The sequence below is a fragment of the Diprion similis genome, chromosome 2 (assembly GCF_021155765.1).
Source record: "Diprion similis isolate iyDipSimi1 chromosome 2, iyDipSimi1.1, whole genome shotgun sequence".
Taxonomy (NCBI): domain Eukaryota; kingdom Metazoa; phylum Arthropoda; class Insecta; order Hymenoptera; family Diprionidae; genus Diprion; species Diprion similis.
Genome location: NC_060106.1, coordinates 16,317,155 through 16,389,243, shown reverse-complemented (window position 1 = coordinate 16,389,243; position 72,089 = coordinate 16,317,155). Strand labels below are relative to the sequence as shown.

The following is a 72,089-nucleotide window of genomic DNA, read 5'->3' as shown; positions in this document are numbered from 1 at the left end:
TCTGCGCATTGATCACCAATGCGATAATCATAAGGATTGCATTAATCATTCTTTTATTTATTTTTTTTGTTTTTTGCCCTTCGTTAAAGCAACCAGCCTGATTGCTCGAAAGTGTCTTCATACCAGTTTCTGTTTCAGATGAATTGCATAACGTCTGCAGATTGCGGCTGATCGATATTCCACTCAACATACACGCTACATGAATTATTCGAATTATTTTAAGGAATTCATTCTCACCGCCGCGCATTCCAACTATTCCGACAGCATAACGGCGCTGATGGGCAAAAAACACAACAAGGTATCAATACACATTAGCTCCTGCCGTAACGTGTGAGTATCCCGATACCATATTATTCGTATACAGTGTACAGAACCGTTCAGGTTTCTTTCCACACATCTCAGTTTTGTTTCATTTTTGTTTCATTTTTCGTACGTGTGCGTGTGTTTGTGTGTTTTTTTTTAAATTTTCTTTCCATTCATTTTTTGCAGGCAACTTCACAATATAAGCTTCAAAGTGCAACATACCACGGCAAACAAGTTATGCCAGATGATTTCTATAGATATATTGCCGTTTCTATAACAGTACAAAAGCATGTGTAAGTTCTTATTCGAGACATATCTGATTGACAGTCATCGTGTGTATTTTTTAATTGAGTTTCGCTCCTTGTTTACTTGTTTCCCACCGGTCATGTTACCAAAACACTGGCTTCCTTTAAGGATGTGATGTTTTTGTTTGTTCCACTCCTGCTTTCATTCTACTTTTTCAATCGACGAATCTATCTCTTTTAGGCTGTGCGAGCGAGACTAATTCTCGATTTCGCTCGAAACTTTCATTCCGAAAAGAGAACAAAATCGTTCCACCCGCGACCCACGATCACTGCCTTTTAATCAAAATACTGTCTGTCTAATTTTTATACCTAATGGTTTTTTTTTCTTCCACCCGTGAAGAAGGCGTTGGAATCAGCAGCTCGAAATTCTCGATTTACAGCCGTCTAATACTTGATACCGTCAAATTTTAAGTGACTCGACTCGCGTGGTTGTTCGACCGATGTTATCGCTGAATTTTTTTACGGTCTTCGCTGTGTTGCTCAATGACTTTCGCGGACGGTGGACGGATATTGTTTAACCGTTTGATGACAAATTAATTAATTCGTGGATACAATCTTTCGGCATTTCCTCTACTACTCGTGGCCTTTCAGTGACAAATCAACATACGGTGTGAAATGTAGCGGTGTAGCAAAGTCGACAGAAACACGTAATTACAGCCAAGTTCCGCTACACGGAATATCATTCATAATTATCCGTTGAGCCAAAATTTTTATGGGGTAAAAATATCGTGCTATAATTTCGGAAGAAATATTTTAAGGTAGAAATTAATTTTTCTGACAGTTGGATAATTTTTCTTTGTCTCTTATACCTTCCCAGTTACTGTTTTCAGAAAAATTTTGCAGGTCCATAGTTGAATTTTTTGAAAGAAAAAAAATGCAGACTTGAACAGAGAATGCGAGTTGATTCTTTGTTTCGTTAACTGCACGCAGTGCATCGATTCGTGATTCGCTATGTGGAATCAGTGAGGCGTATAGAACGATCGCTTAAAATATTGGTGTCTTCTAATCGAAAAACCGGCTTATAAGTACAGGAACGAAGTCATAGAGTAACCAAGGATAGATAGGGCATGGAACAATAAATCAACACGTGCGGTGAGATCTTGTCAAAAGCGGAAAAGGACAGATGCCGAGGTAGGTACAAATGCCGCTCTCGTACCACCATACCATTCGTGCCGGTTTGTTCGGGACACGAAGATGCGAGCGGAGCTGGTTATTCGTATGGGTTTTAGCTTCGATATACAGGATTGCACCGCAGATCTTACGGTGCATAATAAGCTCTTGGTGCATTGTCGTGTGTGGGGACTCCATGCAGGCGTGGCACATGGGGAAGTAGCGAGCGATACACTCGCCCCGATATCGCGAGAGTTAGTGCTTCGCTTCGCTTCCCCTTTCTTCCTCTTTCCTCTCCTCTCCTCTCCTCACTACTCTTCCCTCAATGTACCTTACAGCATCCAACATCCAGCATTCAGTCTATCTCTAACTGTACATTGAAATACTGTCCTGATAGTTGCAGTGCAGTATTCCTACGGAGGAGCGAGCCAACTTCCATTTTAATAGGTAGATACGATTTATATTGGAATTTCCACGCGGTTCATTTATTACAGTGACAAGCAATGTCGAAGCCTCTCATTATACTCGCAGACGAAATTCGTTCAAGGTAACATCAATCAGATATTGAATTACCGGAAATTCAAAACCAAAAACCAAGTCTTTAATGAACTCGTAAAATCGCTGCACGATTAGTTGGAACTTTACGAATAATCCAGTTACTATCAATTCGTTCATGTTTGATATACATTTCCATTACACCATATGTTAGGAAATTTTACAACAAATTTTTTTTATCACAATATCTTTTGAGAATGATTTTGCGATCGTTCCCACGATTGGCCTTAGAATTGTTGCAAACATTTCGCAAATCCGTGAACTCTGCAAATGAAATGTTCGGACAGAGAACGACTTCGACAATCAATTAACGCCACTTTGCCCTGCAATCTTACTTAATTGATTGGTTTAAATTTACAGATGTTAATTTACTTCCGCCACCCAGATGAACGCTGTTTCATCACAGCGTTAAAAGCGAAGAGTGCGATGACTTGGCGATGATGATTATCAAATTCGCACTGCTATGAAGTGAAGCGTTTAGAAAAAACAATGTTTCACTAAATCGGATAATCTCGTCAGTAAAGAGAAATCGTATTGTTTCCATACATAATTGACTATCCGCTGGTTTTCCCTGACGAAGTATAAGAGAATTACAGCGATAAAATGTAATTCATTTTGTATGAAGATTACTGAAGAAAAAGAAAGAGAAAAAAAATCAAAACAAGCAAATTTTGCCCCAAAGCTCTGTAATACAAGGTATTTCATTTTATCGGCTACAGGGAGGGACGAGGCGTTAAAAAATTTTTGAAACTCAAATCAATTCGTCGAGGGTCTTATGGATGAATCAGGTATACCGCAAGAGAGAACGGCGCAGTATTGGTGTTACACATGTTATATCAGATGGCACGCGATATAAATGTATATTATATACAGGTCAAGTTATGGTCGGACCTCGAAAGTCTATCCTTGCAATTTGAAGCGAAGAATTTCAAGGCGTGTTGATATTCCTGGCCTTGGAGAGCTGTTCGCGGGATGATTGCCAGCCGTTTGCTGTGTCATTTTTGACAGACAGCAATCTCTGTCCATAACGCACCTACGTGCCTGGCTAGATAATGTGTGTACCAGAATGAGGAACACAGCCTGGTGTCCACACATACCCACTGGGCACGCACCGCAAACGAATAACTTAAATATTATTGCCACGTACTTTGCCTAACCGCAAAACTTCGTGATTAAATTCCGGACAAGAGCGAGACACGGTGATGGGGGCATTTCGAGTCTTCACGAAATACGAAACCCGGCTGCTGACCAATTTCGTTCCGACACCTGCGGACCATCATCTTACGGTTTATCGCGTGGGCTGACAGGGCGAAAATAACGTTAATGTAATTTGACAGTTGCGGCTGTGCGGATCGACCGTGAATCGCGAGGAGAAGTTTTTTAATTTCTCTTTAATGCATTTAATCCCAGGCAGAAGTGCGGATCCTCCGGCCTCTGATTGTGAGTGTCGACTCTCAGGTACGACCTGAGGAAATTCGACGCGGTTGCGGAATGCCTCCGCGTACTTCACGCGCGAATATTATCGCCGTTTGCAAAAGTAACAACTACGAAGACACTCCACGTGAGATGCTGGATCCATGTGCCCCCGTTTCGCCCATGGTGGTAAGGCTGGGTCAACCTGCGAGGCACCAAGGCGGGTGCCGATTCCTCGTGCAATCGCCCCGTAATTTCTTCGATATTCTGAAAGTATCCATGGATTTATGTAATTGATTCTAACCACGGAGATCAAAGAGGAGTTCGCTGCTCGCCGCCCGTTAGAAGGGCCCCAAAGCCCCCTTCGTACATCTCGCGATCAGTGCGAATGACCTTTTGTCCGTGTCTACGTCGACGCAGATCTGACTGAGAGGACGTCGACGTCAACGTCAAAGCCGAATTTCATGAAATTCAAATAACCACAGTGCGGTAGTTAATGAGAAGGTCGGCTTATGAATAAATTACGACCTCGAGATCCAAAATCAAAGCAACAGCTGACCGCCTGCTTTCTCATGAAAGTACTAGATTTCTTTCTTCTAGATTGTAATAAGTTCACTAAACCCTTCAAATTCGTATTTACCGGACAGGTTAGAGCGAATGAAAGACAAGTCTGAAATTAAATTTGACGTGGCAATGAATCGTTTATAGGGGGCAAATCTTTTGGAATGTTTTGCGCCGTGAGAATGAGGTGAAAAGGCTCATAGCTTCCATAATTCGAGAGTGTGGAAAGTAATGACGTGAAAAGCTGCAGATCCATCATCACACGCATAGGTATTTAAGTGCAGTACAGGTATGAAAGTGAGACGTGATCTGTGCGAGAGAGTAATAATGAAAAGACTAATTTGAAGTTAGAGATTGCGTAAAAGTGAAAGAAAGGTCGGGAGGTGGGAGAAGCAAGTATAGGGACAATTAAACGAGTAAATTTCGTCTACGAATGTGTACAACGTTCATAAGACACCGGCCGAGATAGTGGCCGACAACGAGTTCGTTCGGAGTTAAATGTCTTCAGCAGCATCGCTTTAGGAGGACGGAGTATGGCCAGTAAACTTTCGCGTACAGAGGTTGATTTATACAAGTGGGAAACAACCCGCGTTGCATCGGCCGGAGTAATTTCAAACTCCTCGCGGAGGTCAGGCCTTCTTTTTCTCGCAATTTCAGCGGTGAAACCAGAATCGGCCTTCCGTGATACAGAGAGACAAGAAGATATAATTGCACGACGAAAAATGCCAGACGTGTTGTCCGGGCACCGACGCCGTGTGGCCTTCGCCAAAATAATAAGAAAAAGATCCAATCGCGAGTAGGTACAACGCGGTTGGCGAAGGGTGGCGCTGCCGGAGAGCGAGCGGAGCGACTGGGTCCCTGGGTCCCTGGGTCCCTGGGTCTCTGGGCCCAAGAACGGGCCCGGAGAGCGGTCCTTACCCACCTCGCTCCTCAGCGATGCGGATGGCAGAGAGTGAAAGGCCCACGCCCGCGCCTCGGGCTCCTCGGCAAGGGCGACTGGCCCCTCCGCACACCGAGGCGTGCTCGCCTTCCAACCGCGGCAAACTTTCTTACACAACTTCACAATGCGAGTACCTACTGAAATTACGCTATATACACGGTGGCTCCGGGTAGACATCCAATGGATTAATTCCAACCGGTGAATTCATCAGCGCAGCCTCCACCGAGCTAGGCTTCTGATCTCGGAAAACGGGTCCTGCTTCGGGATCTCCGAATCGGGATGCTGGGTAGATATGTGTGTAATGCATCTGCTTCCGACTTCCGATCAACCCAGCTTCCTGATCCCGGACCGGAATACGCTTCCAGCTCCGTTTCACTAAGGTCTCGTTTCCGGGACGTCCAGTTCTGCCACATCGACAACTTCACCTCCTCTTTCACATTCACTGCAGCCGAAAAGGATCAGTAAAAGTGTCACTTGGCAAAGGAGTGGAATTTTAGAGATTCAATCCGCTTCAATAGTTCTACGAAAGTCATCATTTTTCTCACGGTCTGGAGAAGAAACATCCTGCTTGATAGGATTGGAGCTCCATATTCTGTGAAAGTAATTCCTGGTAGTGTTCCAGGTCCAAGTTCCAAGTCTAGAACAATTGTTAAGCGTCCAAATTCTTAGGAAAGATCATTGTCAATTGTGACAATTTCTGTCAATGTTCTATAACCAAATATCTAAAAAATCTAGCATGTTTATAGAGAAGTGTATTCCCTTTTGGAGTGGAACCCGATTTGGCAGCAGCTTGACTTTAGACCGTTCGAAAACCGCATCACTTTGCGAAAAACAACAATTCGTACATTTTTGCGGTCCAGCATCAGCACTTGCTAATGACGAACAGACCAAAGCTGAGTTCCACAATGCTGGAACTGCAGTTTACTCGTTGGCAAAATAATTTGCCTTCCCCAGAGGTACAATAACAAGATGTGTTTTTCCCATTTATCAAAAGTAACCTCACACCGTTCTCCTTAAATGGAATACCGCGGCTTCCCGGTGCGTTCCGCATCTCGTCCAACGAATCGTGTACACGCAGTGCAATTAAGGCGGTGTGAGTGCCGGATCAGAGGAGTGTAGAGATACTGCGTTGCTCGAGAACGACTTCGGCTGCCCGTTCAAAGTCTCCTTGATGGCTGGAGGCGTCGAGACACGAGGTAGGTACCACGGATCATGGATGAGTGGGTGGAGCCATTGCTCAACGAGATGTCCTCGAGAAGTATCTTGATAAGAAAGGCCATCCTAAGGACACGCCTCACCTTCGGACATCTAGACTCGCCCGATGATAACCATCAACGTCACGCTTACGTTTGTTTCCTAATATCTGCCTTGTTTATCCGCGTAAATAAGTCCGGCTGCACAGGTCCGGTACCGGTAGGCAACCGCCACTGTGGCGACAATCGCACAGCTAGTGTCTGACCAACATTTCGCGGGTTTATCACTGTTTTTTTACCCTAACTAGGACGACGATCCCCAGGAAGCCGTCTTGTGCCCGAGAGCCGAGGTGCTCCAGATGGAGTCAGGTGTCCTGGAGAGTCAGCTGGAAGAAATGGCTCATGCAGTGCCTCGCATTTTCGACTCAGTGTGCTCGCTCGTTTTCTATAGGGCTTTGCTGAGGCTACTGGATGTGCCACTTAGATTACGTCGAAAAAGGAATGAAACAAAAAAAATCTTCTCATGTTGTAGCTCCGTAACAGAAGACAAAGGCCAGTTTCACTCCGGCAGATAACAACGATCGAACGAACCGCGCCGGACCAATCGTGCAATTATCTCCATCCAGCGAGATGTACCAATGAATACAAAATCATCTCCGAGCTTATTATGAGAACGTTTTAAAATCTCCCGCAACGTTCCAAGACTGATTCAATTGGTACGTATGACTGCGTTGCAGCAGTCACTTTCCAACGTTCTACATATATCTCATTCTTTGAAAATGAAATTGCTTTATAGTAACTGGGTCCGATGCTCAATCGACCGCAAATTCTAGTATTGTTCAATGTACGGCTATTTGCGTTTCGCTGAGACTCTGAGCATCTGTACTTTCGTTGACTTATATCTTCATTTTTTTTTTTTTTTTTAATCGATTAATACGCAAACGATCAAAGAAATCGGTGCTATCAATTTTTTTCCGAATAACCGACATGTGAAACGACTAATTTAACGTTCTATCAGGGTCGTATGGCTCCTCAAGTAAATCATGCAACAAGTTAATTATTCTGACAATATATAATTTAGCCCGTAGGAATGTGACGAATTCGATTTATTGCCCTCCTTCTCTCTTCTCCCATTGCCCAGTCACAAAGTTGCACCATGTCAATCGATGCTCAATTCGCGACGGAGTTTTGACTGGTCAGTCGGCCAAACGATCGCCTCGCTCAATCGGGTCGAACCAAGGACCTCGAGTGGAGGGACGTGCTCCATCATCGAAGTCACCGCCACCAGCCAGAGGCGTCTGGTTCAGCATCTTACTGCGTCATTACTTCATCGATCAGGCTCTCGTCGTTCTCACCTTTTTTTGCGAATCAAATTGTAATCTAATTTTAGTCACGATGAAAATAAAATATTTTTTTCGGCTGTCCACATTATTTTTCTCTTCTTTCAGTACCCACTCCTCATGCCCGGGAAACAATGCTACGCGTTACGCAATAGCTCTGGAACTCCGGGATCGTTGTAAAACGGCATGTCAATTGCACGTACAGTTCAGGATACGAATGAATTTGACGTTCGAGACTCTGTCAGATTAGATAATCAGCGCTGTATAATGAACGGACTTTTTTTTGTGAGAAGTACTCTTACAACTTTATACAATACATCGGATGCATGATGGATCGACTGGAAAATTTATATTTGTGAACGTGAAAGAAAAACGAGTAAAATCGTGCATTTTGTCAAGCTTTTTATTTATTCCGATACAGAAACTTTGAAAGTGATAACGAGGGTTCTGATCTTGAATACTGTTGTATATTATTCTGGGAGGTCATGGACTTCCATTTTACTGGTCAATATTCTATAACTATTTATTAATAAGAGAGCATCCGGGTTGAAAATTGAATTTTGAAACCTAGTCACATGGAGTTCCAGTAAAGTATGATAATTTTGGTTGAACTTCAGCACGAGTTATGATGTGACATCAAATTTACGTGCGTACGTTAAATGAAATAAAAAAAATTTTGTGATCCCAGAAACGATTCAAACGATCCTTAATGAAATGATTCCTCGGCAAGTATTGTGGAAAGAACATTGACAGTATCAGAGCACTAATGGGCTGTAATTTTGATCAGTTTCAGGAAGCGACTTTCGAGTGCACACAATGAATTTCTCCAGCTAAATAACGTCAATACAGCGTGTTTGAAAGATATTCTAGCGGTATTCGAATACTGACGAGAATCACATCTTGGCTGAGGAAATCCGGAGGGGTTTCCCTTGCTTATTCTTTTATCGTATTCTTCTATCAAATCTTTTCGTCTAAAAATCGACTTTGGTGACGCGTTTCCGACCAATTCAGACCTAAGATTCGCAATTGAAAGGTATTTTGAATAGCGTAAATGTAAAGAAACTTGTTCATTCATTTATTTACCTCAATACAGATACAATATCATATATATTGTTACCTGTAGAGAACCACTGTACCTGTACGTAGAATAGATCTTGAACTCGATTTACAAAACTACAATATTAACTGTTTCATAGTACATTTTAATTATTTTGCTTCAGGGAATGTATGTTGCACTTCTCTTTACACGTATATGAGTTAAATTTCTGATGTAATGCTCGATCTCGCTTTTGTATTTCTGTATGTAATTTACTTCAATACTATAAGACAACTTGTTGAAGTACCATACACTGACACTCAATCACTTGTACTATGATAAGGCACACACTGAATAAACTATGACTGCAGACTTGTACCTATGTGTCTGTTATTTGCTTTCCCCTCATGTTTAAAATACTCATGGAAATTTTGTAATTTATCGGATGTGATTTTTGTACCGGAAGTAACGTCAAAACCTTCTGTCTCCTGGCTGTAACTCTTGATACGTTGCTCTCAGCCTATTACGACACTATCGAATTCTTTCGCAAAATTACGTCGGAATAGGGCATGCAAAAATTGATTGCAGCACTTTCCGAAATCGTTGAAATTTTCGCCAAAAATCCAAAGGGGTTAGCCTTACTTTTTTGGTCATTTTCGGAGCCGAAAATTTTTAGTCTCGGAATCGATTTGTATGACCATCTATAGAGTAATTCGACCCCAAGGAACTCAGAAAACACATAAAGAAGAGCGTCGGACCAACAGCAGAGAAGTGACGACAAAAATTTCCAGTTTTTCGGCTGTAACTTTTGATGCGTTGCTCGCAGCGTATTGGGACTGCGCCTAATCGATTTCTCTCGCAAAATTACGTCGGAATAGGGCATGCAAAAATTGATTGCAGCACTTTCCGAAATCGTTGAAATTTTCGCCAAAAATCCAAAGGGGTTAGCCTTACTTTTTTGGTAATGTTCGGAGCCGAAAATTTTTAGTCTCGGAATCGATTTGTATGACCATCTATAGAGTAATTCGACCCCAAGGAACTCAGAAAACACATAAAAAAGAGCGTCGGACCAACAGCAGAGAAGTGACGACAAAAATTTCCAGTTTTTCGGCTGTAACTTTTGATGCGTTGCTCGCAGCGTATTGAGACCGCGCCTAATCGATTTCCCTCGCGAAATTACGTCGGAATAGGGCATGCAAAAATTAATTGCAGCACTTTCCGGAATCGTTGAAATTTTCGCCAAAAATCCAAAGGGGTTAGCCTTACTTTTTTGGTCATTTTCGGAGCCGAAAATTTTTAGTCACGAAATCGATTTGTATGACCATCTATAGAGTAATTCGACCCCAAGGAACTCAGAAAACACATAAAAAAGAGCGTCGGACCAACAGCAGAGAAGTGACGACAAAAATTTCTAGTTTTTCGGCTGTAACTTTTGATGCGTTGCTCGCAGCGTATTGGGACTGCGCCTAATCGATTTCTCTCGCAAAATTACGTCGGAATAGGGCATGCAAAAATTGATTGCAGCACTTTCCGAAATCGTTGAAATTTTCGCCAAAAATCCAAAGGGGTTAGCCTTACTTTTTTGGTCATTTTCGGAGCCGAAAATTTTTAGTCACGAAATCGATTTGTATGACCATCTATAGAGTAATTCGACCCCAAGGAACTCAGAAAACACATAAAAAAGAGCGTCGGACCAACAGCAGAGAAGTGACGACAAAAATTTCTAGTTTTTCGGCTATAACTTTTGATGCGTTGCTCGCAGCGTATTGGGACTGCGCCTAATCGATTTCTCTCGCAAAATTACGTCGGAATAGGGCATGCAAAAATTGATTGCAGCACTTTCCGAAATCGTTGAAATTTTCGACAAAAATCCAAAGGGGTTAGCCTTACTTTTTTGGTCATTTTCGGAGCCGAAAATTTTTAGTCTCGGAATCGATTTGTATGACCATCTATAGAGTAATTCGACCCCAAGGAACTCAGAAAACACATAAAGAAGAGCGTCGGACCAACAGCAGAGAAGTGACGACAAAAATTTCCAGTTTTTCGGCTGTAACTTTTGATGCGTTGCTCGCAGCGTATTGGGACTGCGCCTCATCGATTTCTCTCGCAAAATTACGTCGGAATAGGGCATGCAAAAATTGATTGCAGCACTTTCCGAAATCGTTGAAATTTTCGCCAAAAATCCAAAGGGGTTAGCCTTACTTTATTGGTCATTTTCGGAGCCGAAAATTTTTAGTCTCGAAATCGATTTGTATGACCATCTATAAAGTAATTCGACCCCAAGGAACTCAGAAAACACATAAAAAAGAGCGTCGGACCAACAGCAGAGAAGTGACGACAAAAATTTCTAGTTTTTCGGCTATAACTTTTGATGCGTTGCTCGCAGCGTATTGGGACTGCGCCTCATCGATTTCTCTCGCAAAATTACGTCGGAATAGGGCATGCAAAAATTGATTGCAGCACTTTCCGAAATCGTTGAAATTTTCGCCAAAAATCCAAAGGGGTTAGCCTTACTTTATTGGTCATTTTCGGAGCCGAAAATTTTTAGTCTCGAAATCGATTTGTATGACCATCTATAGAGTAATTCGACCCCAAGGAACTCAGAAAACACATAAAAAAGAGCGTCGGACCAACAGCAGAGAAGTGACGTTAAAAATTTCCAGTTTTTCGGCTGTAACTTTTGATGCGTTGCTCGCAGCGTATTGAGACCGCGCCTAATCGATTTCCCTCGCAAAATTACGTCGGAATAGGGCATGCAAAAATTAATTGCAGCACTTTCCGGAATCGTTGAAATTTTCGCCAAAAATCCAAAGGGGTTAGCCTTACTTTTTTGGTCATTTTCGGAGCCGAAAATTTTTAGTCTCGAAATCGATTTGTATGACCATCTATAGAGTAATTCGACCCCAAGGAACTCAGAAAACACATAAAAAAGAGCGTCGGACCAACAGCAGAGAAGTGACGACAAAAATTTCTAGTTTTTCGGCTATAACTTTTGATGCGTTGCTCGCAGCGTATTGGGACTGCGCCTAATCGATTTCTCTCGCAAAATTACGTCGGAATAGGGCATGCAAAAATTGATTGCAGCACTTTCCGAAATCGTTGAAATTTTCGCCAAAAATCCAAAGGGGTTAGCCTTACTTTTTTGGTCATTTTCGGAGCCGAAAATTTTTAGTCTCGGAATCGATTTGTATGACCATCTATAGAGTAATTCGACCCCAAGGAACTCAGAAAACTCATGAAAAAGAGCGTCGGACCAACAGCAGAGAAGTGACGACAAAAATTTCCAGTTTTTCGGCTGTAACTTTTGATGCGTTGCTCGCAGCGTATTGGGACTGCGCCTAATCGATTTCTCTCGCAAAATTACGTCGGAATAGGGCATGCAAAAATTGATTGCAGCACTTTCCGAAATCGTTGAAATTTTCGCCAAAAATCCAAAGGGGTTAGCCTTACTTTTTTGGTCATTTTCGGAGCCGAAAATTTTTAGTCTCGAAATCGATTTGTATGACCATCTATAGAGTAATTCGACCCCAAGGAACTCAGAAAACACATAGAAAAGAGCGTCGGACCAACAGCAGAGAAGTGACGACAAAAATTTCTAGTTTTTCGGCTGTAACTTTTGATGCGTTGCTCGCAGCGTATTGGGACTGCGCCTAATCGATTTCTCTCGCAAAATTACGTCGGAATAGGGCATTGAAAAATTGATTGCAGCACTTTCCGAAATCGTTGAAATTTTCGACAAAAATCCAAAGGGGTTAGCCTTACTTTTTTGGTCATTTTCGGAGCCGAAAATTTTTAGTCTCGAAATCGATTTGTATGACCATCTATAGAGTAATTCGACCCCAAGAAACTCAGAAGACACATAAAAAAGAGCGTCGGACCAACAGCAGAGAAGTGACGACAAAAATTTCCAGTTTTTCGGCTGTAACTTTTGATGCGTTGCTCGCAGCGTATTGGGACTGCGCCTAATCGATTTCTCTCGCAAAATTACGTCGGAATAGGGCATGCAAAAATTGATTGCAGCACTTTCCGAAATCGTTGAAATTTTCGCCAAAAATCCAAAGGGGTTAGCCTTACTTTTTTGGTCATTTTCGGAGCCGAAAATTTTTAGTCTCGGAATCGGTTTGTATGACCATCTATAGAGTAATTCGACCCCAAGGAACTCAAAAAACTCATGAAAAAGAGCGTCGGACCAACAGCAGAGAAGTGACGACAAAAATTTCCAGTTTTTCGGCTGTAACTTTTGATGCGTTGCTCGCAGCGTATTGGGACTGCGCCTAGTCGATTTCCCTCGCAAAATTACGTCGGAATAGGGCATGCAAAAATTAATTGCAGCACTTTCCGGAATCGTTGAAATTTTCGCCAAAAATCCAAAGGGGTTAGCCTTACTTTTTTGGTCATTTTCGGAGCCGAAAATTTTTAGTCTCGAAATCGATTTGTATGACCATCTATAGAGTAATTCGACCCCAAGGAACTCAGAAAACACATAAAAAAGAGCGTCGGACCAACAGCAGAGAAGTGACGACAAAAATTTCTAGTTTTTCGGCTATAACTTTTGATGCGTTGCTCGCAGCGTATTGGGACTGCGCCTAATCGATTTCTCTCGCAAAATTACGTCGGAATAGGGCATTGAAAAATTGATTGCAGCACTTTCCGAAATCGTTGAAATTTTCGACAAAAATCCAAAGGGGTTAGCCTTACTTTTTTGGTCATTTTCGGAGCCGAAAATTTTTAGTCTCGAAATCGATTTGTATGACCATCTATAGAGTAATTCGACCCCAAGAAACTCAGAAGACACATAAAAAAGAGCGTCGGACCAACAGCAGAGAAGTGACGACAAAAATTTCCAGTTTTTCGGCTGTAACTTTTAATGCGTTGCTCGCAGCGTATTGGGACTGCGCCTAATCGATTTCTCTCGCAAAATGACGTCGGAATAGGGCATGCAAAAATTGATTGCAGCACTTTCCGAAATCGTTGAAATTTTCGCCAAAAATCCAAAGGGGTTAGCCTTACTTTTTTGGTCATTTTCGGAGCCGAAAATTTTTAGTCTCGAAATCGATTTGTATGACCATCTATAGAGTAATTCGACCCCAAGGAACTCAGAAAACACATAGAAAAGAGCGTCGGACCAACAGCAGAGAAGTGACGACAAAAATTTCTAGTTTTTCGGCTGTAACTTTTGATGCGTTGCTCGCAGCGTATTGGGACTGCGCCTAATCGATTTCTCTCGCAAAATTACGTCGGAATAGGGCATTGAAAGATTGATTGCAGCACTTTCCGAAATCGTTGAAATTTTCGCCAAAAATCCAAAGGGGTTAGCCTTACTTTTTTGGTCATTTTCGGAGCCGAAAATTTTTAGTCTCGGAATCGATTTGTATGACCATCTATAAAGTAATTCGACCCCAAGGAACTCAGAAAACTCATGAAAAAGAGCGTCGGACCAACAGCAGAGAAGTGACGACAAAAATTTCTAGTTTTTCGGCTGTAACTTTTGATGCGTTGCTCGCAGCGTATTGGGACTGCGCCTAATCGATTTCTCTCGCAAAATTACGTCGGAATAGGGCATTGAAAAATTGATTGCAGCACTTTCCGAAATCGTTGAAATTTTCGACAAAAATCCAAAGGGGTTAGCCTTACTTTTTTGGTCATTTTCGGAGCCGAAAATTTTTAGTCTTGAAATCGATTTGTATGACCATCTATAGAGTAATTCGACCCCAAGAAACTCAGAAGACACATAAAAAAGAGCGTCGGACCAACAGCAGAGAAGTGACGACAAAAATTTCCAGTTTTTCGGCTGTAACTTTTGATGCGTTGCTCGCAGCGTATTGGGACTGCGCCTAATCGATTTCTCTCGCAAAATTACGTCGGAATAGGGCATGCAAAAATTGATTGCAGCACTTTCCGAAATCGTTGAAATTTTCGACAAAAATCCAAAGGGGTTAGCCTTACTTTTTTGGTCATTTTCGGAGCCGAAAATTTTTAGTCTCGGAATCGATTTGTATGACCATCTATAGAGTAATTCGACCCCAAGGAACTCAGAAAACACATAAAAAAGAGCGTCGGACCAACAGCAGAGAAGTGACGACAAAAATTTCCAGTTTTTCGGCTGTAACTTTTGATGCGTTGCTCGCAGCGTATTGGGACTGCGCCTAATCGATTTCTCTCGCAAAATTACGTCGGAATAGGGCATGCAAAAATTGATTGCAGCACTTTCCGAAATCGTTGAAATTTTCGCCAAAAATCCAAAGGGGTTAGCCTTACTTTATTGGTCATTTTCGGAGCCGAAAATTTTTAGTCTCGAAATCGATTTGTATGACCATCTATAAAGTAATTCGACCCCAAGGAACTCAGAAAACACATAAAAAAGAGCGTCGGACCAACAGCAGAGAAGTGACGACAAAAATTTCTAGTTTTTCGGCTATAACTTTTGATGCGTTGCTCGCAGCGTATTGGGACTGCGCCTCATCGATTTCTCTCGCAAAATTACGTCGGAATAGGGCATGCAAAAATTGATTGCAGCACTTTCCGAAATCGTTGAAATTTTCGCCAAAAATCCAAAGGGGTTAGCCTTACTTTATTGGTCATTTTCGGAGCCGAAAATTTTTAGTCTCGAAATCGATTTGTATGACCATCTATAGAGTAATTCGACCCCAAGGAACTCAGAAAACACATAAAAAAGAGCGTCGGACCAACAGCAGAGAAGTGACGACAAAAATTTCCAGTTTTTCGGCTGTAACTTTTGATGCGTTGCTCGCAGCGTATTGAGACCGCGCCTAATCGATTTCCCTCGCAAAATTACGTCGGAATAGGGCATGCAAAAATTAATTGCAGCACTTTCCGGAATCGTTGAAATTTTCGCCAAAAATCCAAAGGGGTTAGCCTTACTTTTTTGGTCATTTTCGGAGCCGAAAATTTTTAGTCTCGAAATCGATTTGTATGACCATCTATAGAGTAATTCGACCCCAAGGAACTCAGAAAACACATAAAAAAGAGCGTCGGACCAACAGCAGAGAAGTGACGACAAAAATTTCGTTAGTTTTTCGGCTGTAACTTTTGATGCGTTGCTCGCAGCGTATTGGGACTGCGCCTAATCGATTTCTCTCGCAAAATTACGTCGGAATAGGGCATGCAAAAATTGATTGCAGCACTTTCCGAAATCGTTGAAATTTTCGCCAAAAATCCAAAGGGGTTAGCCTTACTTTTTTGGTCATTTTCGGAGCCGAAAATTTTTAGTCTCGGAATCGATTTGTATGACCATCTATAGAGTAATTCGACCCCAAGGAACTCAGAAAACTCATGAAAAAGAGCGTCGGACCAACAGCAGAGAAGTGACGACAAAAATTTCCAGTTTTTCGGCTGTAACTTTTGATGCATTGCTCGCAGCGTATTGGGACTGCGCCTAATCGATTTCTCTCGCAAAATTACGTCGGAATAGGGCATGCAAAAATTGATTGCAGCACTTTCCGGAATCGTTGAAATTTTCGCCAAAAATCCAAAGGGGTTAGCCTTACTTTTTTGGTCATTTTCGGAGCCGAAAATTTTTAGTCTCGAAATCGATTTGTATGACCATCTATAGAGTGATTCGACCCCAAGGAACTCAGAAAACACATAGAAAAGAGCGTCGGACCAACAGCAGAGAAGTGACGACAAAAATTTCTAGTTTTTCGGCTGTAACTTTTGATGCGTTGCTCGCAGCGTATTGGGACTGCGCCTAATCGATTTCTCTCGCAAAATTACGTCGGAATAGGGCATTGAAAAATTGATTGCAGCACTTTCCGAAATCGTTGAAATTTTCGACAAAAATCCAAAGGGGTTAGCCTTACTTTTTTGGTCATTTTCGGAGCCGAAAATTTTTAGTCTCGAAATCGATTTGTATGACCATCTATAGAGTAATTCGACCCCAAGAAACTCAGAAGACACATAAAAAAGAGCGTCGGACCAACAGCAGAGAAGTGACGACAAAAATTTCCAGTTTTTCGGCTGTAACTTTTGATGCGTTGCTCGCAGCGTATTGGGACTGCGCCTAATCGATTTCTCTCGCAAAATTACGTCGGAATAGGGCATGCAAAAATTGATTGCAGCACTTTCCGAAATCGTTGAAATTTTCGCCAAAAATCCAAAGGGGTTAGCCTTACTTTTTTGGTCATTTTCGGAGCCGAGAATTTTTAGTCTCGGAATCGGTTTGTATGACCATCTATAGAGTAATTCGACCCCAAGGAACTCAAAAAACTCATGAAAAAGAGCGTCGGACCAACAGCAGAGAAGTGACGACAAAAATTTCCAGTTTTTCGGCTGTAACTTTTGATGCGTTGCTCGCAGCGTATTGGGACTGCGCCTAGTCGATTTCCCTCGCAAAATTACGTCGGAATAGGGCATGCAAAAATTAATTGCAGCACTTTCCGGAATCGTTGAAATTTTCGCCAAAAATCCAAAGGGGTTAGCCTTACTTTTTTGGTCATTTTCGGAGCCGAAAATTTTTAGTCTCGAAATCGATTTGTATGACCATCTATAGAGTAATTCGACCCCAAGAAACTCAGAAGACACATAAAAAAGAGCGTCGGACCAACAGCAGAGAAGTGACGACAAAAATTTCCAGTTTTTCCGCTGTAACTTTTGATGCGTTGCTCGCAGCGTATTGGGACTGCGCCTAATCGATTTCTCTCGCAAAATTACGTCGGAATAGGGCATGCAAAAATTGATTGCAGCACTTTCCGAAATCGTTGAAATTTTCGCCAAAAATCCAAAGGGGTTAGCCTTACTTTTTTGGTCATTTTCGGAGCCGAAAATTTTTAGTCTCGGAATCGATTTGTATGACCATCTATAGAGTAATTCGACCCCAAGGAACTCAGAAAACTCATGAAAAAGAGCGTCGGACCAACAGCAGAGAAGTGACGACAAAAATTTCCAGTTTTTCGGCTGTAACTTTTGATGCGTTGCCCGCAGCGTATTGGGACTGCGCCTAATCGATTTCTCTCGCAAAATTACGGCGGAATAGGGCATGCAAAAATTGATTGCAGCACTTTCCGAAATCGTTGAAATTTTCGCCAAAAATCCAAAGGGGTTAGCCTTACTTTTTTGGTCATTTTCGGAGCCGAAAATTTTTAGTCTCGAAATCGATTTGTATGACCATCTATAGAGTAATTCGACCCCAAGGAACTCAGAAAACACATAAAAAAGAGCGTCGGACCAACAGCAGAGAAGTGACGACAAAAATTTCTAGTTTTTCGGCTGTAACTTTTGATGCGTTGCTCGCAGCGTATTGGGACTGCGCCTAATCGATTTCTCTCGCAAAATTACGTCGGAATAGGGCATTGAAAAATTGATTGCAGCACTTTCCGAAATCGTTGAAATTTTCGACAAAAATCCAAAGGGGTTAGCCTTACTTTTTTGGTCATTTTCGGAGCCGAAAATTTTTAGTCTCGAAATCGATTTGTATGACCATCTATAGAGTAATTCGACCCCAAGAAACTCAGAAGACACATAAAAAAGAGCGTCGGACCAACAGCAGAGAAGTGACGACAAAAATTTCCAGTTTTTCGGCTGTAACTTTTGATGCGTTGCTCGCAGCGTATTGGGACTGCGCCTAATCGATTTCTCTCGCAAAATTACGTCGGAATAGGGCATGCAAAAATTGATTGCAGCACTTTCCGAAATCGTTGAATTTTTCGCCAAAAATCCAAAGGGGTTAGCCTTACTTTTTTGGTCATTTTCGGAGCCGAAAATTTTTAGTCTCGGAATCGGTTTGTATGACCATCTATAGAGTAATTCGACCCCAAGGAACTCAAAAAACTCATGAAAAAGAGCGTCGGACCAACAGCAGAGAAGTGACGACAAAAATTTCCAGTTTTTCGGCTGTAACTTTTGATGCGTTGCTCGCAGCGTATTGGGACTGCGCCTAGTCGATTTCTCTCGCAAAATTACGTCGAAATAGAGCATGAAAAAATTGATTGCAGCACTTTCCGAAATCGTTGAAATTTTCGCCAAAAATCCAAAGGGGTTAGCCTTACTTTTTTGGTCATTTTCGGAGCCGAAAATTTTTAGTCTCGAAATCGATTTGTATGACCATCTATAGAGTAATTCGACCCCAAGGAACTCAGAAAACACATAAAAAAGAGCGTCGGACCAACAGCAGAGAAGTGACGACAAAAATTTCTAGTTTTTCGGCTATAACTTTTGATGCGTTGCTCGCAGCGTATTGGGACTGCGCCTAATCGATTTCTCTCGCAAAATTACGTCGGAATAGGGCATGCAAAAATTGATTGCAGCACTTTCCGAAATCGTTGAAATTTTCGACAAAAATCCAAAGGGGTTAGCCTTACTTTTTTGGTCATTTTCGGAGCCGAAAATTTTTAGTTTCGGAATCGATTTGTATGACCATCTATAGAGTAATTCGACCCCAAGGAACTCAGAAAACTCATGAAAAAGAGCGTCGGACCAACAGCAGAGAAGTGACGACAAAAATTTCCAGTTTTTCGGCTGTAACTTTTGATGCGTTGCTCGCAGCGTATTGGGACTGCGCCTTATCGATTTCTCTCGCAAAATTACGTCGGAATAGGGCATGCAAAAATTGATTGCAGCACTTTCCGAAATCGTCGAAATTTTCGCCAAAAATCCAAAGGGGTTAGCCTTACTTTTTGGTCATTTTCGGAGCCGAAAATTTTCAGTCTCGGAATCGATTTGTATGACCATCTATAGAGTAATTCGACCCCAAGGAACTCAGAAAACACATAAAAAAGAGCGTCGGACCAACAGCAGAGAAGTGACGACAAAAATTTCCAGTTTTTCGGCTGTAACTTTTGATGCGTTGCTCGCAGCGTATTAGGACTGCGCCTAATCGATTTCTCTCGCAAAATTACGTCGGAATAGGGCATGCAAGAATTGATTGCAGCACTTTCCGAAATCGTTGAAATTTTCGCCAAAAATCCAAAGGGGTTAGCCTTACTTTTTTGGTCATTCTCGGAGCCGAAAATTTTTAGTCACGAAATCGATTTGTATGACCATCTATAGAGTAATTCGACCCCAAGGAACTCAGAAAACACATAAAAAAGAGCGTCGGACCAACAGCAGAGAAGTGACGACAAAAATTTCTAGTTTTTCGGCTATAACTTTTGATGCGTTGCTCGCAGCGTATTGGGACTGCGCCTAATCGATTTCTCTCGCAAAATTACGTTGGAATAGGGCATGCAAAAATTGATTGCAGCACTTTCCGAAATCGTTGAAATTTTCGACAAAAATCCAAAGGGGTTAGCCTTACTTTTTTGGTCATTTTCGGAGCCGAAAATTTTTAGTCTCGGAATCGATTTGTATGACCATCTATAGAGTAATTCGACCCCAAGGAACTCAGAAAACACATAAAAAAGAGCGTCGGACCAACAGCAGAGAAGTGACGACAAAAATTTCTAGTTTTTCGGCTGTAACTTTTGATGCGTTGCTCGCAGCGTATTGGGACTGCGCCTAATCGATTTCTCTCGCAAAATTACGGCGGAATAGGGCATTGAAAAATTGATTGCAGCACTTTCCGAAATCGTTGAAATTTTCGCCAAAAATCCAAAGGGGTTAGCCTTACTTTTTTGGTCATTTTCGGAGCCGAAAATTTTTAGTCTCGGAATCGGTTTGTATGACCATCTATAGAGTAATTCGACCCCAAGGAACTCAAAAAACTCATGAAAAAGAGCGTCGGACCAACAGCAGAGAAGTGACGACAAAAATTCCCAGTTTTTCGGCTGTAACTTTTGATGCGTTGCTCGCAGCGTATTGGGACTGCGCCTAGTCGATTTCTCTCGCAAAATTACGTCGAAATAGAGCATGAAAAAATTGATTGCAGCACTTTCCGAAATCGTTGAAATTTTCGCCAAAAATCCAAAGGGGTTAGCCTTACTTTTTTGGTCATTTTCGGAGCCGAAAATTTTTAGTCTCGAAATCGATTTGTATGACCATCTATAGAGTAATTCGACCCCAAGGAACTCAGAAAACACATAAAAAAGAGCGTCGGACCAACAGCAGAGAAGTGACGACAAAAATTTCTAGTTTTTCGGCTATAACTTTTGATGCGTTGCTCGCAGCGTATTGGGACTGCGCCTAATCGATTTCTCTCGCAAAATTACGTCGGAATAGGGCATGCAAAAATTGATTGCAGCACTTTCCGAAATCGTTGAAATTTTCGACAAAAATCCAAAGGGGTTAGCCTTACTTTTTTGGTCATTTTCGGAGCCGAAAATTTTTAGTTTCGGAATCGATTTGTATGACCATCTATAGAGTAATTCGACCCCAAGGAACTCAGAAAACTCATGAAAAAGAGCGTCGGACCAACAGCAGAGAAGTGACGACAAAAATTTCCAGTTTTTCGGCTGTAACTTTTGATGCGTTGCTCGCAGCGTATTGGGACTGCGCCTTATCGATTTCTCTCGCAAAATTACGTCGGAATAGGGCATGCAAAAATTGATTGCAGCACTTTCCGAAATCGTCGAAATTTTCGCCAAAAATCCAAAGGGGTTAGCCTTACTTTTTGGTCATTTTCGGAGCCGAAAATTTTTAGTCTCGGAATCGATTTGTATGACCATCTATAGAGTAATTCGACCCCAAGGAACTCAGAAAACACATAAAAAAGAGCGTCGGACCAACAGCAGAGAAGTGACGACAAAAATTTCCAGTTTTTCGGCTGTAACTTTTGATGCGTTGCTCGCAGCGTACTAGGACTGCGCCTAATCGATTTCTCTCGCAAAATTACGTCGGAATAGGGCATGCAAGAATTGATTGCAGCACTTTCCGAAATCGTTGAAATTTTCGCCAAAAATCCAAAGGGGTTAGCCTTACTTTTTTGGTCATTCTCGGAGCCGAAAATTTTTAGTCACGAAATCGATTTGTATGACCATCTATAGAGTAATTCGACCCCAAGGAACTCAGAAAACACATAAAAAAGAGCGTCGGACCAACAGCAGAGAAGTGACGACAAAAATTTCTAGTTTTTCGGCTATAACTTTTGATGCGTTGCTCGCAGCGTATTGGGACTGCGCCTAATCGATTTCTCTCGCAAAATTACGTTGGAATAGGGCATGCAAAAATTGATTGCAGCACTTTCCGAAATCGTTGAAATTTTCGACAAAAATCCAAAGGGGTTAGCCTTACTTTTTTGGTCATTTTCGGAGCCGAAAATTTTTAGTCTCGGAATCGATTTGTATGACCATCTATAGAGTAATTCGACCCCAAGGAACTCAGAAAACACATAAAAAAGAGCGTCGGACCAACAGCAGAGAAGTGACGACAAAAATTTCTAGTTTTTCGGCTGTAACTTTTGATGCGTTGCTCGCAGCGTATTGGGACTGCGCCTAATCGATTTCTCTCGCAAAATTACGTCGGAATAGGGCATGCAAAAATTGATTGCAGCACTTTCCGAAATCGTTGAAATTTTCGCCAAAAATCCAAAGGGGTTAGCCTTACTTTTTTGGTCATTTTCGGAGCCGAAAATTTTTAGTCACGAAATCGATTTGTATGACTATCTATAGAGTAATTCGACCCCAAGGAACTCAGAAAACACATAAAAAAGAGCGTCGGACCAACAGCAGAGAAGTGACGACAAAAATTTCTCGTTTTTCGGCTATAACTTTTGATGCGTTGCTCGCAGCGTATTGGGACTGCGCCTAATCGATTTCTCTCGCAAAATTACGTCGGAATAGGGCATGCAAAAATTGATTGCAGCACTTTCCGAAATCGTTGAAATTTTCGCCAAAAATCCAAAGGGGTTAGCCTTACTTTATTGGTCATTTTCGGAGCCGAAAATTTTTAGTCTCGAAATCGATTTGTATGACCATCTATAGAGTAATTCGACCCCAAGGAACTCAGAAAACACATAAAAAAGAGCGTCGGACCAACAGCAGAGAAGTGACGACAAAAATTTCTAGTTTTTCGGCTGTAACTTTTGATGCGTTGCTCGCAGCGTATTGGGACTGCGCCTAATCGATTTCTCTCGCAAAATTACGTCGGAATAGGGCATGCAAAAATTGATTGCAGCACTTTCCGAAATCGTTGAAATTTTCGCCAAAAATCCAAAGGGGTTAGCCTTACTTTTTTGGTCATTTTCGGAGCCGAAAATTTTTAGTCACGAAATCGATTTGTGTGACTATCTATAGAGTAATTCGACCCCAAGGAACTCAGAAAACACATAAAAAAGAGCGTCGGACCAACAGCAGAGAAGTGACGACAAAAATTTCTAGTTTTTCGGCTATAACTTTTGATGCGTTGCTCGCAGCGTATTGGGACTGCGCCTAATCGATTTCTCTCGCAAAATTACGTCGGAATAGGGCATGCAAAAATTGATTGCAGCACTTTCCGAAATCGTTGAAATTTTCGCCAAAAATCCAAAGGGGTTAGCCTTACTTTATTGGTCATTTTCGGAGCCGAAAATTTTTAGTCTCGAAATCGATTTGTATGACCATCTATAGAGTAATTCGACCCCAAGGAACTCAGAAAACACATAAAAAAGAGCGTCGGACCAACAGCAGAGAAGTGACGACAAAAATTTCCAGTTTTTCGGCTGTAACTTTTGATGCGTTGCTCGCAGCGTATTGGGACTGCGCCTAATCGATTTCATTCGCAAAATTACGTCGTAATAGGGCTTGCAAAAATTAATTGCAGCACTTTCCGGAATCGTTGAAATTTTCGCCAAAAATCCAAAGGGGTTAGCCTTACTTTTTTGGTCATTTTCGGAGCCGAAAATTTTTAGTCTCGAAATCGATTTGTATGACCATCTATAGAGTAATTCGACCCCAAGGAACTCAGAAAACACATAAAAAAGAGCGTCGGACCAACAGCAGAGAAGTGACGACAAAAATTTCCAGTTTTTCGGCTGTAACTTTTGATGCGTTGCTCGCAGCGTATTGAGACCGCGCCTAATCGATTTCCCTCGCAAAATTACGTCGGAATAGGGCATGCAAAAATTAATTGCAGCACTTTCCGGAATCGTTGAAATTTTCGCCAAAAATCCAAAGGGGTTAGCCTTACTTTTTTGGTCATTTTCGGAGCCGAAAATTTTTAGTTTCGGAATCGATTTGTATGACCATCTATAGAGTAATTCGACCCCAAGGAACTCAGAAAACTCATGAAAAAGAGCGTCGGACCAACAGCAGAGAAGTGACGACAAAAATTTCCAGTTTTTCGGCTGTAACTTTTGATGCGTTGCTCGCAGCGTATTGGGACTGCGCCTAATCGATTTCTCTCGCAAAATTACGTCGGAATAGGGCATGCAAAAATTGATTGCAGCACTTTCCGAAATCGTTGAAATTTTCGCCAAAAATCCAAAGGGGTTAGCCTTACTTTTTTGGTCATTTTCGGAGCCGAAAATTTTTAGTCACGAAATCGATTCGTATGACCATCTATAGAGTCATTCGACCCCAAGGAACTCAGAAGACACATAAAAAAGAGCGTCGGACCAACAGCAGAGAAGTGACGACAAAAATTTCTAGTTTTTCGGCTATAACTTTTGATGCGTTGCTCGCAGCGTATTGGGACTGCGCCTAATCGATTTCTCTCGCAAAATTACGTCGGAATAGGGCATGCAAAAATTGATTGCAGCACTTTCCGAAATCGTTGAAATTTTCGCCAAAAATCCAAAGGGGTTAGCCTTACTTTATTGGTCATTTTCGGAGCCGAAAATTTTTAGTCTCGAAATCGATTTGTATGACCATCTATAGAGTAATTCGACCCCAAGGAACTCAGAAAACACATAAAAAAGAGCGTCGGACCAACAGCAGAGAAGTGACGACAAAAATTTCCAGTTTTTCGGCTGTAACTTTTGATGCGTTGCTCGCAGCGTATTGGGACTGCGCCTAATCGATTTCCCTCGCAAAATTACGTCGTAATAGGGCTTGCAAAAATTAATTGCAGCACTTTCCGGAATCGTTGAAATTTTCGCCAAAAATCCAAAGGGGTTAGCCTTACTTTTTTGGTCATTTTCGGAGCCGAAAATTTTTAGTTTCGGAATCGATTTGTATGACCATCTATAGAGTAATTCGACCCCAAGGAACTCAGAAAACTCATGAAAAAGAGCGTCGGACCAACAGCAGAGAAGTGACGACAAAAATTTCCAGTTTTTCGGCTGTAACTTTTGATGCGTTGCTCGCAGCGTATTGGGACTGCGCCTAATCGATTTCTCTCGCAAAATTACGTCGGAATAGGGCATGCAAAAATTGATTGCAGCACTTTCCGAAATCGTTGAAATTTTCGCCAAAAATCCAAAGGGGTTAGCCTTACTTTTTTGGTCATTTTCGGAGCCGAAAATTTTTAGTCACGAAATCGATTCGTATGACCATCTATAGAGTCATTCGACCCCAAGGAACTCAGAAGACACATAAAAAAGAGCGTCGGACCAACAGCAGAGAAGTGACGACAAAAATTTCCAGTTTTTCGGCTATAACTTTTGATGCGTTGCTCGCAGCGTATTGGGACTGCGCCTAATCGATTTCTCTCGCAAAATTACGTCGGAATAGGGCATGCAAAAATTGATTGCAGCACTTTCCGAAATCGTTGAAATTTTCGACAAAAATCCAAAGGGGTTAGCCTTACTTTTTTGGTCATTTTCGGAGCCGAAAATTTTTAGTCTCGGAATCGATTTGTATGACCATCTATAGAGTAATTCGACCCCAAGGAACTCAGAAAACACATAAAAAAGAGCGTCGGACCAACAGCAGAGAAGTGACGACAAAAATTTCCAGTTTTTCGGCTGTAACTTTTGATGCGTTGCTCGCAGCGTATTGGGACTGCGCCTCATCGATTTCTCTCGCAAAATTACGTCGGAATAGGGCATGCAAAAATTGATTGCAGCACTTTCCGAAATCGTTGAAATTTTCGACAAAAATCCAAAGGGGTTAGCCTTACTTTATTGGTCATTTTCGGAGCCGAAAATTTTTAGTCTCGAAATCGATTTGTATGACCATCTATAGAGTAATTCGACCCCAAGGAACTCAGAAAACACATAAAAAAGAGCGTCGGACCAACAGCAGAGAAGTGACGACAAAAATTTCCAGTTTTTCGGCTGTAACTTTTGATGCGTTGCTCGCAGCGTATTCGGACTGCGCCTCATCGATTTCTCTCGCAAAATTACGTCGGAATAGGGCATGCAAAAATTGATACCAGCACTTTCCGAAATCGTTGAAATTTTCGCCAAAAATCCAAAGGGGTTAGCCTTACTTTTTTGGTCATTTTCGGAGCCGAAAATTTTTAGTCTCGGAATCGATTTATATGACCATCTATAGAATAATTCGACCCCAAGGAACTCAGAAAACACATAAAAAAGAGCGTCGGATCAACAGCAGAGAAGTGACGACAAAAATTTCCAGTTTTTCGGCTGTAACTTTTGATGCGTTGCTCGCAGCGTATTGGGACTGCGCCTAATCGATTTCTCTCGCAAAATTACGTCGGAATAGGGCATGCAAAAATTGATTGCAGCACTTTCCGAAATCGTTGAAATTTTCGCCAAAAATCCAAAGGGGTTAGCCCCTCTTTTTTGGTCATTTTCGGAGCCGAAAATTTTTAGTCACGAAATCGATTTGTATGACCATCTATAGAGTAATTCGACCCCAAGGAACTCAGAAAACACATAAAAAAGAGCGTCGCACCAACAGCAGAGAAGTGACGACAAAAATTTCTAGTTTTTCGGCTGTAACTTTTGATGCGTTGCTCGCAGCGTATTGGGACTGCGCCACATCAATTTCTTCTGCAAAATTACGTCGGAATAGCGCACCACAGAATTGTCCGCAGCATTTTCAATTCCGTCGAAATTTTCGCCAAAAATCCAAAGAGTTTCATTGTATTCAGATAGCAGTGAAAATGCAAATCCAACATAGTAAAATACAATCATATATTTCTTTTTATTTAAGATACACAAAACAGTCATATCGCAGCGATATACACAATACATTGTATGTCGCAAAGTTGCCTTACGCTCGTACAGAAGTCGGCACTAAAACTATCCTTACTCACTACGCCAATGACTATTCGAAGTAATCCCCATATTCTGCTTCAAACAATGTACATCGCACTTCTGCGTCCTGATATAAGTCGAAAAATCAGTATGTAATGTGAAATCATACTTTTGCATTGCTTTATATGTTCACTTTTATGGTATTCGGTCACTTGTTAAGTTACTTTACACTGAAACCCAAACACTTGTACTACAGTTCGGACACATTGACTCAGCAGCTGAAACTTCTCACTCATAAAACCGTGATTTTCCTCCGTTCCTTTTCAAAAACCTTGCCTGAATTCCATATATTTTGGCCGTATTTTTCGATCCATTATGGCACGGAATTTGAATTTCTTTTGTGCAAATTCCACCATTAGGCATTCTTCAGTCTGGAATCGATTTCCACGCCTCCTCTTAGACAGAGTGGACCCACAAAAATGCGAAGAAGGCGTACGGAAAAGCGTTTGACCAGCAGCTAGAAGAGTAGCAAGGAATTCTCACGTTTTCCGTGTGTCACTTTGAAATATCGTTGTCGACTGCCTCATTTGTTTAAATCATTAATCCTGAATTGTCGTGAAGTTTTAGCTGCCCTTTTTGGTTGATTTCGTATCAATCGTATTTCGTATTATTCGGGGCTAGGAGTCGAATACTATCCATCGTATTTTCCAATCTTTTGACGTAAGGGTTTGTTGTTTCATGGACCCTGTCCTGTTAAAGATTGTCAAACATTAGTTATCTTGTAAATTTGGATAAACGATTATAAAATAAAGATACAACGAGAGCCGGCTGTGCGACGAATGTCGACGTTGGCTTTTTAGACCTGTGAACTTTCGACAATCCCCGTAAAGAGCAAAACGTGACGTTGAATTTTCCGTTTCGTAAACGGGGAGGAATAAACGCCACATAATTGCATCCAAGAATTGAGCTCACGTATTTTACATAGACTTCCGTAAACAATCACTTACCAGCAATAACTATCCAACTATCACGTTGTGCATAAGAATAACGTAACTTAATAGAGTCATTGCCTCGAGCCTTGAGTTTAAAATGAATAAAAATTTTTTCACGGTGAATAATCCATTTTTCATGATAACGAGGAACTATTATCGTACACCAGCACTGTATCGTACATATACAATCACCTGCCGTTCGGATATCTGTTCAAGCAAGATGCTATCCCACGCCATTCATTAGACTTAAACCTGTATTTCACAAACATTATGCATCTCATCGTGTATTATTTTTAGGTACGAGATACCCACCTAATGCAACTACGACAACTGACTGTCAACAAAAGTTTTCAATATGAATGGTACATGATAATAAATGAATAGTATTGACATTATATGTGTAGTTACTCGATAACGCGGTAGCGCTTGCTAAAATTGGGCAATCTTTTGAACACGACAAGATTGAGGTATTGTTCAGAATTACATCTTGCACCCGATTTTTCTGTGCCAAATTGTAGACCGAGATATCAGTCCAAAAGTACACTCACGCCACGTCATCAAGGTCGATGAAATTCGTCTGAATGACAAGGCGAGATAGCAGCTGAATCGAAATCTGATCAAATCACTTCTCGGCGAAGAGTGTCGGAGAGGAAAGGGACCGAGAAACAAGGAGAGAGACGCATGACACGCATGTAGGCACCATAAGAGAGCTGCTCACATAAGATATCGGTAATAAAAGATTCACCAAAGATTAGCCTTCGTCGGCGCAACGCGGAGCCGCGTCGTTGTTGTTGTTATTATCATTATAATCGTAACCACTATCATTGTTATTATTATCATCTCGGCTAGTTTGATTCTTTGCCTATGTAAGGCCGCCGCCGCGGATGCTTCGCCTGCGGGTGCTCTAATGCTCCTAACGCGTCTCTGTTGGTAGGAAACGCACCGAGAGACGGCCCTGGGCCTAGAAAGGCGTGGTCCAGGCTCGCGGGGCAGTGACGTCACCGTTGGAGTCTGCGATGTGCAGATACGTAGGTGGAATTGGGCCTCGGTGAATCTCGGCCCGGAGATTCTTTGTGTCGGAACTTTGTGACGTCGCGAATCCTTCACTCTACAATCTGCCGCTGTATGATGCTATTAATTTTGACTTATTTTAATTGGACCGTATGTATACGTCGGTGTGCCTTTTGGCCAGCGAGCAGATCGTAAATCTCGACATTAGCACCGCTGCAGGGCCTGAAGGATAATTTCGCATCAAGATCCGATGAATTATTTTTGCCGAGCTTGAGAAACGGGCCCATAATGTATTTTAGGCGCATTATTAAACGGAATACCATGCTCACAGAAGGTATTAATTGATACAAATCGATCCCAAACTGAGTGACGCGTTTCCCCACGTGCTCGAATTGTGCTCGCTACATGTCGATTTGATTAATGGCCCTTAATCCGATAATACTCAATATACTTTATCTCATATCTTTTATTCATATTCATGATATAATATACCTACGTGCATGGAGCTTGTCGACCCTACTCGTAACGGTCCAAGGCCCGCCGGAGCTTCGGGACCAGGAAGGACGCAGCTCAGTCCCTTCGACGAATACAATGTCACAGTCTGAAAAAACCGTGTGAATAAGAGAGCGCGTTGATGAGATTCCGGATTATTCATTTGTTCGCAAGTATTATGAATAAGCTTTCTAAATACGGAAGGATCTTTTGCACAAAAAATCGTACAATTGTCAGCTACTTCCGGAACAATGAAAAGATCCAGTAAAAATCAGGTAATACTATATCTTACTATCCCATTTTCTATAAAGCAAAAGTATCTACTAGATAACGGTGATTTCATGAGTGACGAATTCGATTTTCGTTTAAGACGCTAAGAGAGATTTGTTTGTGTTCAATTATTCAAATGCAGCAACGAGTATCTACAAATACCAAAATACTATGCACCGAAAGAGAAATTCTGCGAAGTATCTTTCCGCCGATAGAGACACGCCAGAGCGTTGGATCTATTTCACGAGCTTCTTGTACGTCGTAGGTTTCGCAAAGCAGCGTAGAGGCAAGCCTACGTAAAGCTTGAGGAAACCTAGGGTGCCGCGCAGAAGATACCCTGACGCCTCGTGATGGCCCCAAGACGGGAAAGGCGTGGCGAGTGCAGTCATGTGGCTGATTTATAAGGCGAACTTCCTTTACTGCCGAGACTGTTCTTCGCGAGCAGACAACCAACCACCTACACCGATATGTCTAAGCTCGGCGTGGTACCATCGTGCCATGTATGTACCAACCTTTTCGCGCGAGGATTTACGATTTCGCGTCTTTTATGTTGTATGTAGGTAGGTATACCTGCATAAGTAACGCACGGTACTTCACCCCGCTCATATCCGAGTGCAGCTAATTCTCCATCCTCAGCTGTCGAATAATCTCGGCAACATGGGATTACGCCAATGCGTCATTCGCCAGTCGCTTTCATTATACCTGCTATTAAATTTTTTTTGCGAGGAATCGATTACGGTAATGCCATGCGTGCAGTGCATACATACCGAACTGTTATACGGATCAGATTTGTGATCAATGATACTGTCGAATATACGGACGCGGCATTTTTCACTTGCGAAGGAGTGCAGGACCTATGGAACCTGATTTAAGTAACCATCGGCAAGGTCCCGCGCGTCCGTGTACTGGGCTTACCGAGAAACATAGACCGGGAAAAAAACCCGAGAGGACATTTCATTCCGTTTTTTCTTTTACTTTTGTTATCAAGATCAGTGCCCCGCCGCGTAACCGGTAACAGGTATAAACGGCTGACTTTTTGACGTCAATTTCCCGCAAGGGACGTTGATCCGCGTTCGTCAGAAATATTGTTGAAGTCTCAGCGACGCGGATATATCTCGGTATTCTAATGAGCCAATTAAAAGTTCTAAACGTAAATTCGGCCGCTACCGCGCTTCGACGAAATCATCCCGACGCTGTAAGCTCCTCCTTCTTAACCGTTTTCACTGTCATCCCGAGAACACGAACAAGTCGATGTTACACGGAGATCAAGCATGCAGTGAGTAATCCTCTCATCCGGCCCTAACATTTTCCCTGTGGTAAGAAGAATGATCCGGATATATACAAATCATAACGGTGCCGAGCAAGAAAGTTGGATTGAAAATTCTCACAGTACCGTAAATTGAGTTACCCCGCGTGTTATTTTGTAATTGGCACCGATGTTCAGACGGATAGAAGATGGATAGCACACCTCCTCCGGCAACCCGTCGAGATTTACTCCCATTAAAGCTTGATGGCCTGCCCCGTATTATATATACTGGGATAATTGAGCGGGTCTTTCCGCCGCCTCAAAGTTCGCCAAAATGATCATCCAGCCCATTCATTTCACCGGTTGATCAACAGACTCGGCATTCGTCTTGCGTTCGATCCGCATGATGCACTGTATCCTGATCTGACCTCTCGCAGGCGTGTGTGAGGCGGCAACATCCTGGCGGTATAACGAAGAGGAATGCGGAGGGGACGACGACGTCGCGTCGTTCTGCGGTTTGAGGACGGGCGGGCAAGAACTGGCGTGATGCAACTGGCCGCAGACTCTGGATCAAAGCAGCTAGCGCCCTAGTTAGCCCACTTCCAAGGCACCCAGATTGATCTAGCCTTACCTAAGCCAGCCTAGCCGTAGCGAGCGCGGTGGACCGCTATAGAGAGCTCCTTGATCGCCTGCTACCTATTCATTACTTTTCTCGGCGTCGATCATTCCCAAGGCCACGGGCCGGAGCCATTGTTCAAAAATATTAGCCACATCAATTATTGTATAAATCTTACGGTGTACGGTTATGCGACTGGATAGTGCCTGTGTGCGTGCATGTGTGCATGTATGTGCAACGAGTCTATATTAGCTCGCGCCGCGTCTCGCGTCTGAACGGTTTGATATGCTAATGCGTAGGTACTCGGTCGCGAGTATATTCTGCTGCAATCGATTTCAATTTCGATCTTAGCGCAAATTTCAGGTTGACGCAAAAAATTTATTAGAACAAGTAGCTCGAGTCGGAGATCAAAGCGAATCCTCAATTCGGCTAAGCGCCCGTTCGTTTCATACCTACGACGCCTAGCTGCGGTGGAACGGGTCAATTTTCATCAAAAATTACGCGAAATCCTGTTTCTAATCAGTACACTCCAAACTTGGCGCTGATCAAGATTTATACGAAGGCGCTACCATTTCGACAGACACGGACGTGCACGTCTAACGGAACAGGTTTGCACCACACGTCACCGCTTCCCACCAATTAATCACTGATTAACACCATAAAAAGCTCGACATTGCCGAAACAATTACCCACTCAACAAGTGCTTGGATTTAGCATACACATATTTGCAGATGTAACCCGTTTTCTCTCCCTGGTGTAATCTGTCTAACGAACAATTAGACTTTTCGCACCTCGCAAAAAAACCCGTTCCAGGGTTGGTCCTAATTTAGGTCATCAGCCTTGGGCATAATCAGTAGCCTGATCCTTTCTTGTTTCTCTCTAATCTTGGAATAAGCGTGCCTGATCGACGCCGAGATTACATGCAGTACCGCTATTGCAGGTTGACAAAGGCTCAACGTACGCATAAATATTGCCACGTAATGTAATCGCGTTCAAGCGTTGAAAACGATATCGCACAGCTGTTGCCGTGTGTCAAAAGCGACGTGCAGACACCCGAGAAATTGCAGGAATAGAAAGAAAGAAAAAAGGTAAAGGTGATATAAAAAATAAAAAAAATAAAAAAAAAAACACAATTTCAAATCAAACGAAAAAACAGCAGCTCCGTATCGATCGAAAGGTAATTTGCCGGAGTGAATTGACTCCTGTGGAAAGCAAAAGTTTTTAATTGGCGTTACAAAAGGAGAGAGAAAGAGAGAAAAAAGAGAAAAAAACAGTGCTGTAAGGTATGTAGTGCTTACTATGTTGGTATGTATCGAACACGTGTGTTAGGCGGTACCCGCGGAGCGAATGGGACGGACGGACAGACGGACGAAGACAGCTGGAAGGACTCTATCTTGTAATCGGTGTGTCACGAAGTGGGCGGACTTTCTACACACATTCGATACACACATGGGTGATTGCAAGGCGCGAATGTGTCGCTACATGAGATCCCTGTACCCGCCACATATCCAGACAGTATATGTATAGCAGCAAAAGGCGCATACCTGCATCGCTTTGCGCGACACTGGAGCGGATCTGCTCATTGCGATACCGTTGTGATTCGGCTCGGGTGTACCGACAGATATCAAAGCTATAACGACCTGCGTAACCTGCCGATTACGTAATCCTTTGTCCAGAGCCTTGTCGGCTTCCTGTTGCACGCAGAGGCTGATTCGCCCTCGTCGACGTCATCGGGACGCCTGTGACGTGGACTCGCGTCCGGTCCGAAATCCATCGAAGATGTCATTCTGGACCTGGTCAAGACCGTTGTCGGCAAGACTGCCTTCGTCCAATGAAAAACAAATGTTGACTCAACGGTTGGCCACTTTGTACCTGATTGTCAGGCGAACGCTTCTTTTTTGTCAACGGTGAAATTATTCAAATGGAAGATTAGGGAAAGGTGATAATTCCGAATTAACCGAGAAACGCTTACTGGCAATATATAAGAATTCATCCATACCGACGGATCAGTGATCAAAACGTGACAAGTAGGTACGCAGTATTGCGATTCGAATCACTGATTCCCATCGCCGAGATCAGCATGCCGCAGGGTGCATAGTTCAAACAATCTAAACCACTTTACAAATCCATTTATTTCAACTAAAGTATGAATGAGCTTTACATGTTAAGTCGAAATGAGTAACAGTACGATCGCATTATTACGTTCATTACACGAACCCCGCGCAGAGGAAATGTATTATGTACGTATACGGCTTGTACTTTGCCCTTTCGTATATCCATCGAACGTGCATCGAGCTCACCAGACAAACATGGCGTACCTGATAGACGTCGTCGTCGTTGTCTCTTTTCTATGATCGTGATTTAACGATTAAATTCCTTTCCGAGTGCAGTGCTGTACAGTCTTCAAACTCTTTGTGGACGCCGCATCTCGCGAATTGTTGTTACAACTGAATTGTCGCTGGATTCTCATACTTCGAGTAAGGAAAGTTTCGGTCACGAACGATCGAAAGCGTACTCCAAAAACTCTCCTTCGATGTTTCAGTTCTATACTATAAGCTATAAGACCGCATCCAAATTCTTGCGACAAGTGTTGATTTCGGTTTCATTTGATGCCGCACAGTGCAAAGCACCGCAGGATAGAATTTCGCGTAAAATGAAAATCCATCTCAGCAGTTCTTCCGCGTGTTTCCGGGGTTTCAGCTGCGATTCTTCTATGCGTTTGTCCCGCACCACGTCCGATATACTTGCCGTGCATATTCTCCGTGTAATCTACGACACGTCTAGGTACCCTGCGCAACTCGGCCGAGGAGTTGAATATATAGAGCGAAGTCGTCCGCAGCTATAAGCCAGCGCAGAGAAGTGTATATGAAAACAGGAACGTGCAGAACCCGGATTGGTCTCGATGTCGGTGCAGCTTGCAGTCACGTTGCCACCGCTTGGCTGTCCGCCGTCTTGTCGGCCGCTTTCCTCTGCCACCGCGGCTGCCGTGACACGCCCTGTTCTGGCTCTGATAACACCCACACCAGCAAAGATACCGCGAGAGCCTCGGTATCACCGGTGCAGTATCTCGTACGAATAGATGTGCGCCCGGTCGTTTAGTCGTTTCGCAACGCGGCCGTGTTACCCGCACACATGCTCGCCGAGCTGTGATGTATGTGCGTGGCCCGAACAGGACGTAGGAAATCGGACTGGAATCCTGCGCCTTTGCGAACGCGTGTAGGTGCACAGAGCCTGGTAATATCGCCCTGAACTCTCCTACGATCGGCTCGCGGACCTAGGGAACGATATAATTATTATCAGGCCTTCGTTACGGCGATGCAATCGCTCCAATACAGCTCTGCAATGGACGTAGAGAATATAAACGCACGCGGTTGCAGGGAGAGATCGGGAAAAGTGTCGATATGCGCGCGAACAAAGGAGCCAGCGGGTCCTTGATCGGGTAAGAGAGTTCAGCCCTTATTTGGCTTGTCGAGGAAATCCTCCGCGCGGCCAGACGGACTCCACGTGCGGCGAGTTAATTATTTTTACGATTTTCCTCCGGCCGTCCTCGCGGAAACTGTTTATATACTGATAAGGAACTTACAGGCTTCGTCTCCATGCAGCCCGCTGCAATCGTCGCGATCCGCGAGGCCGAAGTAGGGATGCGAAACGTTCAGTCGGTTTAGGATTGTGAAAACATATTGATCAGCGTGTGTTTTTTCAATTATACACGCTCCTTTTGCTCCTTGTAGGTATTATTCAATTTATTTTCCTAAGCTCATTTAAACATGACGACAACGACGAGAGAAGGAAAAAAGAAAGTACTCTCGCCTTTGTGCCGAGCGCTAATTTTCTTTATAATCCTTTTTACGAAAGCTGAAACGGTTGGTTATCCGTTACCGCGATTACGTAACCGCCTCCCGTCCGCCAATCCTGCCCGTACCTTCCTGACCCTCTGACCCCGTGACACTCGGTGGCGGCAGCTGGTCCTCCGCGAGGTGCAGAGGTCCGGAGATACAGCAGCGCGGATGGACCGGAGAGGGAAGATCGGATAGGATTGCAGCGACAGGAAATCGGCGGTCCAAAATGCACCGCGGCGCACTGTCACGCGTCGCGAATGCAACCGCGCGTACCTACCGTAATTACACCGCGTCGATGCAAAGAAAGGGAAACTGGTTTGGAGCAAAATCTAACTGATCGCACTTCGGACTTTGTTTCTGTTATAGTCTGGGTATACAGTCCGCAGAAATCTGCAGCACCGTTGCATAAACTCGGTGAGATTACCGCGGCGAGACACCGTGACGCTGGTCAATGTATGATTCGTTTCATTTTCAATTACAACATATTATGCGGGGAAATTGATTTATGGCTACTTTAAGGCAGTGTCTGAAATACTGCTTGCTTTGTCCAAATTCAGCCGGGGCATTGTATAGGTTGACTTTAACGAATGGAGAAAGTACAGACTCAGTCGCGTTGCGATTACTTCATGAAAATCAGATTGATTTTTTCATATCTAACAAACAGAATTTTTATCGGGCGGCGATAAAAGTTGCTATTCTTTTGCTAAAATTGCTACATGGTGGTCCGAAAAGTTTCTAACCTTAACGTGTGTAGACTTACAAGAAGACTATATAAAAAATAAAAATAAATTTGAAGAACAAATATGTCTTGTATCTTTATTAGGTCGGAAACTTTTCAGACCACACATGTATAGTTCTGCTAGATTCTTTGTAAAAATTAACTTTATCCTACATGGAGGTTCCCTCAATTTTGGTTTGGTGCTGGAAATTGTTGCATTTTATTAGGTCGAATATCTAATCGTATATTTTATTCTCTCATTTTCAAGTCATTCGGATGACACGATAGATGTGATATGTAGGAATTCGCGCCTCGTTCATTCGCATTCCAAGATCTTCAACGATATGAGTTCATCCCTGGGAGGTGGAATTGTAGTAATGAGTGGTCATAGAACCGGTTGACGCTTATTGCAGCGATTACTTTATATCGTTACTCAACGCATCTGCATAGAATGAATTGTGTGGCTCAATTATTCGCATAGAGCGTTGCAAAGGATTGTAAAATACCTCACGATTTCTCAGAGCACTTATGTACTTGCATCTGAAAGCATGCATCACGTGGTGTACAATGCTAGTCATTGAACTACCAATGGAAGATTAATTTCGCAAGGTCCCGTGTGCACACATCATGCATAACGTGCGTAAATGCTAGTAAACTGAACATTTGATTCTTCCTTTCTCGCGAAGCTACCCCGAGTAGCTAGCGAACACTTTTGCGATTGTAAATTTCTCGAATGACGCAATCTGGCCAGACTAGGGCACCACCTCTGCGCCTCCTCTGCACTGACTCTTCTCTCCTCCGGTCCAGCAGATCCTTTGTCTTTGCCACATCATCGGAAGGTAATTATTCAAAGTCGATGAGTGATCGCGCATAGATGCGCAACTTTTAGCCCACAGTCTCGAGAGCTGCACCGCATAAAAGCACGAGAATGCCTCGAGGAAGCCAAGAAATTTACCGGGGTCAAACCGCGAGGTCCAGGGTGAACATCGACTCGCGTGCATTGAATTGAAGTGTTAAATATATAAAACAAAACAAGTAAATAAATTGACGCGGCAGTCTGGTGAAAATCGCTTCTGCGTGGACGGATGTTTCTGGAGCGTGCGATTCCCGGTGGCTGAGTTGGCCAATGTGCCTCGAACTTTGCCCTCCGACCTCCGACCAGGTACCGGCTTCTCTGTCCTCCGCGTTGATCCCCGTCAAGTCTGCCAGCTGGTTGCGCTCTGCGTACAGAAAGAGGAACTCCGAGCTCACCGCCGTTTTTCCTTCACGGAGTCGTTTTGTTCGCTCATTCGTCATGCGTGTGGCTCACAGCTTAAGCCTGACGAGTTGCAGATCATGTTCTCGCATGCTCCGTTTCTGCATGTATACTTACACACACACGCACACACACACTCGTTCATTTCAACTCTTTTGTCCCGGTGTTTCCTCTCTTTTGTACGTTGTATAACTGTTCGGACGATTGTAATTAAAGGTAATCAGTCCCGAAGCGCCCTGAACGTCAAGATTGGAAAGAGGGTGCGGAATAGCGGGCCTGCAATCCACTTCCAGCTTTCCTTGTATATTACAGTGGGTACCCGGTCATTGTTAAAAGCAAACATAAATTGTCAACAGCGGCTCTGACCCGCGGCCTCGGGTCGCCACGGCTGTCGTGGAACCCGCGGTTAGACACGGTCATTAACTCGCCTAGGGCTGAGGCGCTGTTCCTACGCCGGTGTGCAGAGGTCCTGAGATCTTCCGCCGAAAAACAGGGTTCAAGTGTCACGCTATCTCGTTCTCGAATTTCTCTCGTCGAAACGATCGCGTTGAATTCCTTTTTCTCCTTATGGTACTTATTATATATCATACGTACGTATACAAGGTACTTGCGTTTTTACGCAGCGGCGCTCTCATTCGCGTGCGAACGTGTTTTGCCCGAGGTCTACTGGTATTCGAAACAACAAAAACAACGCTGATCCAAATTTAGGACTCCGAGGTCGGCCGTGAGGCTCTTCAAAATGTGTCCTCATCACGTCACTCGGCCGACAAAACGCCCGAGACTAATTGTCAGTGTCGTCCGTGAGTTCTGGCCATGCTTTAATCGGGAATATCGGGCAAACTTCGCCACCGTATAATGCCGACCGTATTTCTCATTGGTCGGTATTATAAACTTATATTATACCATTTACCATTATATAATAACCCATATATTAATCTTTTCTTCGTTTAGTAATCAAAGACCGGTTATTACACTGTGTAAATATGAACATGTGATCTTTGTAGCAGCAAATTTTGCAACGGAATAAATTTTCATGTCAGGACATATTTAATATATAATAACGAATGAATACATCTATCGAAACGGTAGATCTACTGTATACACACATATACGAAGAGATGAATAATTCCGCGCCTCTGCGGTAAAACACAGGTATATTAAGCGACAGCTCAGCGGTTAATTAATCGTTCGCCGCGTGTGTGTTTTCAAATTATAAGACACTGTCTGTCAAACCAAGGCACTTGTTACAAGAACAATAAGAAAAAAGAAAGAAGAAAAAAAAATTACGGTCGAGTGCAACAGCAGCAGTGGCAGCAGCAGCAGCAGCAGCATCACCATCAGCAGCATCAGCATCAGCGGGAGGAAGAAACATAATCAATCACCGGAGGAGACTAAATATTGTGCTCCGACATCCTATATATGATCTCCATTCATTGAGAGTGACTTGAGACGGGTTTCGTGGCCGCAACCCATGTCGCCGAGATGGTACATGACCCGATATATCCAGGATCCAGAGAGGAAAGTCGCATGTGAATTGATGATGGTTAAAGCCAGCCGGATGGCTAGATGATCAACTGTTTAGTATGCTAGAGGCAGAGTCAGCTCTCCGAGGATCCGAGCGGCGTATACGTAGGCAGATAATGAGCGGTCCATGTATGTGTGGATGTAAATGATACACTAATGCAGGAAATGCCCTGTACGGTGCCATGCATCATTCGGCCAGGTGTCAGGCCCCGCATGTGCCTTTGGCATTGTGTGTCAGCCGTAAGAAGCGGACGCGGTGACACTGAAAGAGCCCAAAGGCCGCGGTCTATGCCTTTTCAGAAAATCGCATTACGCCGCGTTTTTCCATTTTCGCTAAAATTGGCGAACGAACGACCAACTGCACTACCGCCGTCGCCGCAGCCGCAGCCGCGACGCTGTGTGACCGACTACTCTTTCGAACGACAATGACGACCGCTTTTTCAAGGACCTCGCGATTAGACACGCGCCAATCTCGGTGTATATGGGTTCCTTCTATGATCACTGCCTCCAACTCATCATAGCTCTTGGACTCTCAGGGTCGCCTTGCGCTGAACACGGGGGCATTAATGCGGCGATCGCTCCAGGCGATCAGAACTGATCACGCATCTTCAATGAAAGGAAAAAAAAAAAAAAAACAACAACAACAACTTGTTGATTGAGAAGCGTCGTTGTTATTTGAGACGAAAATCGGAATATCAAGGATGAACCGCTGCACGTTTCGGTTCCGATGGTTGAAAAATAACTCTCGAAAGCGGCTCGGCATAGATATAATACGCGATGAAGTATCGGCCGCACGTATGGACACCTGAAATAATTCAACGAGATGACTTTAATTGAACGATCGAGGCAAGAGGTATATAAGCTGCGCCGCGGCGGCAGCATCATCCTAACGAGGCGCCCCAGGAAACTAATCTGCATAAGATATCGAGCCGTGGCGACTTTCGCGAGCGGATGCGACGCGTAGTCCAGTGCCCCGCTCGTTACGACCGGTCGATCCGGTGTCGGAAGATAAGATTATCGCGTCGAGGTGGAGATCGGGCGAGGCGGAGAGCTATTGGTATCCTCTCCGGTTTTAAAGAGGGCTTTAAAGATGAATTGATCGATTGTAGAGCGAGTTTACACAACCTAAGTAGGCACGAGAGCGGCTCAGCCTCACGGCTACATTGTTGATCCTCCTGTGCAGTGGCGTAAGACCACCGCGATATAGAGTTTCGCCCGTCGCCGACTCGAGCTGGGCTTAGAAGTTCGTGGCATCTCTCTTCTGAGCGCCGCGTCGAATGAGTCGTGGTATTGCGGGATAGTAGAGCAGGGCGGGGTGGCTCGCCTAGGTGAGCTGTGCCTCCTGGTGCCTGCCTGCCTGCCTGCCCGCCGTGTAGGGGGGCTTAGAAAGTGAAACTGAAAACGGCGCGCCGTACTCGGATGCAGGACCCCACCCTGGCCGGCGTGGTCTAGGTATAATCCAAGCATCGTACTCAGCCCGTACGTCGCGCATTTTGCACCAACACCAACACCAACACCGGAGGACCATGCAGAGTCCGAGTATCAGATGCCAGCTCGCGCTGCCCTGCGACGGATTCGTGCTCCTTCTGCTCTCTCGATTTTCCCGCACGCATCACGAGGCTCGAGTGTGACTGGTTATCATCAGTCTTTTCTGAACGCACCTCGGCACAGCATCCATGTTACAGCTCGGTATCCGTTCCACCCGTCTCGCGGTGCAGCTTGATGAGCGGAATTATCGGTACCGGCTTGGTCGCATCTGGACCATCGTTCGTACGGAATGGTCGACGATTTACCACGCCGAGGAGTTGAGGAGATACGGTGGGCATGATACGGGAGATATGTCGAGTGGAGATTATTGAAATGCGGTATCCGCAGCAGCTCGGAGGACCGTATCGAGCCTGAGCATCTGCTTTCTCGTGTAGGTTACTCCGGGTGGCTAGGTCTCTACTACTCCGCCACATTCCTGCCCACTCGATGTGTACCGGCGTAGGCACATGCCTCGATCCCTGATATTCGCGAGGCGGAATTATGAGACTCGGACCGAGGATCTACAGCTGTATTGAGTATGTTGTTCGATGTAGTCTTGACAGGAATTCATAAATGTCTCGTCGAATTAGTTACGCTGAGTCAAACTCCTCCCTGCAGATACAGCACTGTCTGGTTGTGTGTACATACTAGAAGGTATACCCACCAATGGGTCTATTTCACATCGCAAAACATTGTATAATCAAAGGTCTGTGTTTTACTACGAGTGACAACAGCTCTGTATTGCAATAGATTCGAAATTTGCGCCTCGCTCTAACATACCCAATACGTGGTATGGGAACGGTTCACACTCTGCATGAAGTCAAAGATCGTTCAATTCTAAAAAAAAAATGTTATATAAAAATAGCATGTCTCGATCTTTCACCAACTTTGAATGGAACGATTGCGTCTGTTCTGTAAAAAATTGCTGCGATAATATACCAAGACTCGTATCTCTGACATGGAAAGGGAGTCGTCAAAAATATAATAGGAGTGTGTGTATCGTGCTAATCTGGCTTGCTATAGGGACACCCTGAATATACAGTCTGCTGTTGTTCCACCTCGGGGTTCAATTATTTCGATCAAAAGCAGCTGCAGCGGATCGATTTGGACCAACCGATTACAAATATTGCGTAGACAGGTAGGCGATGTTTTTTTGCTCGCGGTTTAGGGAGATCACAGAGAGACCCCGAATGCTGGCACACGTACCGCGGCCATTGCAGAACGTCACGGAGGCAACGTGTAATAATGTAGTGCGCAAAGAGAGTCGAATAATGCCCTACTTCACCGGTAGTTACCAAACTCGTACCAAGCAAGACGGATATCGGGGCCTGGCTGTAGTACCTCGTCTCCTTCGGTGGGTGGTGCCGGACCCATCGCGTAGCTTATGAGATTTTTTTCTCGTTACGCCATAACTATATCGATTCAAGGCCCCCGCGGCCTGACAGCGTCTAGATACCTCGGGCAGATATCGGTCGATCAAGTGACAAGTCACATTTACTGAGGAACACGCATACCTACACATACAGATGCAGCATGCCCGCACCCGCAACGCGGGGCCGAAGAGAGCGAGGATCGAGCGGACAATTTCAGCGTCGTCGCAGGTATAATCTCCCGGTCGTGCAGCAACACATTGCCCGTATACACCTCGGAGGTATAATTATTCATTTAGAAAGACACCCGCCGTTTACACCGAGACGCCCGGTGCCGACAGGGATGCTCAACACCGGTAGTCAGCGCATGATCCCTCCTCGTTAACTAATTCCGACGATTACCTACCTCGTGTACCTACTCGAGACCTCGCATCTTGCACCCGCGGTAACCCCATTCAATCCATTTCGCGGCCACGAACAAATTACACCTCACAACCAGGCACGGTTGCGGATGACTCAAAGCAGGTGACATTCATTGCATCGACGGGATATTATTCGCATTCGAAGGCAGCCGCGCAGCTGCTGCGGCCGCAACGCATATACATATATGCGTGATGACGATCCTTGGTCCCATCGACGTATGTCTTCCTCGGTTGTTTATACAACCTCCCTCGAGGCGAACACGGAGAAGAGACTCGGTCAATGCGCGCAATCTATAAACATTATGCCAACAGTTATGTCGGCGTGTCAAGTACTCTCATTATATTATGCATATAGGCGGGTGTGCGACTTGCGCAACTCTATGGTGTACACGATACGCCGCACGGACGCGCACACCGACATCCCGATCACCGTGTCTTCTGTCTCCTCCCATTCCAATCGCGCGGACGTTTTGCCTGTCAATAGCAACGCCCATACGACTGTCACGATGCTGCAGCTTGAGGAATTTTATGTGATAGCTGTCTACCTGAGGCGCATCCACCGCGTCTATCCCGTGTATCTAGTCGGGATGAATTCGATTCACGACGCCATCGGGCGGACAAATCGACGACAAATCGTCTGTATTTGGAATACCGAAATCTAGGGGATACCACGACGGGCTAATTAGGGATGATGAAGAGAGGTCAAGCTGAAAATAGACATGCGGAGATTTGGTGTACGGTCTTCGGTTACATAGGGCAAGGTGCGGGCTCCTCGCGAGACAGCTGACAGGCCTAGGGCCCGATCGCTAGGTGGGCGAGTTGACGCCAGAAATGGTTTTACATGAAAACTAGATCCTAAAGACGATCCAGTTCGAGGTTGCGCAACTGGCAGGCACAAAAAGGCAAGAGCTGGTGGGCACCGGATAGACGGCGAGAGAAAGAGAGAGACAGACGGAGGCGAAGAAACAGCCGTGCGTCCCGCGTCCTGAAGCGATCGCGAGGCGCTCCTCGCCGAAACTGTAACACGACACTGGGCCCCGGTTAGATAGATAGGCGATAGGTAGGCACTGCTACTACGAGGATCAAACGGCTAAGGAGAAGGAGGTGGAGGAGGTGGAGAACAAGGAGAAGGAGTCCGAAGGTGGAGAAGGAGGAGGTGGAAGCGTAGGAGGAGAGGGAGGAGGAGGAAGAGGAAAAGAGGGAGGAGAAGGTGGATGCGGTGCAGTGGGAAGGGAGGTGCGGTCCTACGACAATCCGACGGAGAAGCGGGGACCCGTTGCCTTCCCGTTGCCTTCCCGTTGCCTTCCCGTTGCTCGACGTGACGACAACACGAGGCCCCGTTGCCCGCGACGCGGTCTGCAAGATGCGTATAAAATGATTAGGCACGGGAACGGGAACGGGAAGGGAACGGGATCCCGCGGCGGAAAACGGAGGGAGTATTCCGGTGCCCGAAAGGCTGGGAGGAGCGGCGAGGAGGCGAGGGTCCAGGCCTCGCGAGGAAGCTGCGCCGAGGCTGAGGAGGGAGGGTCGCTCGGCCGATCGGTCGGTCGCGTGCCGAGCCGTGGTGTGACTCGAAGACCGACTTTTACCCGGTTTACTTGGTCCACCGCGAAGCAAACGCGCAGAGGTCTCCTCCCGGCACCTCCCGATTTCCTCCCGGTCTCCTCCCGTTCTCCTCCCGTTCTCCTACCCGCCTAGAGCCCGGGGGGCCCACACACCGTTCCACCGCACAGCGGCACAGCCTCACCTCGTACCGTCGACTCTTGTTTCTCGATTACCCGCTAACACGCGCGCATCGCCCTGCCACCGCGTCATAGACACCTGGACGGAACAGGACAGGACGGTGACCAACGCCGCGCGAGATCGCGAGACCGATGCTGCCTGCCGCCTCGGCGCTGCTGGACCCGGCATACCGACCCGCTTCGACGAGCCATCTGACAGTCAGGACTCAGCTGTCCTGCCGAAGACACGCGGCCTCCACCACCCAGTGTTTACACCCCCGAAGACGCGACCCTCCCTTCGTCACGGCCGTCATCTGTTGCGGAGGCGTTCGGGCGCCGATTTAGGATTCGTATGTGGTGATCCGAAGGAAGACGCGATCGGCTAGGAGGCAGCAACTGCGGAGAAGATTCTCTTCTTCGAAACGAAGACGTTCCAGGAGTGTCGAAAGTGCCTTTGAGCCAATTTCGTACCGCGGTAGAGTCTGAGGACCCCGTTGAAAAAGAGGTGTTAGGGAAGTGCTGTGAAAGGGGACAGAGTTGTTCGACAGTGAAGATACGACAAACTATGTGAATTATCATTTGACTGACTATACTTGTACTGAATGATTTTACACAATCATTGGAGAGGTGTCAAAAAGTGTTCTATAGCCGTTTCCTCTATTGTGGAATGCCAGAAAAGGTAAATATAACAATGCCCATCACCCTGTGCAACTTACACCGGTATAAACTGCTCATCTCAATTCCATGAATCATTCGCGGGTGCGTTATTAGCGAGTTTGGCAATTCCACCATGTTCGGACCAGTTGGCAGTATTTCGTCACACTATTCGCGAATTCGCGGTTGGTTTTGGAATTTCAACAATCGTTGAAATTAAACGGATCGAGTAACTATCTGCATCAATCATTCAACTGCACGTGCGACGGCACCTGTCTGTCACCGCACTTAACGTCCTCCGCAATAAACAACCATTCATAGTCTATGAGCGACCAGGTGCCGACCGAGCCGCGAGCCCTAGGCTGCTGCTGAAATCCATTCTAACATTTCCATTCATAACGATGGAAATGGGAATTTAACGATTCGACGTGTATAACCGAAGTGACAGGTATTCGAACACAACCATTACACGCTAGTAAACGGTAGCCAACTGCAACATCTTCTATTATTCCTGCTCATCAACCGTTCGAATCCTCGGAAAATCGAGATGCAGTTTATTATTATAACGGAAGACAATTTGTCTTCGATTCATTCTGTTTTCTCACGACACGTCAATCGGAAAATGAGTATAGATTCTCGAGTTTGCTTCCGATGTGATGATCATTGTCTTGCCTTACCGATGAAAGTAACACCTGGACGCGTTGTTATAGTTCGATTTCGAAATAATACAACCGTCGCGTAAAATCGCGCCATTCTACGATTATTTAGAGCATCAAGTGGTGTAGTATAGTTCTCGCAGAGCAATTAGTTTGTTGAGTGAAACGTAACTGCGGATATAAACCATCACAGTTTTAACGATCGTCGTGCGAATTGATCCCAAGAAAACGTTTATAATCTGCACGATATGTTCCCTGTGGAGAAACCGCGAAGAATGATCCTCATTATTGTTTTCTCGATACATTTTCACTCAGCAAAGCGGCGTAAAGAGGAACTGCACTGACATCGATGTCCCATTAAGTGAGGTGGATGAAACAGTTGTTCCGCAAGCGACGCGAGAGCAAATTTCTTATACTCAAGTACCTCATGTGAACTTGAATCGCGAACATCGGAATACAAAGAGCCCCCCTTCTCCCTTTGGCACACGCTGCCATCGCGTACTGAAAAATATTGTGTCAGATATGACACGTCTTACCATCCGTCCGCAGATAAATCCGTTCTGGTGTAAGTGAGGTTACTTAACATTGCGCCAAAGCGTGTAACTTCCTACAACAAAACGCACGTGTACGATGAAGATACAGCGATATACGCTCGCCAACACACGCGCACCCACGATCGTTGGGTTTGGCGTTATTTGCATTTGAATTTTGCCCAGGAGACACCAATTGCACTACGGCATAGGTGAAACAATCCTGAGATACTCCCAGCCTCAGACAATGCCCATCCGCTCGCCCTGGCTATCGCAGACGGTGAACTGCCAGGAGTGACAGACAGTTGGGCAGATGATACCTCGGTCTAGTGGCACTTAAGAACGCGGTGAACACTTCATCGTATCTGACGTCTCGGTGCAAGGTCGTTGCGTCACTCTATCACGAAACGGAAACGAATGTCGGTGCGTTTTGAGGTGCGAACTCGAAGCGATCAGAGACAACCTGGTCCAGGCGGACGGTTGAACACGTCGTCCATATTGCGGCACCCGCGAAACGTTTAGAGGTGCAGAAGCGCCATTTCCCATCCCCGCGGTGTTAACCATGTGGCAGAACAATCGCATGAGAGTCTTGCCAAACCGCAGCTATTCTTTCGCGTTTCCGCGACGCACCGTCGAACCACTTAAAAATTTTGCACCTGTATCTCGGATGGCACGGCTCAAACTTCGTTCACCTTCTCTCGCCTAATATTACAGTTCGCAACTCGGTTAAAGCACTGTGAAATGACGATTTGCTCCCTCGCGCTGAAGGCGGCAGCATAGAGGAGACGGTGGAGTCGAGACTATAGTATTACTTGCGGAGGAAGCGGCTCATTAGTTACTGCAGTAAGAAAGTATGAGCGCGGTTTGCTTATTTGTTCTAGTTATCGGGCGCTGTTTACGACTTGCAACGACCACGCGAGTTTCGTTTCCGCGTTTGCTGGCACTGGACCGTAAGGCTTGCGGGAAGACGTCTAGATAGTGGAAAGACCAGCTATGCGATATTCGAAACGGCTCGACACAAGGACTAGTTACCTTATACCGACTCAGTTTCGATAAAACTTAGGAGTACACTGTCACCTCGGGAAATTTCTAATAATATCTTGCTTGAAAAACCTTCGAGAAGTTGCAGACTTGCGGTGATAGCTGTATCGGAATTTCATCGCAAGCAATGAGTATGCAAATTGTCGATTTTATTCAAGCAATATTTGACCGATTTGTATGAGTAGAGACTTGAATTATGCGAATCGAGTCCAAACCCCAATTTCCAATCTTATACCGATGTATTCCAGTTGCATACAATCATCATCGGCAAACGGTGAGCGTTTCGAATAGATCCTTTGCAGACCGTTCGAAAGGGTTTGACGTCAATAAGGAAAAACGGCATAATATCACGACAATCTAACTTGGCCATCACTCGCGTGTTTGCATAAAAGGTCATAAGCATTCCCGGAAGGAGTATTTTCTTCGCGGTATCTCCATCCATCCATTCGTATAAGCTCCGTCCGGTCCAGAGATCGCGTTTCGTGTCCACGTGCCGTAGAAATTCATCGGTCGGGGTAAACCGTCGTCCAAATAAAGCGAACTGGAAAGAAATGGGCCACGGATTACAATAAGAGAGATTGCGTTGACTAACAAACGATGATTTCGTCGTACCGCATGAATATTTCATGAGTTGCAAACAGACGAGGAGGAGATACCGGGAGGAATTGAGAGGAGTCCGCGGGGTCCGGAGGGACCGAGAAACGGCCGATGGACGGCGGATCGAGCGCCGAGAGAGATGAGGAGAAAGAGGAAAGGAGAAAAACCGACGACGACCGCCCGAGAGGAAAACGCATGAAAATCTATTCGACAATTGTCGTGAATTAGAATGACCCGTACGACAGGAGCGATCGACCGTTGCGTTATGGTGATTTCCTCGCGCCACGACGGTCTCTGCCCGCCAACTTTCCTTGTCAACATCTCAGATCCGTATATCTTTATGGATAAGGGGGCTTCCCCACAGCCCCCTGCCGCCCCTCGGGTCCCCACATCGACCCACTCGCACGGCGTGACAGTGATCAGTGACATAAGCAGAACTGTAGTTTGGATAAAACCTTCGTTTGATTCATTACCGTCCGCGCCATTAAAGCACGCGTGATACATTCCCCGGAAGTCGCTTAAAGTACGTTATCAACATCCGAATCTGCATGCTCCAAATATGTTCTTCTTGATTGATTCAATTTGAAAAGTGCTTTGTTTGTCTTTTTTGCTTTACATTGAACTTATGGGAATCAAGTAGCGGTGAGTTTGAATGAAATCTGTGTTGTAAGTGTAACTACTTGCACGAGTAGCTCTTCATATTCTGGTGCGATTAGTTCTACAATCATAAATTGACCACCAAATAAAATTGATATATTGATGAAAATTTTTTAATTGTGCGGTTAGAAGTGAATCAGCGATAAAATGTGTTCCGTTAATCTTTGCGATGAGAAACGTGAAATAATCCAGAGAATGAGTCAAATTAGGCATTGCAATATTGTTATGGTTTGGATTTCGATCAAAGATGTGATCCGCATTTTATGAGACAGTGGCTTTCCATTCGACTTTACGCTTGGGAATCAGTAGAAAACTGTAAATCAGTAAAGACCACAGTAACAACATTAAATTGCTGAATGAGGCAGAAAACGTTAACAAAAAGCGATTCGTAAGACGTTTATTACACCCCGTAAAATGATGGACTTTGTGATATGTCGCGGTTCTCACTGTATCTTGAACCAGTTACAGTATTAATAATTGAATAAAAAAATGAGAAGCAACCGCAAAAGCATCTCAAGCTCGCATACAACAATCAATGATTTAACACCCAGTGAGCGTGAAATAACCTAATTGTCCGGTTGGCTCGAAGCATTTCACCGGATGTAGAACAGAAATACGCCCGAGGATGGCATATCGGCAGGGAATAAAACATTTGTTCAACGCCTGAATAATGCACTCGACTTCTTCCTGGTTACATCTATCGCACCATAAAACGCCACTGTATAAACTGCGGTACAAAAGAAGCAAATCTATAAGTGGGAGATGAACAACCTCGAGAGGCAAAGAGGTTGCGGCTGAATTGTCAGTCGATGCAGATTAGCCGAGAGTTTACTCTGTAAAACACTTGTAATACTCTCGGCCGCTAGATCCTTTCTCTGTTTTTATTACCAGCGCACTTCACAATCGGACATCCGTTATAGGTATGGGAATATTATAATTTCTGTAACTAATCCAAGAAAATTACCTTCTCCACTTGCGCTGTCTCGTGACCCTGCTGCAGGCGGAGTTACGCGTTCATCATAAACACACACGACGCTCACTGCACGCATACACGTGACCGTGTGTCCACCTGTTAACAAGCTCCTACGTTACCGCAAAGGAGGGTGTTAACTCACTTCCGAGACGATTGCCAGATCACTGGCCTAGTCGGCGGTGTGTCATTTGTCTGAAGCGTACGATAAAGAACCGTGGACCAATGTGATGTCAGATAATGAAAACGTAATGATTATGGCATATATTGTTACACAGGTATCGCTTCTGTTGTGCGTATTTCGCTGAGCTTATTTCGCCCACTCGTTGATGTTGTATATGTTGTAGAAAAAGAAACAGAAAGTTGGAGCTGTGTGAATGGAATTGGGAATGTATGGGTCGAGTGGCTTTCAAGTTCGGAGTTGCACTTGCGGTGCACTGGCTATTCTTTTTTTCTGCGTTTTAATATAACACGCAAAAATTCATTAGCGACAAAAGGAAGTCAAGCGAACCACGCATGGAGCACAACGGGTTAACTAATTGTAAGTCTTCGTCAAGACTGTGAAAAGGAGGAGAAGCAAAAGAGAAAAAAGCTGGTCACGTGATCGCCTCAGATGTGAACCAATAAAAGGCTTCTTACTCTACTTCGGAGTGAAATTCTTACATTGTTAGCGAATAGTCAATAGCCAGCTCGCTTGATGCACGGTGAAAGAGAGGAGAAGGTGCGACACTTGGACAAAAAACACTTGAGCCAAAAACGTTTTGTACGAAGAATCCGATACAGCAGCCGCTCATAGACGGGCTAAAATCTACGAATACAGAGAGACTCCGGCAACTCTACGTCAATTGAGATGCGAAAAGAAAGATAATACCGTGAAATAGCTCACTAGAAACTTTCCAAAGTGCACATCGAAAGAAAATTCCATCAAGTACCGTACATCGATATACCTAAATTGTTCGTTTTTTGCACGTCGAGATCGGGATATCTGAATGACGAAAAAAATGTTGAATAAAAATAGCGATCAGAGAAGGAAGAAGGTGAGGAAAAACACTACCGCAACATACGTACACCTCCGTTTTCGTTCATCCCCGATCGATGAGAATGAGAAATCCGAAGAGGAACTACGGCAGATTAAAAAATTAATTGAAATTATATTGTCCAGTTGTGACGCAGTTTCGCTTCGAGGAATTGGTCAGCCAAGTCGCGTCTTACAGAACGACCATTGCTCAACGCAAACCCAGCAGATCTATCTGTTGAGGCAATAGAATTATAGATCGCTTATGCAATCGATCGCGGTTTTGGTCCATCGCGCACCACAACTCTGCATCTCTTCATTGTTATTCATTTCGATGCTGTTTTTTTTCTCTCCTTTTATGATCACTCTTATACCGATTAGTTTGATCATCAGTACATATTTTTGTGTCATCGTTATTCTATACTTCATTCGCTTTCCCCAATTTCCTTACACTCACAGCGGAGGAAGGAAGTCACTCGAGAGAAAACAAAAAGGAAGTACGATCAATGCGATTCGGTTGCGTCGGTGTCTTCGTTTTTCTTTACCTTTTTCCCCATCATCTCCCAGCGCACTATTCAGTTTCACTCCGGTATTATAGACAATCCTGCAGGAAGCCACCGATCCGCTAGTCATATTGGTACCGTATTTTCAACGGTATATGTATCGAGGTCGTCAAGGTGGCAGGCAACACCGCCCGCAAGGTATATCCAGGGAGTGGAATCGATTAGTATCTCACGAATACACCTTGGGCACAGCAAGTGAAATTAACTCTAGAGTTCATAGTAACGTCGAAGTCTTCCTCAGCACCTTTTCTATATTATATAGTATAAGCGTTGGTTTATATCGCTGATAAATTTCATTTCCACCAGGATTTCACGCGATCTGGTGAACTTTGTGTATAAATCATCGTTGCAACAGCTGGGACTCGGATTCAGTTCGACTGACGCAAATAATTCGTGGCCGATTTTACGATTGAGCTTACAACTATACTTACTTACTTAATATCGCACTAAAAGTTTACGATAGCAAACACAATACTCTTTGTTCCGAATCCGCTTCTGCCAGAGTTAAATATTACAGAAGATTCTCACCGAGATCTTCGTCAAAGTGCGAAAAAAAATGGCGCGAGGGGAGGGGGGAGGGAATTATTATTTAGTCGATATGCTCAAAGACCAGCAGCGAGATTCCCACTTGCGGCTACGGAATTCCATCTAGGTCCGATATATAATTAATTCTCGGATAACAAACTGGAACGGTATGCCAAAGACGGATATGAGACAAGGTTGTCGGACGAACGCAAATATGTGCTGCGCGTGTGTGGGCAGAGTTATTGTGACGCACTGACAATTCATCTACCATGTCCACGGACACGGGTTTCGAACGGGCATGTAAATTATCGCGCGTGATGAAACCGCAATTAGTATTTGTACAATACTCGATTCCTGGCGCTCTTCAATCCGCTGCGTCTCGTTTCTTCTCGGAATTTCTTCCTCTCCTCTGCACTTGCGGTGCTGGACTTGACTCTTCAGAGGGTTGGACGATCGGCAGCTTTCACTTCAATGGACTCGAGAGATTGAGCAAGGTGTGCAATTGTCGCGTTTCGCCGTTATCGTTATAAGTTCGGCTCGACTCGAGGGTGTCTTAACGCCGAACAGCGAGCATCGCACTCGGCCCTCGGATCGGCTTTGACCGCACTTGGTGCTTTTCGACGTTGTGAAAGTCCATCCTCCTTGACTTCCTTTCTGCACTCTGTCGGCGCCGACTCTTCGTCGGGAGATAGTGTTTCAAAGGCGAACGATCATCGGCGCGTCTTCGCCCACTGAGTGAAATGACCTTTGTATAATTAAAATATAAGTACTGTATATATTCGTGTACATATATATATATGTATACATACGTGTATAGGTACATACGTGTGTACGTGGAGCAATCGGAAGGGCGGCAAGCGCGCTCTATAAAGCAGGTGAGGTGAGATGTATAAGGATGCGAGGGAATAATTAATTAGCAGTCGGTGAACGTGTTTAGTATAGTTATATATTTCGGACATCCGTATATATATATACCGCGTGCAGGGGGCCTGGACTTTGATTAAGCGGTCCAAAGCGTATAACCGAATACGAAATGCGATCGCGGATCGACTCAAGTGGCGAGGAGGAGGATTCCTTCGCTTTTACGTCCGGTATATTGATATAATATACACCGTGCGGTTGTACCTCACCCGTGCTCCTTGGCAAAGGCGTAGTACCTACCAACAGCTGTATAATGCGAAGGCATATGTATGACGTTAAAATGCGACGGCGCAGAATAAATATCGTTAAGAAATATAATTGAAATCTTGTTGGTCGTAATAACGGACGGACAGGCAAAGGACAGCGAGTTTAAATTACCGAGTGGTGAACCGGTGATTTCAATGCCCGGTATGAAAAGCATTATACCCGTGCGCACGAAACTGACTGACGCGTTCTACGCGCCTGCGTCTCTCTGCGTGTGAGTGCGAGCCGCTGTAAACTCAAGGCACGTCTTACTTAAACGTGCACTAATACGCGAATCATCAGAAGTGCTCCGCGCACCGTTCACGTCTCGTCTCGTATACTCACCGGAGAAATCCAGCCGCAGCAAGGACGACGGAGCTGTTCAAGATCTCGAACCGCAGCCGCAGCCACGCCCGGCGCATCCCAACTTTCTACAAACCGAAAACTGGATCACGTCTGCCTCATCGCGACCGCTCTATCTCGGGCCTTAAATCACGCACATCGGACCGCACTCAGCCTCGCCGGCCCCTCTCCGATTTACGCCTTTACGCAATCCTCGATACCTGCAACGACCCACCTATACTCCAGACACCGCGCCAAACCGATAACAAACTTTTAAGGATGCTGGGACCGAGACGCGGCTCTCCAAAATCTGCCCCGAAACGAGGACGTATCCCGATTTTAATGCCAACTGCTCTGAAGCATCGTGAACGTTGGATCCTGCAGAAATTAGCCAATTTTTACAGACTTGAATCGTCATTTTTACAGAACGACAAACGTCAAGTTACTACTTTTTCATTAGCATAACACATTTGCCATCTGAATGGCATTCACTGCTTTGTCGTATTCTCAATGCCTTATAAGCATTCTTTTTGTCGCCAGTTGCAGGATATTTTGAAATCTATTCATTTCGACTTGAAGATTCAGTCCTTCTGGTGATGTATCGGAGTGTCAAAACAACTCGAAAAATGTATCCCCATTATAAAAACGAATTATACAGTTTGCGTACTTTTTTTTATCGCCTTTGTGTATTTATTTCAATCTCTCCATTTCCAGGGTTTACGGACAAGAATTAGTGTTTTAGTACACAGACCACAAATTTGTAAAATTAATAATAAAAAATAGAGTGTGTAGATATCACAAACAGCATTCAACTTTATTCATGTACACACTAAATTTTTCCACAACGGTATAAAACTGTCACCATAATCAGACTTACTTTTGCAAAGGCAGCTCTAAGCCGGCGTCACTTATATTTATCGTCTACCAGGCAGAGCAGTCATATAATTACGACTCGTCTACAATCCATAAAGGAAATATGTCATTACTGCATGTCGGTACAGAAATTTCACTGGGAAAAAAAGGACAAAGACAAAAAAAAGTGTACAAGACAGACGTATTTGCTGCGCAATTCCATACAGTGGAAGGATCAGGAGCGTCTCATCTGTATGAAAAACACGCATAGTTACTCGATGAAAGAAATCGAAGAAGCATTTCACCGCATTGCGCTAGCTCGAACTCGGGTATACGGAACGTCGACGTCCGCAAGTTTTTGTGACGACGTGAGTTGTCTTTTTGCAACAATCAAGGCGAGACAATTTCTCTTTCATCAGGGGCAGGGCGACGTTCACTACTGCAGCACGGGAGTCCAACCGGAGAGGTCTAACTGGAGCAGAGCAACGGTACTACTCGCGGTTATCGCCTCGGACCTGTACCCCATCTCACATCAGTTGTATATAGTACCAGTCTTCCTCCAGTCCTTGTGCCTGCTCGTCTACACGCGATGTGGAATAGAAACACATCGGCTGGAGAATTTTCCGCCCACGTTTATCCCTGTAATGTACATTTCTTTTTTTTTTTTTTTTTTTCTTTTAGCGACACTCAGCAAATTCGCGAACAACGTCGCGCGTGCATGTCTCACAAGCGCGATGCGTTCAAGCACATATTACGAACGTGGCAGCACTTGTGGGCGTTCGCATCACGGCTGCAACGGGAATCTCGTGATTTATTTCAGAAAGACACACCATCCAGTTGGCTAGTTTGCACCGGCAATGATCGTTGCAGTAGGTACCAGTGTAACTATATAATATGAATATACGAGTTGACCGATGAAAATCGCTCGTCTCGACGCCGCGCCCCGCCTGCTCCAATTCGCGAGGTGCAATCCGCCGCTCTGGTAGTTCGCCGATTCCGTATATAGCCAGGACTCATTTATCAATTACCCGCAACGTCGAGGCACACCCGTCGCTTACATCCCTTCGCTGATTCGAGCCAAGTGAGTCAGAGATGCAGGTCTTCTCCTACTTGCTGTGGGAAAACGCTCGCGGAGACGAGAAAACTGCTGTGTAGTTAGAGGTGTACCTACTCGTATTTGCTGGCCGCGCTTCGAGAGTCGGTAATTAGCTAGACGTGCCCGTGTCGTCGTCGGTGTTGTACCAATGACTGAGAAAGTTTTATTCCCTAATGATGATAGGTACCCCATTCGCTTGAACCGTCTATGGCACAACCGCATTTTGCGAGTGGGTATTCCGTTCTCCGTGTTTCAGCGAATCAAGTTTATGCGATATGAGTTATAGGGGGATGAGGATTAGCGGATGAAATACGGTCGTAACGTTAATCAAGGTTGTCGAGTTCTACCGCACAACTGACTTTACAGTCTGTTGGTGTTTCGCCCTGACACGTCCCGTTCACCTTCGTCTTTATTTTTATTTTCAATTTAGACGGACATTGGTTGCGCAAGAAGTCATAATATCTGACTTGGAATCTTGTGACAAAGATCGAGTCTCACCATGTTTCGAAGCTGCGAATAATCGATGCCCACGTCGATGCAGTGCAGTTCGTTGAGCTACCCGGGCGAGCTAAAAACGGAAAACAATCGCAGCAATTACGTTCGACTGAATGCCAATTTTTATTTCGTCTTCAAGCATCTTTTCATAATAGACGAGCAGCCTCAAGCGTGGGTATAAACTGAATTTCGAGCGCAAGCAGAGAAAAAAAGTCATTTGATTAACAGTGATTCTGTCGAGGCAGACGGAGATAAGCCGTCGAGATCGTGCGCTGCAATAATATCCGCGATTAACACCGCGAATTGAATCGAATTTTTATAATTGGGATAGATTTGTGAGCCGAAAGTTGGACGCGATCGAGCTCAACGTGTAATAATATGTGTATAAGTGTACGACCAGCTCGGATTAGGTTCGCTCCTCCAGAAACGATGGATTGAAAACCAGATTTAATTTGAATATTCATTCCTGTCATCCTCCTCCCCCCCTCTCGATGTTTCTTATGGGTGCGGTTAGCTCTTATTTCACGTTTGTCAACGACATCTTGACCACCGTAGCGTGGCGTCGTGAGTATACCCAAAGCTGATGCAAAACTTAATCATCCGGGATGATCGGAATTGCGCTGAAGACTTTTGAAATCAAAGTCAACGTCCTGTTTCGCCTTCTCTCTGAACGTCCAGACGTTTTTTTGTTGTTTTAGATTCGTTTTTTCTTCTTCTTTACATTTAGACATTTCTTTTTTTACCTCTTTATCTTCGCGTAAACACGTTTTAGTATGTTATTCTTGATTTATATTAATCACATGCGCCTATGTAGATTACACCTGCTGTTGCCCTCCCGGAGATTATTTATCCTCATAGATCGTCGCGATATTTGAGCAGATAGGGAATTTGGAATTCCGAGTGAACATATTTCCGTGCCTGTCAATCATCCCGCGAATTATAACACTTTTCAACCTCACTACCTCCGCTACTTTACCTTTGGTATTTCGATGCTAATTATAATATGCACCGCGAGATGAAATATCGAAATTTCATTTATCCACGCGTCACAGTTCGTTAATTTGCTCGATATATAATTTACCCGCATGTGCATGTACGCATCGTAATATGTGTGTGTGTGTGTGTGTGTGTGTGTGTGAACGTCCATCCGAATTGACGTAAGGATGTCTGACACGTCATCTCCGTCCTTTACATTTGATGCAACGTGTATGCTAATTATACACCCAATTACGACCTCGTTAAATAACGCAATACATATTTCAAATAACCAGAAAAGCTACGATGAAAGTTACGTGCGACTGCCCGACTTTTATTAACTCTTGCAGTATAACGGTTTACCAATAATTCCCAAAAACGGGAGAGGATTCAATTTAATTCCGCATAAAATTATATCCAACAGCAGTACTTCTTATTATATTGTATATTATATATTGGCCAAAGATTCGTGTGGTCGCGAAACCGGTGGGCAGTTTAGTCTGTCGGCTTAATTAATAGCGCGAACCAGTTTCCGAACCACAACCGCCGAACCTTTATACATTATTATGCAGGTCCGTCTTACCCCAGGCCGAAAGATTTACGAGCCTGACGTTCCGATAGTCTTTACATTTATTGCCGCAATTTCACGGATCTTCCCGACATCTTTCAAGACTAATTTTATTGTCTGTTTTCTTTTTTTGGTTCACTCTCCCTCCCTCTCATCCCGGCGTCCGCGCTTCTTTCACGTTTTATTTTCTTGTAGGTGTAACGAGTGAAATTATAGAAGCAAACACGACAGAGCTACAGGGTGCCGGCGTTCTTGATCATTCCGGTGGTCAATCAAAGGTCAGTTCCTACTGCCGCGGTCGGCTTGTAGTTGAGTCCCGATAAAAATCTGGACAGGGTATTAAGTGGGCCTTGTAGGTGGGACCCGAACGGCTTACGTGGCTCACGGATGGACGAAGTACCGTTCCTTCCTCTAAGCCGTTTCCTCTCGCGTTACTTACGAAATTATTACAGCGTGCATGCAGGTATCATCCATGTCTCTCCGGTTTCCCGATATGGGCCTCTAGTGCCAGCTAATTATACGATCTTATTCACGAGGTGGTGTAAGGAAACTTGGAAGGTGGTGCTTTTTTCCTTTTAGTCTTCTTTTTTTTTTCTTTTTTCTCTAAGCATGCAGCAGTTGTAATGAGGAGAATTGTATGCAGGCATAAACTACTGTTTTTGCTCGACACGTTAAACGGCTTAGCGCGTTATGACGAAACGCAATAGGTAACGTTACACACATGTAGTTACGGAGCGCAGGCATTACCGGCACTATTATACCTACATCTACAGACAGGTGGTGCGAATTCGGTTCGGAATTTCTATTATCACGTTTGCCATAATCCGCGGAATCCTGCAGAGTGCTGCAGGTATACCCGCTGAAACGACTCAGCCAGCAGCGAGCCGCCAGGCCGCACGGTACTTGGCGTAATTATCTCGGGTAATGGGCTTCACACGCCAACGTCAAATTCTTCGCGTTCGTGACTCGCCCCGCGTCTAGGAAGCGTGTTTCCCCGGCGTGGCAGATTCAATGAAATTCTAATTTCAATGCACCGCGATACCTGCGTGAAGAGACGAGGAAGATCCTCGAGCTACACCTTTACCCGTGGATTTACAGAGGGGATAATTTTCACCTTTCGCCCATCTTTTATTCAATAATACCGCTGCATCGTGAACGGATCCGTGTACCAGAACCATGCGATAACGCGAGGTCGATCTTTCGAAAACCGTGCTGCACCTTCTTTACGGCTCGAGTTTCTCGTTAATCTTCATCCTCTCATTATTACCTTCTTTTTTTTTGTTCCTGGGCTCGGAATACTTACGTTAACCCCGATATATTTCGCCGCCGATGAATGTCAAGTATGATCCCGGGCAGGCGGGCAGTAAAGATATTCGTACCTGTGCTTATCTGGGTGGAGTTGAATGGAACGGGCCATCAAACCACCTGGCGAACCTAGTCGACTGTAATGCGGAGCGCGCTGAGCCGACTGACTGTAATCACTGAAATTTACGAGCTTACGTAAGCCCCCAACAAACAGGCGGTCTCTCTTTTCTCACTCTCTCTCTCTCTCTCTCTCTCTCTTCACCTTTCTCTCTCTCATTTCGTTCACTCGCTGACGCACTCAGCCCCTCTTGAAACTGAGGAAAGAAACGGTCTGCGGTACTTTTGCCAATTACAATCTGGTTTCGCGATTCGTCCTAATTCGACGGCCATCTTTTCTGTTTCAGATAAGCTCAGGGTCAACCGGAGAATCGCGAAGCGTGTCAGCAGCAGTGTGATGAGTGGATACCTGGGCGTGACCGCTCCCTCCCCGCTGCATCACTACCCCCAATATTCCCCAGCCATGAGGGAGAAGGACTCGAGTCCGAGAAAGATGTCGGGCCACATCAGTCCCAAACAGGCCAGCATATACCCTTTGAGCGTTGGGGTCTCCGACGCCGAGGACCTCCCCTACGACCTGAGCCACGGACACAGCCGGGGGAGCCCGGTCATCGGTCAGCAGCCGCACATGAGTCCGGCAGCGAGGCCCCACCACCACCGCGACCTGGACTGCGAACCGCTGGACCTCCGCGTTGACCACAAGAAGGAACGGCTCCAGGACGAGAACCAGAACGAGGTTGAAGTCCTTAACCAGAACAGCCTGAACCTCCCCTACCACGCGGTGCTCTTCCCTCAGCATCCGGCGGTCCATCCGCTCGTCCTCGAGGCCATGTACCGTTCGCACCACCACACATCGGTTGCGGAACTTCCAAAGATCCAGGTTCGAGCCCTGCCGACGATGGTGCCTCTGCCTCAGGCCCAGGCGCCGCGACCCTCAAGTCCGGTGCCCTCGCAGCCCCAGGCCTCGTCGCTGCCGTCGTACCCAGCGGCGGTGACGGCAGGTCTGAAGCCGAAAGATCGGTACTCCTGTAAGTTTTGCGGCAAGGTGTTCCCTCGTTCGGCAAACCTAACGAGACACCTCCGGACCCACACTGGTGAGCAACCGTACAAGTGCAAGTATTGCGAGAGGTCCTTCAGCATCTCGAGTAACCTCCAACGCCACGTTAGGAACATTCACAACAAGGAGAAGCCGTTCAAGTGCCCGCTTTGCGAACGCTGCTTCGGACAGCAGACGAACCTCGATCGTCATTTGAAGAAACACGACGCCGACGGACCGACGATCCTGGACGAAGTCCGCTCGAGATATCACAGCCAGCTGCCGCGTACCGACGAGTCCTACTTCGAGGAGATACGGAGCTTCATGGGTAAGATCACATCCCAGCGGCAGGGGATCTCCTATTTTCCTGGTCTCCTCGCCCCCGCCGCGGAGGACTTCAAGACCGACAAACAGCAGCTTCAGCTTGAGGAGAAACGCGGGGACTCATCCTACTTCAGCGACCGGGATAACCTCAGCTCCAGGTCAAGCAGCTCGGCCGCGAGTAGACCGGAAAGCATCCACGAGGAGCAGAGGGACGTCACCTCACCGCCTTTATCGCCGGGTAACAACACCTGAGTCACTTACATTCGGCGTCGCACACCGTTCCCCCAACCCTTCAGTGAAGAGTGAACGAGGACGATACGCGTTATACCGGATCGACGGGAGAGAATATGAACAGAAGAGGACGAATGGGAAAAAAAAGAAAAAAAAACACGACACGAAAGAGAAAGAGAACGAGCGAGTGGGAGACGGAGAGAGAGAGAGAGAGAGAGAGAGAGAGAGAGAGAGAGAGAGAGAGAGAGAGCGAAGAGGACTGCCAGAGTGAATGTGAATCGAAGGTGCTCAACGGATGGATGGACTCCGGATGACCAACTGTTTCGGTGAAAGGTATACACACGTACACAGCAAAGCGATAGATATTATAGCCGGGCGACCGGCAACCTGCGAGCAAAAGCTGCACATTGTCCGAGTCCCGACGACTGTGCAGAGACTATTCATTCTTTGTTACCTATATAAATACATATAATACTACATACATATAACTTTCCGTAGACGTACGTACGTATATATGTATATACATATATATACGTATACACATATGCATAGTATATATTTGTAGGCGATACATATGTACGAATCTTGTATACATGGGATCGTTTGCCTTACTACTATCTTTTAATACCCTACTGTGCGTTAGAGTGACCGTGTGTGTGTGTTTGTGGCTTTTGTACGAATGCTCGCCTGTGTAATTCCTGTCTCTTGAAGATCATGTACCTTTATGCGAGTCTGTACACATCGGAGAAGATGAACTGCTGCAGTAACGCCAATTGTATTAACGCCGGCTCCACTCGCGAGCGAAACTCTTTCAACTGGCTACAACACTCTAGTTGTAACCACAATGCTCGTTCAGAGGTGGCCCGTATTAACCTTACAATTGGTGTTCCAAACCTGCAGCTTTATGTTCGCCAGTTTCGATCGTTCGTGTTCTACTCTCTTTTCTTTTTCCAGAGCTTCCAATAATTTTTTTTTTTTCTCTAGCTCTTTTCCTTCTTCTTCCTCTTCATCTTCCGCGAGTAGGTAACCGGGGCATAATTTCACCTCGCGATTGCACGTGTCGCCGGGAAGTCGATTGCGCGGATAGTAGATGTACTTCCGCTGAAATCTTGGTATAACGGCGGGGCGCATGAATCAGCAAACTGACATCCGGCAGTAATCCGAGCCTGGATGGCTGCATACCTGGGACACCGGCACTGCTGATCGGGCTGTGCTCCCACGACGGGAAATACGAGGTTTATTTTATAGTAGGAAAGGTATCGGAGTGACGACGATTCTCGCAAAGGAAATTGCCAATATCCCGGATGGCTCGGGAGACAGGGAACGAACGCGACTCACGTGTAACGTCCTTTATGACGCAATTCGAACGTGCAAGATGCTTGCGCGAGTGAGCATTAAATGGATGTGAAGAACTAGTTCGGAGCACGGCTAAGGACTGCCGCGGTCTCTCTATCTCCTCGCGCTCTCGCAGATTCAACTCAGAAGAATTCGCTCTCGTTTGAAAATGTTCGCACGCGCCACACCCAGTACATGTGTATATCTACCTTCCTACCTACCAACTACCTACCAACTACCTACCTGCCTGCCTACTCGAGGATCGCGAGGCCACCGTTCGAGGCTCATCTCGAAAGTGAAACGAACCGATAGACCGTACGTGAAAGAAAATAATGTACATACGTGCCTGGTACACCCATACATACATGCAATGCCGGTCCCAAGTGGCGGCGGGAGGTGCCCGATTGATCTCAATTAAAACCGCGTTCTCCTGTTTGTTTATCGATGAGAGTATATCGCACACTTTGCATACACCATCAATGCTTTCGGTTATAATTGGCTCATTTCGCATCGCTTCTGCAGCAGTTTTGGCGCGCCTCAAGTGGAATCGCGAGTGTGGGGACTGCGTCACGGTAAGCGGGAACGGAAGGCCCGCCGCTTAAGTGGTTCGATATTAAGTTTTTTCTTCTTTTTTTTTTCTTTCTTTCTTTTCCATCATCTCTTAACCCTTTTTTCAGAGGCCCCGATCACCGGCCGGAGGCATTCATCATTCGCTTTTATAAGAGAAACGCTCGGAATGATGCCGTGAACAGCACCTACTCTCGTTAGAACCGAGTTAATATTTGGAAAGTGACCGTTCAGCGGAGATCAGGGGCACCGTGCGTTCATTTTTCACCATCGAAAATCCATTTCATACCCGAAGTCATAATGTATGCGAGTATATAGCCAGCCGAGCGACGCCGCGTGATACAAGCACTTCGAATTTTTGACACGGAATTATAAGCTCATAAATTTCGATAAGCTTCGGATACCGTAACGCTTATATGTATGTAGACTACCGCACCTCGCGGCCAAATCGAATGCGTGTTTCCCCGTAACTAGGTGGGATATCGCCTCGGTTAGATCGTGCCCAAGATGCAGGTATACGGTATAATACACGCGGTACTCTCTTACACGATGCACTAGACTGCAGCCGAGTAGTCGCGAAGGTGAAGATGGTAGCTGCGTGGAGGTCATCCCGAGCGAGGGAAATATTCAGACCACACCTTCGTCGGCTTCGACCACGCTGCAGAATTCCCGCTACGTGATTCAATGTACCAGTTATTACGAGCCGGAGTCTGGATCACGAGACTCACGAACGAGCGCGTGCATCGAATCCTCCCGTCGTCGTGATAGGAGAGGCAGAGAATTTCTCGACCTGTAAACAGGCGAGAAAGACGTGTCTGTACCCTCGGATGACCGAAACGCATTCTAAAAACGAGGCTAATTCGACTTATCGCGGAACGAGGATAAATTTTCATCACATTTCACATCCCACTGAATCATGATTCTATTTATATAATAATAATATCCCGTTGATTGGAAGCGTGAAGCAGACCTTACTTAGAATATTGTACACGAAATAGTTACGTGTACGAAACAACTTCCAAACTTCTACGGAAGGAATTCACATCTGACTGACTCGTGATGGATGGATGGATGGATAGGAGCTGGGATGGTCCAAGATGGATGATTCGTGGGCGAATGGAATGAATGAAGTGATTTAGCAATCTTACAATAATAATAAACTTGTATAATTTGATTTAATTCCGACTCGGTAGAACGCGGTAGGCTCCCTTCAATTAGACACAACTATACGCACGTACCGACGTATTCGACGTACGTGCATGCCTATGATATACCTAGGTTAGTGGGCAGACTATTACAGTTGCCCAACCAAACCGTGCAAATCTTCGTTACCTTTAATCGTAATTTTCTAAGCAAACCTGCGTGCATAAAGTAATTAATATATTATAAACCTAGTGATAATATAATATATACATATAATATAAGTATGATACATATATATATATATATATATATATATATATGTACCTATAATAGCTGAAAGTTCATACCATCGTCCCTGCAGACGCGTTTTGTCCTGGCTCAAGTTAAGATTTTATGAATAATAAGAATGATATTTTTTTACAATATTGTATGTAAATAGTAACCGATTGTTAGCGAGCTGGCTCGTAATCACAGGGCAAACACAAGTTGTTATTATCTTTTCTCTTTCTACTATCTTCCTTGGTTTATACCTACGAATCGGTATTGCTATATAACGGCATGAATCCCAATAGTTTGGAATTAAAATCGGGATATAACAATTTGCATTTGCCCTGGTGAATTAGTGCATCGATAATATTTTTATTATAGAGAAAAAACTAAAAAACGATATCTAGATGTTTCAAAATAGCGCTTTAAGTTAGGCATGTATTTTTAATTCGTTGATGTAATTAGGACTGTATTATATGTGTGTAACGTACCTACTACTGTACTGTAAGAGTTGTATAAATTATAACGTGATTGTGATTTTATCGAAGTTACCGATATATACATATATACATACTTGTCGAAATATTTAACAGACAACAGCCCCGGTTATAACGGCTCGAGTTGCCACCTATGTATTCATACGCCTTTGGAAAACTTGGATAATTACTCTCAAAGGTTTCAAACTAGGTCGGTTGATTATTTCATTCGGGGCTGCCACCGGATTGGTCTCATCATTCCTCTGTACAGATATACAGTTTTCGTTAGATTTGGAAAATTCAAATTCATTTCTCTATTCGGTACGAAAAATCAAATGGCTATGAACCTAATTGAAATTTTCAAACGAAGCCTGCAGGCATATACCAGCGGATTACCAATTTCTATACTCTACATTAACGCTTAACGTTTAAGCCATCGTAATGATTTTTTTATTTTTATTTTTGTTCACGTGTAACGTAGCACTGTGGTGTCTGTATATATGTTGATATGTAATATTCCCTAGTAATATAAGAAAATTATTCGTTTACAAATATTTTCTGTGTCGTTTGTAATGCATTTCCCCTTGTCTCCGTTAATTATTCCTTCGACTGAAAAATTTGGAAGACTCGAGACTCGCGGTGAGAGAGGAGAAAAAAAAGTGCATACAACAACGGCGCAGCGGTCTGTCGGAGCTGACAGAAACACATTGTCCGCGGACTTGAAACGGTCCGACAAGAGGAAAACACATCGGTACCACATAATTGCAGCGGAGCTTTCACTGCGCGTGCCGACTAAAAATTGTATACGTACCTTAAAGTACCTTTTATACCTTACGCCCGAAAGAGTCGCAAAATTCAAGGTATGACTCACGGCGAAGCTCGCCTTGGCGGCAGTTGGGCCATAGGTCATCTCGAAGCAGCCAGCTGCGGAGCTGCTGCCTTTCCTTAAAAATTAAATTTGAACCGAGTAATTGTTGTGAGAAAAGAGTTGTTTGCTAGGGTCACAGGTGTGTGAGAACCGGAACAGCTCTCCGCGGACAGCAGAGACTGGACGGGTGACGTGGATCAGCCTCCAAAGCGACGCGGCCTCACGTGTGCTTCCCGGGATGATGATGATGATGGTGATGGTGAACAATCGCTAGACCGCTCGAGAGCGAGGAGCCCTTCATCCTTCGTCGCGTCGTTTCGTCCTCGCGACATCCATCATTCTAAACTCTTCGACCGCGGCAATTCTTCTTGTCCTTCTAATTTCTCACGTCCCATGAACAGCGCGACAAAGTAAGGCCGGGTAATAACCGGACCAGTTTCCTCGACAGGCTGCTCCTGGAGTCGAGGAACGACAGGTCGCAATTCCTCGCGGGCTGCTCTCGTATGCGCGACGCATCGCCGCAGGAACAGCCTCCGATTCGCGAGGAAACCAGACCGTCTCGGCCGCACGCGGGGGGCGTCCTGGAGGTCGTCCTGCAGACCGTACGTCCTGAGACCAGCCCGGTTGACTTGAGTCGGAGTGCCACGAGGACGTGACTTTGACCCAGATCCAAACTGTGTCGGTCTCGTAAGATGCAACGTGCTAAACTTCGACGCGACGCCGAGCTTCGCACGCTACTTGAAACGGTACCGTGAAGTTGTAAGCGTGATCCTGGCGTATAAGTGGAAAATTCCTATATTCCCGATTTTCTTTTTCATCGTTGCGGTAAAATTTCACGCCTTTTCTGTCTCTCGGACATTGTATTGCACTCTTCGTAAGGATAGACTAAAAACAGGAGGAAACTTTCAATTTCACTTTACTTGGCAGACGAAAACGAAGACTTAACCGCATCGCGCTTTTGCTTATCCAACTACTTTTGCATAATTACAAAAGTACATCGTGTTTCAGCTGTGTAATAGACCGGACAGCGAGTTCGTTGTACAAGGACGTGAAAGGTGAACAACCAATACTCAACTTTTGTATTCCAACAAAAGTAAGTTGCGAACTTACTTTTCAGCATTTTATACTTTAGGTTGTCCGTTTCAAACAATTATTTTCCCGAACCAAGTTAAACCATTTTGATCGATGTCTACATATCGTTCTTTTCTTGTTACAGTAATCGACTATACATTGATTATCTGCAGCAGAGCGCACCCATTTACAATAAAAATTAATTCTAGTAATATATATAATACACAGGATTAGGAAGTGGTAGCACCAAGTTTTTTACACGTTTTTTTTCTTATGAAACTGTATCCGTATTACGCAAATTTTTGCAAGTGTATCCCCCGGGCTGCAATTACACCAGAGGTAAAACAAGCAATTAAAAATCTTGTGTAATGACAATATAATATGGATACTTTAAAAAGTAATTAACCTGGAAAAATTGTAAATACAGTTTCTTCCTTAATGCTTTATCGATATACCTGGGTACAAAATTATGGACAAAATTACCAAACGTTTCACTCTTACATCGGTATAGTATGAGAGAACGATAAAAATAAATCAAATCAAAGTAAAGTGGAAAACAATACGAAATTATAATAATTAAAAACAAAAACGGGTTTTTCTTATTCAACTTTCACAGAGGAAAGGCGAACTTCTTTTTCACAGACTTTAGGTGGATTTCGAACACCTTCAGGTTCCAACCCCGCCTCGCTTGTAATAATGTAGCTTCGGTCAGCAGCAGAACTGTAGCTTGTAACTTAGCTCGCATATCTCGTGGGTACAATACGATCTACATTGCTGACCGAGGCGGACCCGGCAATGCTAATGATAATAAATTCACGGAGTCGCCCCGAGTCCTTGGTTAAGAAAGCGAATTTATGAACGAGATTGCGAAATATCGCGACTGCCTTTCGACGTGAATCCTTTTGCCGAATCAAGACGCTATTTATATCAGAGTAGATTGAAACAAATTGAAATCGGTGCTCACGTGAAAGATAAATTTGCATACACACTAGCAGGCCTGCGTATTATTCTCAAACGAACTATAACCAACGCCTTTAAGCACAGATCCCCAACTTCGCGTTCTAAAAGGTTCCTTCGTTTGATCCGGACTTATCAGGAATATTTTCAACAATTGATGCACGGTATGAAAATCAAAACTCCCTCGTCTAATTGCGGTTTACAACTTGCGTGGCGGCTAATCGACAGCCGGCCAAACTGGTTTTATTTTCGCAATCCAATTCAGAACCTCGTTTATAACATATTCAAGTCAGAACATGATAATTCAATTACACCAAACTGTTCTAACAATGGATTGAACATTAAGAACTGCCAATTAATCACTTCATGAAGGTTTTATAGAATCTAGATACTGTATTTACAATTATCCACAGAATTTGTTTTTTAGTGATGACCATAAAAATAAAGTTGGAGAATTGATGTAGATCAATCAACCGAACTTGTTTATGTGAAATTCGATCAAAATTACATCAATATCCAGATCACAGAGATTACACAACGTATTATGCTGCTTTTGTATGTTTTAACCACAAGTTCAGAGTCTAAAACACTCATCTTTGATCAGATTTTAGCGGATCGGTAAGGCAAACTTACGGTATAAACCATAGTTAATTAGTTTAAAAGTTATTTCACACCCTTTGTCTCATTCCGGAAGCTAATAATTGTTAAAATAAAATCACAGATAATTCTGTTCCGAAGGTAAACAGAAATAGACATTTGTTCTACGCGGCTTATGCTGGCAGTCGATAAACGGACTTGCGTGAACGTTACATTCATTCCGGACCTACTACAGATAACTGAAATGAAGAACAACTAATATACCGACATTATAATTTAGAATAAAAAATTAATCACGATATAATTACGAAAGAATCTGATCGCAAATGCGAAGCTACTGTAGAGAAAATATCAACGTATTAAAATTGAGTACTTACCTGTAAAATGAGAAAACAGCTATCGTTACTTGACATTTGTAGAATAAATAGCTACCGACTTTTCCTGTCATTTTATCTACCGCCGAGGATCGTGTTACCGTAGGTCGAGATGGAATAGAAAAAAAAATTGTATACACCGACGCTGATAAGACTTGTAAATATTATACAAATGTAAATAAGAATATTATCTACAAGAATTTATTCTCGTTCACGAATAGGACGGAAATTACTTCCAAGGTACTGCTTCCAGCTCCCATTGCTGTCCAGCGCTTCTGTTACAGGTCGCGATGACTAGACCGTCTGACTTCTTCAGACCCAACTGAAGACACATTTTAGAGCCAAGGTGGATCAGAGTCTTTGTCTGAAATTCGAACATCCAATTCAAATGCAAAGTTATCGTTCCAAAATCACCGGTAATATAATTTAGACGACAAATTCCTAGACTATGTCCATCTGGAATGCGATGATACTGCATAAACTGGTTACCTAATAACATCCATGAGTATTTGGTCATGGATTTAAAAAGTAGAACCATATTTCAGGCATCGTTTAGTGTCTTCGCAAGAATTCAATGGACTACATGGACTTTTTAATTTCCATAGCCACCAACAGATCATCTCTTAGAAGTTTAGTAAACGTATAATAAAATTCCATCATGTAACTTGGCTTTCTACTTCGACTAACCTTAGCATCGTATTGCCACTTTTGTCTTCGAAGACCACTACAGGCCATAATTTTAACCTTCGGTTTCTCGTGACGTGTATCACGCTCCGGAGCATCGAGACATACGCTTTCGTCTGTGACGATAACGCCTTCAGACGTCATCACGAACATTTGGCTAAGCTGGGGCGGCGAGATGCACGGTTCCGTATCAGCGTTACCAAAAGGCTGGGTGTAGGTACCCTTGGTTACAGGACGCATCAGACAGTTTCCACTGACGGCGTGAATTATCTACGTAAAAAGGTGCCGCGTGAAACAGTTCAAGGTGGATATCCCATCGCGGAAATAACCATCGAAGAGGCGTGTGCGTACCTTTCCGAAAAATCGATCATCCTTCGGGAAGAAGTGCTGTGGCCACACGTTGTCCAGATACCATTCAAAGCCTTTGCACTGTAGACGTTCACGTACCGCCAGTCGTCCTCTGATCTGCTGCTTGTCCCTGAGTCGTTCTGCCGCTGTAATGGAAGTTGAAAACTTGAATAGTTTCAAATTTTCATTTCACCAATAGTAAAAACGTGATTGAGGTTTAATTTCAGACCAAAGAAGAAGAGAGTTTTCTGTATGAAAAGTTAGCAGGCAACAAACTAGTTCTGTTTTCAAACTCCTGATTATTCAATGCCAGGGCGAACTGCTTGTTGAAGAACTTACCAGGGTTGAACTTAAAGTAAAACTCGGCCCACTCATCCATCCAGACGAGGGCAACGCGTGCCAGATTCGAGTAAAGTATATCGCCAACACCTCCCGGAAATGTGTAGGGGGAAGATTTTCGGAATAAATGACCAACGTGGGAACAAGGTGCGATTTCAACGCTGCCACCGCACTGCCAGGCCCTGAAAGACAACTCGAGGTTCTCTCCACCCCAAATTTGCATTTGACCATCGTAACCACCCAACTCAAAGAAGTACTCTCTGTTCATAGAAAAGAGTCCTCCGGCCATTGCCGGGGTTTTGAAAGGCGCCACCATATCGCCGCGACGTTGTTCCAGCTTCGAGCCACCAAATGTCAGCCATCGGAAGTGCAAGTCCCAGTTGAAGGCACCCCAGTGAAGCTCGAACGACCTGGAACATTTGGCGATTGATGAAGTTGAGCTCATTAGCGCAAGCTTTTAGGCATTTACCTCGTATAACTGAAAGTGTCATCGTTAATGATATCGATGACAGGTGAAACGATTCTCGTTCTATTCTGAGCGACCGTGTCCAACAGCGGTTCAAGCCAACCTGAAAAAATCAAGCATCGGTTGCAGTTTTTTGCGCACGAAAGACCAGAGCAAGTGGTCATCTAAGTGAGTTGACCTACCTACCAACGGTGCATTCGCAATGGGCATCGAGGAACGTCAGAACCTCTCCAGTTGCGTCTTCGGCGCCTAGAAGTCTGGCGTTCACTAGTCCAATTCTTTTTCCAGACCTCAAGACTTTGGTGGGCACCTCAAGGTTCCGAACATATTCGTCCAGTGGCGTAGCCAGGAATTCTATCGTCAAAAAGTGTTTTTACATTCTTTCTCTTCGTTTACCGATAGATTGACAAACAGTACAGACGAGTCGTAACGGTATAATCAAAGCCTTACCTCGATTGCTAAAGTCATCTACAAGAATTATCTCGTGTAGCAAATGCCTCGGCGATCTACCGATGACACTGTGAACTGTCCTTAACAATGTACTCCAAGCTTCGTTGTGGAATACTATGATCACTGAGGTCGATGGCAACTGCTTTGACCCTGAGTATCGCGGGATGCACCTAGAAGTACATTATTCAAATGGTCATTCAAACCGTTGGGTACGGTCAATTGGACTGACTGTAGAATTCGTTACTGCGGTGTGAAGGCTAGACGTATGTGCACGGATCTAGTGCATATAGCAGTAGTAGATGTGGCGGATATAAGCAATGAGACAGGGGACATCGTACATTTTTTTTCTCACGTCGGGTAGCGATCTGTTGAGCGGTATTCGATCGCTCGCCAGAAGGTTGAATCTGTTGATCTGGAAGAGCTGTTTCATCAGGATGAAGTCCTTCGGTGGTATCATCACCGGGTGTCCATCCCTGCCCTCGTAAGGTCGCGGGTTAAACATGTTCTTGTTCAACAGATCTGAAAATAAATCTTTCGACTAATAAATTACACTACAGCATTCGAAGCGACAGCTGAAATGAATGATTGGTGCGCTAATGGTACACTTCGGCTGTGACTCGGAATTAGCAACTTTGTTTCAAGGAGCGATTTCTAGTCGACAGTGATCAACTTGTTGCTTTCGAGGGTTCAGCCCACTTGACCTTTGACATCTGACATTTGACCGCTGGTCTCATTTGTCTTCGAACACTCGGTTACGTCCCGGTGAAAAAATGCTTCGTCCGTCGGTCTCATTAGTTATTCGTTCACGTCTGGTTGCGAGGTTCACTTAGGTCGGATGACGGTTTCAGCACTAATAGAGATCGCGTTGTTTCGAATGCACAATGAGATCTGTCATTGCGTAATAGACCTTTACCTTGGTCAATGTTGGGGCTCTGCAGCGGGTCCACAGAATCCCCGATGTAATGACCCACGATCACTTGTATGCCACGGTTTTCCATGTACTTCTTTTGACTCTCGAGAAGTCTGTAATATAAAAATTGGTATCGTTCAATTCCGGTTTGAATTTGTCGTTGTGCTCGATCAGTAATTTATTTGACAGTCACTTACCGCAGGGAATCATCGTCTGGATCGTTGAGAGGATTTTTCGTCCGATCAGATTGACGGGGCCAGATAACGAAAAAACTGATCAATAGCCCTACCGATAATAGAATTGGCCAGACGCGGAATAATTTTCGCATTTTCGGTAGCCGCATCTTAGTAATCGATCCAGAAACCTCGAGACCCTTCCACAATTTTTCGGCTACTGTTACGTGCCGTCGAAATTGTTCATCTCCGACAAGTGACTCAATGCCAAATGATAGTTGCGTGCTTCTGATAATTTTTTTCCCGCCTAATTATATCGCAATATTTTGATTCCGTTATCGCGTCATTCGCAGGTCATGTCAAACCGAACATATCTCCAATTACGTAGAGCTGCAATCCGGGAAATCGACATCCATTATACCACAGTTAGAAATAATTTGTACAGCTAGTATAATATACACGCAGAGCCATTCTTTGTTTTCTTCTAAAACAACTATCTTTTTCCTTACTTTCAGTATATCACCTCGGTCAATGCACCCTGGAGCATCCGATTCATGCGGAACGCGGTGCAACAGTTTCAAATTAATTATTCGACTGTAATTATCTGTTTCTTTTTGGGTAAAAGGAAGATGTCAAGCGATAATAAAGTAACAACGTGCAAGTGCGATATATGTGTACTGCAGAGTCTGGTTACAATGCAGTTCGAGTTAATCAAGTGACTTAAATAATGGAGTTAATAAATATTTAAGTGACAGCATTAAATCGCCGTGCTGCAAGCATCAATCAGCAGCGTGGTCAAAAATAAATCCGCCCAGTTTGCAGTCGTTCGCAAAATGATAATATCGGAGTGTGATTTTCGCTAAATCGGCGAAACGTTGATTTATTTTAGCGAATAGAAGCCGAAGTCCGTTCGTAATTGTACTCTTGCAATAATTACCGTTTTAATCTTAACTTTTCAGTTTAAATCCCGACATTGATCTGTACTTCTGATCCACGGCCTCTTCGGCGTTGCCGGTCGCACCTCATCGTCAGTCAGACCGCACCGATTTCCACTGCCGAATATATTTTGAAGAATTGATTGTACTGTTTCACTTTGCTGAACCGATGCGCAGAGCGCAATAGCGCACTGAATTGCTTTTCGATACGAATAAAGTGTGACCAAAACGGGCGTAGAGTAAACCACGAAGTCCACCACCTCTTCGATGGAGGATCAAGGAGACGCTTAAATGAGTCTATCGAGCGTGGTCTTCATCGCGTGACATGCCTAGCTCGAATGAAAATGGCCACCAGAGAACTTGCTCTGGCTTGGTGACGTCACCAATTTACAGTTACAGAGAAAGGAACCTGGCCGAGCAAACGGCTCTCACGGAGGCTTCTACACACACCGCCGTGTTGTTAGATACCTGTAGATCGCAGAGGGCGAAATCAATTGTGTAGGTATATGTATAAACGAAATGCCAACAAAAGGGCGAGGTTGTTTTTTTATTTTATATCGAATTGCTTATTTATTTCTTATCTTTGAAATTGAGCTATCACTTTTCCATTTCAATATACGTAAATACGTTAAGTTGAAGTGTTTATTCTACTGTCGCAACTTCAGAGTTTCGACGTACGAAGCCTGTTATTAAAAAAATCAATAGAAGGAAATTGAAATTCGTGTTTATGTGTAAAACTGAAGTGAAATTTGAGTAATTGTAGAATGTGTGACGAATTAATCAACGATTTTCTAGTCAATTACTAC

The 72,089-nt window shown here is 44.4% G+C and overlaps 2 protein-coding genes across 5 annotated transcripts; one reads left to right on the top strand and one right to left on the bottom strand.

Moving 5' to 3' along the window:
- Positions 1-44,142: 44,142 nt before the first annotated feature.
- On the top strand, positions 44,143-59,820 carry LOC124416597 (transcription factor hamlet-like). Its single transcript, XM_046897807.1, has 2 exons — positions 44,143-44,349; positions 58,080-59,820. Exon 2 carries the CDS (start codon positions 58,130-58,132, stop codon positions 59,342-59,344), a length of 1,215 nt encoding a protein of 404 aa, XP_046753763.1. The 5' UTR covers positions 44,143-44,349; positions 58,080-58,129; the 3' UTR covers positions 59,345-59,820.
- Positions 59,821-67,113: 7,293 nt separating this feature from the next.
- LOC124416596 (polypeptide N-acetylgalactosaminyltransferase 3-like) lies at positions 67,114-71,639 on the bottom strand. Of its 4 annotated transcripts, none has more exons than XM_046897803.1 (11): positions 71,286-71,636; positions 70,373-70,738; positions 70,179-70,288; positions 69,604-69,796; positions 69,266-69,435; positions 69,002-69,169; positions 68,819-68,918; positions 68,350-68,759; positions 68,014-68,156; positions 67,666-67,932; positions 67,114-67,342 (listed from the first exon to the last, which is right to left on the bottom strand). In XM_046897803.1, the coding sequence occupies exons 2-11, from the start codon at positions 70,516-70,518 to the stop codon at positions 67,208-67,210; spliced, it is 1,842 nt and encodes a 613-aa protein (XP_046753759.1). In that variant the 5' UTR covers positions 70,519-70,738; positions 71,286-71,636; the 3' UTR covers positions 67,114-67,207. The 4 variants fall into 4 exon arrangements, with proteins under 4 accessions (XP_046753759.1, XP_046753760.1, XP_046753762.1 ...); XM_046897804.1 differs by having other exon boundaries at positions 69,604-69,784; positions 71,286-71,635; XM_046897805.1 differs by lacking the exon at positions 67,114-67,342 and adding an exon at positions 67,377-67,600 and having other exon boundaries at positions 67,639-67,932; positions 71,286-71,639.
- Between the last annotated feature and the right edge of the window lie 450 nt (positions 71,640-72,089).

Excerpts from the sequence above, each read along its gene's own strand:
- LOC124416597 (XM_046897807.1), top strand. The coding sequence starts at position 58,130 with ATGAGTGGATACCTGGGCGTGACCGCTCCCTCCCCGCTGCATCACTAC.
- LOC124416596 (XM_046897803.1), bottom strand. The coding sequence starts at position 70,518 with ATGCGGCTACCGAAAATGCGAAAATTATTCCGCGTCTGGCCAATTCTA. Across the intron at positions 70,289-70,372 it reads CCAGACGATGATTCCCTGCG|ACTTCTCGAGAGTCAAAAGA; the intron begins GTAAGTGACTGT and ends TTTATATTACAG. Across the intron at positions 69,797-70,178 it reads GAGCCCCAACATTGACCAAG|ATTTATTTTCAGATCTGTTG; the intron begins GTAAAGGTCTAT and ends ATTAGTCGAAAG.